This window comes from Stenella coeruleoalba (genome assembly GCF_951394435.1).
Source record: "Stenella coeruleoalba genome assembly, chromosome: 8".
In the NCBI taxonomy this organism is placed as follows: Eukaryota; Metazoa; Chordata; class Mammalia; order Artiodactyla; family Delphinidae; genus Stenella; species Stenella coeruleoalba.
This window is the reverse complement of record NC_137154.1, coordinates 34,032,901-34,104,989: the sequence shown is the minus strand read 5'-3', so window position 1 is coordinate 34,104,989 and position 72,089 is coordinate 34,032,901. Positions and strand designations below refer to the sequence as shown.

The following is a 72,089-nucleotide window of genomic DNA, read 5'->3' as shown; positions in this document are numbered from 1 at the left end:
CCCATTCTTGAATTACTAGCTTATTTTGATAAAGCACATCTTTCATTAATTTTCTGAGGAAAATAATGGACAATTTTTGAGAACTTGAATATTAAAATTTCTTCTTTTTCCACATAGATAATTAAATGGTATAGAATTTGATTAAAAGTCATTTTCCCTGAAAATTTTTGAACCAACTTTTTTTAGGTATTCCTGAAATTTTCCAAGACATTGCTCTATTTTCTGTCAGCTTCTAGTGTTGCTATGAAGTACAATACCATTCTAATTTCCCGTTCTTTATGATTTTTTTATGTATCAATAAGCTTTGAGGATTCTCTCACTAGTCCTTTTATGAAACTTCACAAGACAGTCATGTGATGTTGGACTATTAATATTAATTGTTCTGGACACTCACTAAGCCCCTTTGACCTGCAAATATAATTACCCTTTAAGTTGAGAAAATTTGCTTGTACTATTTTTTTTTTTTTTTTTGCGGTACGCAGGCCTCTCACTGTTGTGGCCTCTCCCATTGCGGAGCACAGGCTCCGGATGCGCAGGCTCAGCGGCCATGGCTCACAGGCCCAGCCACTCTGTGGCATGTGGGATCTTCCCGGACCGGGGCACAAACCCGTGTCCCCTGCATCGGCAGGTGGACTCTCAACCACTGTGCCACCAGGGAAGCCCTGCTTGTACTATTTCTTTGATAATTTCCTTCTTTTCTCTGTTCTGTCTTTCTGGGACTTCTGTTATTCAGGTGTTACAACTGTTTTGAAATTCTGTTATATTTATCATTTATTTTCTCTCCTATAAATAGTCAGATTCATATCTTTGTTTTTTTATTCTACTCTTCTCTTGCTCTCATCATTATCTAGGTATCCTCTTAGTTCCCATTTGTGTGCTTCAGTCTTACCCTTTCATATTAGAGACTTTCTTACGTATTTGGTTGTTCTTGGCAATCTGCTCATATTTAAGAGCGAAGCAAGGAAAGCCGATTATAAGCTTTGTGTGCCTACAGGAAGAACGTCACTTGGGTGGGCTTCACTGTAGGGTGATAAAGGGGCCTTTTCATTTGAGACCTACAAAATTTTGATATCTATAATTCTAACTTCTCTGATTAGTTATTTTTCCCAGAGAGAAATCCTCCAACCTCCTGTTTGTTGAGCTATTTCATGACTGTGTTGAGAGCCAAGAAAGGCAGGAGGGGCTAGAGATCTCATGGTTCAGAATGCTGAATTGCATTGAGTTGCCCTGTTTCCAGTATGGTGCCACACCTCCATCTTTCGCCATCTCTGCTGCCTGTGAGTTCACAGCTCTGTGTCTTAATTTCTGCAGAAAATATAATTTCTGCAGAAAATAAGGTACTCAGTTGCTGTCAGGGTGGGATTGGAGAGAAGTAGTTCCTGAACATGGTTGAGAGAGAGGCTCTGAAAATTCATCTGCCCCTTATACAAATTTTTAAATAAGCCTCTTATTTTTAACTCCACCCACACTACACCTTCAAAGTCCTTAGTTGAACTTTTCTGAACTTTTCTGATGATTTGAAACAAAATTGGCTTTTGTCTTGATTTCTACCATCACTGTATCACCAACTGCAAATTTAAGTGCTAGCTTTCTTCACTGTCTCGAGTCTGTTATCACTGTTTCCTCCCTTTTTTGTGTGTCTTTGTGAACAATACAATTTTTAAATTTCTTTACAAATATTTTATTAGGTTTTCAGGAGGAAGCATAGATGAAGAGTATATTCAATAACCACGTTCAACTGGAATCTCTGTAATCACGTATTTTAGTATATATTTGTTTGCTTAATGTTGGTCTTTGTAGGAAAGTTCCAGGACAGGGACTATATCTCTTTGTTTTTCCTTCTAGCTACTGTATCGAGCACAGTTTGTTGAACGAATGAAACAATTTGTATGAACATTTGAAAACTCTAGCAGTGTGTCTGATTTTCTTTTGTTTCCTCTAGCATGTTGTGTTTCTAATGAAATTTTTGTTGGCGTGGATGATCCCTGATGTTCCAAAAGATGTTGCGGAAAGAATCAAGCGAGAAAAGTTAATGACTGTCAAGATTCTCCATGACTTTGAGCTTAACAAACTGAAAGAGAACTTGAGAATGAATTCTAGTGATTTTGCCAAGCATCTCATTATTCAGGAAAACAAAGTACAGCTGGCTAAATCAGCAACCTAATCAACATAACAAGTAAGTGGCTGGTTGCCTGCCTGACTTCACAGTTTTCCCTGGGTTTGGGGCCAGAAGCCAGAAGCCATGTGTCAATTTTACCCTTTCTTCTTTTTTGCTTAACTCAAAGTTTTTGTACACTCATATAGAGGCCAACTTAGTGGAGGCTGGAAGAATACCACTTGTCTGCTTCATTGGCTGGGCCCACCCCAGATATTGTTTTCTGGGGTTCTATAAATGATTGTTAAATGGATGTGTGAAATCAGAATATTGGAAGATCATGGGATGTTGCAATTTAGGATTAAACACTGGACGTGAGCTGTCCCATCACCTTCCAGTGCAGCTGCACATTTTCATGGTCTTCATTCTATTGGGTTGTGTTATATCTCTGTCCCATGAAGAAAAGTATTGGGACAAAAAGAAAAGAAGTGAAGAGGTCTACTGAGTCATAAATATATCCTGCCATTTTAGACTATGCAGATGAAAAACCAATATCAGATGACATAAGAAAACTTACATATTAAAAATATTGGGTAAATCTCATGGCAGGGGTTTGTTCCCAAAATCATCCTGAATAAGGTAAACTTCCATCAGAATTCCAGATAGTCCTTCCAGGTAAATACAAAATTGATTTTTCAAGAGACTGAACATTTGGGTTTAAGCAAAAGACTAACAACTAATTTCTTTAAATATAACATTTCAGAAACCGTTTTACGACTGGATTGTGCATTGTCTTATCTGGGAAACAGCATTGAGAAGGTATTAGATTGTTTCAGGTCTTTAAGTAAATGAAAGATATAGAGAAGTGAGTGTGTCTTCTTAGTAGTTAATGAATGCAAGATAGTATATATCAGTTAATTTATTGACTTCAATCTAAAAAATCATTGAATTATTTTTAAAAATAATTTTTCTTCCACAACTCCTATTTTGCATCATGAAGCCTGTTTGAGCATTAACTATTTGTATAAGTTCGGTACAAGTTGTTTATGAAATTCTATCTCGTTTAAAGCAGTCTCAAATCTTGTAATGAGTTTACGATTTTTTCTATTGGTGCACTGCTGTACAATGCTCAGTGCCTTGCTCCTATGCCTTTGCCCCACAAGATGTGGTTGTACTGTTGATTTAATGTGATATAACATCTCAGGTGTGAGCTTCTTTTAGAGAAATTGTTAGTTTAACATCAATCACAGAGTTTAACACCAAATGTGGATCACCCAAGTAAGAATGAGGTGATGGATTTGATAGCTAAGTAAAAAAAATATATTCGTTGAATTATTTCTCTCATACTTAAGCCTATGGCACATGTACCCCAATTCTTGTCCTTCTTTCCCTTAAAAAGTACTTAATATATATTTTAAACACTATAGAGAGATGTAGTTTAATTTTATAACATTTGAATCTCTAGTTTCAAATTACACTTCATTTTCAAAAGAATAGTGTTTTTTAATTGCACACAAAAGAAGAAACTTTATTACAAGATTTTTTAAAAAGTAGTGTTTCATTATTTGATCCTAATAAGATTTTATAGAATTGCCAGTATTAAGTGTATGGCAGGTAGTATTAACTAATGATCAATATTAAGTATTTAGAACTGAGGATTATGAATTTATAAAACCATGAGACAGTTACCCCAGTATTGGCAGTAATTTATCATCCACTGGGTAGATTTTATGAACACTTTTGCATAATTTGAAATGATCTCATTATTGAAGAATGATTTTACATGTGGAGGAGTTTATTTTCTTTGAGAGAACCAGTTAGTGTTACTATGAAATTAGCCACAGATGCAGTATTTTTGCTTGTCAAAGCAAACTCTGTTACTATGATGTTGTACAGCTCATACTGCTTCCTTCCTGGGAGCTAATAAAAATAAGGAAGAGCATGGAAAACGGTTTCTCAGATATAAGGTTTACTTTTTATGGCTTAACAGTGTTTATAGAGCTAGACTGTAAGATAAAGAAAGACAAATTTAATTCACATGGTTATCTGTACACTGCAATCTTAAAACGAAACAACTCAAGTGTTGGGTTTCTAGGATGTACGGAGAAACTAGCAAGGAAAGAAATAGTTTTTAAGATAAGTCAATAGTTCCTATGATGGGTAGATATTTTCCTTTTAAAATGTTGACAAATACTTTATATTCACATTTCAGTTTTCTACCAAGAAGTTTCTCACATTTTAAAAGGAAATACAAGTATCTCTCACTTTCCTAAAAGCTTGAGGAACCAAATCCGAAAGCCAAATCGCTTCAGATAGATTTGTCTTGTCTAGTTAAACCCATTAGTTGTCGTAAGAGGGCTGAGTTGAGCACCTGACTACCAGATGTAAGTTGATATTTATTAGCATGGCAGATGTTTTTATAATTCAATCAAATCCATAGTTATTTTTTTCAGAAATGTTCCAGAAATCATTTGAGACTTTCTTTGAAATAATATGAAGTACAAAATCCAAAGAAAAAAAAAACCTCTTTTCAAATGTCATCTCAAATTTTCACCTTCATCAGTTTTTCTTTGCACAAAAGAAGCAGAATCCACTTCAAAAGGAACCCATCAAGAAGAGGGGGGTGTCTTAATTAAATGGAATGCTATCTTATTTTTGCTGCCTCTCGTGACTCCTCTTGACTCTAACAGTCTTCTTTTAACTAAGCCATCAAGCAAGTTATCAAGGAAAAGGAAAAGGAAAAGGAAAGAAGAAGATAAAGAAGAGGAGGGACAGAGGAAGGAGATAAGAGTTCCCTCCTTATGAACCTGTGTGTGCTCCTATGGGGAGAGAGGTGTTGTGAGGTGCATTGTGCAGCTGTGGATGCTAAGAAGAATGTCTCTTTCCTAAAACATCTAATGAGGGTGAGAGAAAAGCCAAAGAAATTTCAAGTTGAACACTATTATATGTCAAAAGTAAAACTTTGATTTCCAAGTGACTTTGTAGTGTCAGCTGCCATGTGTAGCCCTGGGTCTCTGTTGATTACAACAGTTGAGGCTGAGGAATTTGTGCTGCTGATTCAAAAGGTGAATATATTGTTGTGAAAGAACAATATATTCTCTTTTGTTTTTAATCAGTACCAGTTATTATGTTATCAAAGAATGTTATTAAGGAAAATAGCATTGCAAGAAGTACCATTGGCCAGGCTTGAATGTCTGCTCACATGAATCCCTATTACTGTTATGTTATTTTTTTTTCTAGACAGTATTTTACTCCACTACTTTATGTGTAATAATTCAAGTATGTCAGTTATTCCAGGATTATGTAAAAATTCAGGAGAATATTAAAACGTGGTTCAATGTGTGTTAAATACATTCTTCCCTCTCCTAAAACTCTTCGACTAGGTGTGTCTTTCCTATGAAAGATTATGTGCCATGGTGTTAACCAAGAAAACAAGTGCTTTCTTTTCTTCTCTTTCTTTCTTTCTTCCATTTTTTTTTTGCAAGGAGGGTGGTATGCAGGTACACAAGAAAAGTATCTCTTAAGTTACATATACATAAATTTTATAAATCTCAAGAGATTCAAATATGCACAATGAATAAAGTAATACTTAATTTTAAACTACATTTTGACATGAGCTCAACTTATTCTTACAGTAAAATATTGATATGCTTTTTCTGAATTTGAGTGCTGTAAGAGGTTTTGAGGTCATTTTTTGTTGTCTAGAAATATTAAAATGCATTATGTATAACATGTTTAATTCACAAAATTACATGTTTGTCACATTTAGAGATGCACATTCCTTGAAGAAGGAGTCTAGATGGTCCAGAAAAAATGGAGAAGGTGGTAATTTTTTGTTGTTTTGCCTTTTTATCTTTTCTACTTTGAAAGGTGATTAAAATGAACAAAAAGGCCCAAGGAGAAAAATAGTGTGTTGAGATATTTTCCAAAATTTTTTCTAGGTCCGCCTTTCCCCAAAAGAAATCCACAACCAGCTTCTTTGGAATTGTCTGGGCCGCTTGTGAGATATGCATATCCCTTGGTTCTATCCCATATCCCTAGGAACAGAGTCTCTTGGAGAGGAGCTTTTAAAAATCTTCAGGGTTACTTTGGGGGGTGGGATATAAGACTGATGAGAATTTCATAAAAATGCCAAATTCCCTAGCCAGAAGTATTTTTTGGAATAACTCTCAAACATTTATTTATCATTCCAACCTATCAGAGAAATATGTAGACTCAGGATTTCCAAATTTGTCAAACTGTTCTAATCCTGCAGTGTGTAGAAGTAATTGAAATCTTACACCCTCAGAACCCTAAGCCTGTGTAGTTAAGAAAATAATTACATAAAATAACTATAGAAAATACTTTTTAAAAGAGGGGAGATAAGATTAAATATATTTTATTTAAAATATATTTACCAATATATTTTTATTTTAAATATATTTTACCAATATATTCAGGAAAATAAAACTGCATACTGGTGAGAAATTAAATGCATCACATTGTAAGTTTTAAAAATGCAAATAGATTCTCAGGCAGGGTGTAATCAGGACAGCAAAAGTACTGTGAATATTGTAGAATAGAAGATTTGTTACAGAGATAGGCCTTTTGAAATTGTGGAAGGAACTGGGAAGTAATGGTCTGGGAGGGAGATTTTGGAGGGTCAGAAGAAAGGTACCATTTAGCTCTCCTGAAACACCACCATGTGTGGACACATTGGAGTGTGCACAACATCCAGGTGCTGTAGTGAGACTAGGGAGGAAAGCTCAGGAAGGAGTCTGTGGAAAGCTGTGGCTCCTGTGTAGCTACTGCTCTGAGGTTTCAGCCGAGCTTCACTCGGGGGCCTGGCCAGAAAGATCTGGATGTGGAGTGGAAGAGAGTATGGACAAGTAGAGCCCACTGGACCCCCTTCTGTGTGTCCCTCCCCAAAACTGGCTTCAAAGACACTCAGAAAGAAATAGCTGTGGCTTCCCTTCTGTCTGCCTCTTTTGTAACTCTAACCTGATGCCATATAAGGAAGAGACTTGATGGTCTTTTGGCAAATGGTGGTAAATGCAGCTTCACCAAGTTGACAGGTACAAACTACCATGTGGACAAAAAAATTTTAAATAAAAATAAATAAAATAAACTATTGGTCATTTGAACAACGTGATTAAAAAATAACCTTAATTTAACTTCATGAAATGTTGTACTCAATAACTGAAGAATAGGAATTTCTTTTCATGCAAATTCTAAACATTTACAAAACCTGACCAAATACCAGGCCATTAAAAACAAACAAACAAACCAAAAACCCCAGCAATTTCAGTGGGGAAAAATTGATCAGATAATTTTCTCTGTTCACAATAAAAATGAAACTAGAAAACAATAATGAAAAGATAACTAGGAAAATTATATTACAAATTTTGAAATAACTCATAGATCATAAAATGGAATTTAGAAAATAATTTCAGTTACATAGTATTGAAAATACCGTGTAGCTGAAATTTTATGGGTGCTCTAAATACTTCTTGTGGGTGGTTTTCAGGGAAAATGTATAGCTTTTAATTGGGCTACTTAAAAAGAACAAAGACAGAAAAACAGTAAGCATCAAAAGAAGAGAATAGCAATATAATTTTTTTAAGAAAAGGAAAAGGAAGAAAAAAATCAATTTAAGAGGAAAAATTAATGAAAAGCATACAGAAAACATTATTCTTAATGGGAACCTGTAAGATTCATCCTGTTTTTAATCAGCAACAAGAAATTACACTTCCATAATAAAATTCTGGGTTTTATTCAGACCCCTGAACCCTGAGAACAGCTAGAAAAGCTGGATAAAATGTTTTAAAAATTAATTGAAAACTTCAGAAAATATCAAGGCAAAGGGGGACTTGCCTTACAGAACCAGTATCTAGGAAAGAAAAAAACAGCCTGAGGGAGTTAAGGCGTTTATGGTGATTATTTCCTCTTGAGGAAATTGGAGATTCCAAAAGCAAAAATAATAGCTGAAAAGAAGAGAAGTTTGAGGATATGGGGAGGGGGAAGGGTGAGCTGTGACAGGGCGAGAGAGAGTCATGGACATATATACACTAACAAATGTAAGGTAGATAGCTAGTGGGAAGCAGCCGCATGGCACAGGGATATCGGCTAGTGCTTTGTGACCGCCTGGAGGGGTGGGATAGGGAGGGTGGGAGGGAGGGAGACGCAAGAGGGAAGAGATGGGAACATATGTGTATGTATAACTGATTCACTTTGTTATAAAGCAGAAACTAACACACCATTGTAAAGCAATTATACCCCAATAAACATGTTAAAAAAAAAGAGAAGTTAAGCTGAACATTCAACAGACTTTGGGCTTAGGAAAAATAGTTAAGTTAAGGTTCTGCCAAGAATGAGTAGCCCTGGTAAAGTCCCAGAGCTTTCTTTTAAAACATTCCATATAAGGACACAGAAAGGTTGAAAGTAACAGAATGGACAAAAGATATGCCAGGGAAACACTAAAGTAAATGAAATAAAATAAAACAGATTTATACATATATCAGAAAAAGATTGTGAGGCAAGATGTAGCATTAGAGATTGATATATTTTACAATGAGAAAATGGTAATTTAATCCAAAAATGGGTGGAAGACCTAAATAGACATTTCTCCAAAGAAAATATACAGATTGCCAACAAACACATGAAAGGATGCTCAACATCATTAATCATTAGAGAAATGCAAATCAAAACCACAATGAGGTATCACCTCATACCCGTCAGAATGGCCATCATCAAAAAATCTAGAAACAATAAATGCTGGACAGGGTGTGGAGAAAAGGGAACCCTCTTGCACTGTTGGTGGGAATGTAAATTGATACAGCCACTATGGAGAACAGTATGGAGGTTCCTTAAAAAACTAAAAATAGAACTACCATATGACCCAGCAATCCCACTACTGGGCATATATCCTGAGAAAACCATAATTCACAAAGAGACATGTACCACAGTGTTCATTGCAGCACTAATTACAATAGCCAGGACGTGGAAGCAACCTAAGTGTCCATCGACAGATGAATGGATAAAGAAGATGTGGCACCTGTATACAATGGAATATTACTCATCCATAAATAGAAATGAAATTGAGTTATTTGTAGAGAGGTGGATGGACCTAGAGTCGTGGAGTGGAGTCAGAGTGGAGTCATACAGAATGGAGTTAAGTCAGAAAGAGAAAAACAAATACCATAAGCTATGGTAACAATCTTATGGTTACCAGCGGGGAAAGGGGGGGAGGGATTAAACTGGAGGATTGGGATTGACATATACACACTACTATATATAAAATAGATAACTAATAAGGGCCTACTGTATAGCACAGGGAACTCTACTCAATACTCTGTAATGACCTTTATGGTAAAAGAATCTAAAAAAAGTGGTAAAAGGGAAAGGGAATTCTACACAATGATGGATACAGCTCAAACACCATCTCCTCCTGAAACTTACGTCAGTGTCTAGATGGGACAGATCTTTCTCTCTTCAGTTTCCTGCTGCCTCTTCTACAGTCCTCTGCCTCAGTTCCCATAACTCATCATTGCAGAAGTTTATTTTTATGTCTCTTTCCTCTACCAGCTGGATGTTTCTTGATGGTAAAGACAGTCTTATTCCTCTTTATATTTCTAGTCATTAGCATAGCACCCAAGACACTATGATTGATTAATAATATTGGTAAATAAAGGGATGAAAAACATAGGTACAAATAAGTGTACCTTTGTTCAGATGAATCTGAGTTTAGATTCTACCTCAAACACTTCAGCACGGTGGGACCTTGGGTATTTTTACTTTTCTATCTGCAATATATTGCATTATTCTGCTATGAAATATTATATTGTATCATATGACATCACATACCTACTTCACAGGGTTGCAATAAGGATGAAATGAAATACAATTTATGAAGCATTTCAAACAATGTCTGGAGCTTGATAAATGGTCAATGGTATGTAATGCCTTTAGAAAGTAGGATGGCATATCAATGTGTTTTTATCTTTCTAACTAGAATCAAAACTCCGTTAGGATGGAAAATTGTCTTGTTCATCCCTTTATCCCCAGAGTCTGAAATAGTCTGATACATAGCATATGCTTATTAAATATTTTTTGAGCAGATGAATGAGTTGAATTTTGATGGAAATATATGGAAGGATCCAAAAATGCCTAATTTTGCCTTAACAATCATGATTTTCCTCATCTGTGAGTTCACTAAGGGGTTTTATATGTAAGGATTCCAGAGAGGAACCAAAAGACTCCTCTATGATAAGTTTTATTGTGTTTTATTATTCTTATAAGTTTTATGACAAGTATACCCCTGCAGACCTCTGAGATGGGACATGCAGCTGGAGCTTGTGAACTAAGTGAGAAATTATCCTTTCCTCTCAATCTAGTTATTGGAATTGTACCAACTTTTTTTTTTTTTTTTTTTGTGGTACGCGAGCCTCTCACTGCTGTGGCCTCTCCCGTTGCGGAGCACAGGCTCCGGACGCGCAGGCTCAACGGCCATGGCTCACGGGCCTGGCCGCTCCGCGGCATGTGGGATCTTCCCGGAACGGGGCACGAACCCGCGTCCCCTGCATCGGCAGGCGGACTCTCAACCACTGCTCCACGAGGGAAGCCCTGTACCAACGTTTGTACAAACACATGAAGAAAGAAAAACAGAAGAGACAAGAAGGCCAAACCTTAATATCCTCCCTCAGTTGCATTAATGAAAGAGGTATAAAAGGGACAACACAAAGAGGTGCTTGATGCTTTAACCTAGTCACCTGGCCCATTAGTACATGTGGACTAACTGATGTTTTACATTTCATCTGGGGAATCAAGTCTCTTTTGAGGGAGGAGCAAGAAGGGAGGTGGAGCAAAGGAAGTCAGGGGTGTCCTTTAAAAATAAAAAATAATTTAAAAATATATAGTGTATATTTATAAATGAAACCGTTTTTATCTATATTCACATATCCTTCCCAGTTATTAAGCACAGTTTGTTACTGAAAGAGAGAGAGAGAATCCATCTTTCCTGGGTCACCATATAAACAAAATCCAAGGTTGCACTCTTTCCTGTGGAGGATAATAGAACTGTGGACTTGAAATTCAGTGAGCAGAGGAAATAAATCTTCAACGCCCTTCTAGTCCAGGACTTGCATGATGCTGCATCTTATCCTTCAATGGAACAGCTGCCTCTAGTAGGTGAGCCAAGCATGGGGGAAAGAGATCTGATAACCTGTGGCATCAGGTATCAGTTTGAATCTAGTTTTGAATCAGGATTTAGTTTTGAATTCTGAATCCAAAATACCAAATTGCTGTGTGACCCTAGTCAAGTCACCTAATCTCTCTGCTCCTCAGTTTTATCATTTGTGAATTAAGATCTTTGAACTAAATAATCTTTAATTTCTAAAATTATGTCTCAACCAAAAAAAAAAGTCATTGTTTCAGTTTCCTCTATTTAAGGAAATATAAATGACTTCAGCGATCAAACTGCCAGGTCCCCCCACCCCAAAGTAAAGTTAAAACCTGTGTGATTCATGACTCATTTTCAAAAGAAAGTGGCATTTGCACCAGAGTTTCAAACCAGTTCATTCTAATTGCAAAGCTGCGTCTCTTCTGCTGTGTAGACAATGCAGAAATAAATATTGCTTGCTTTCCAATGGACGTATTTATTCCAGAACACCAATTTATTCTTAGGGTAGTGAATAATTTTCTTTTAAATATTGAAGCTGCTTTTCTTAATGTCCATATAGCATTGTTTTTTTCCCCCTAGACTGTAGAGAAGCTCATAAAAAGCTGCAAAGTCCTGATGACTTTCTATCCCTCCTCATACTAAAGCATTGTTGCCTCCAGACACACTTCACCCGTTAAGGACCCAGACTTGCCTTAGCTGATCTTTTTCGCTGCCCTCCCAGAAGTATTTGTCCATCTCTAAAAGACCACCCTAGGGCTAGAAACAAATTGGATTCTATGGACCTTTTATGTTTTAAATTCTGGTTTTAATGGGATTGTAAAAGTTATAATAGAGGAAATTATTTGGGTCAGAGGTGTTAGGCACCTCTTCCATTGGGCTCTCTAGCTCCTTTGGTTAGAGAAAATCTCTAATGAGGACAAGGTCATAGGAGCATATTAAATTGCCACACTATTCTGCTGCACAGGCTGTATTCCTAGATTTGGCCAAAAACTTGGCTCATTCATTCAGTATTAATTCACTCACTTCCTCAACTAGATGCCAGAAACTGAAAAAAATATTAATACTAAATAGCCATTTTTAAGCACCTGGATGTACCAGGCACTGTGAGCTCTATGTTTTACATACAGGATCTCATTTGATTCGTACAATTGCTTGATGTAAGTAATGTTATTACAGCCATTTCATATGAGGAAACTGAGACTTGAGCAGATTAAGGAACTCACCCAAGGAGGAAGAGGGAAGGAGCCAGGATTCAATCCCAGGCAATCTGAGTCCTTATCAAACTAAAGAGAGTTCTCCACGGGGAGTCAGACACTAAAGGTTAATTAGCTAAAGTGTATTCAATTACTATTTGATCATAATCATTAACCAGCCATTACACAATTGTGATGAGGAATGAGAAAAGGGGTTGAGGACTATTAGATTCTATTGAGACGTCAGAGAATGCCTCCCTGAAGAAATGACACTTAAGCCGAGACACGAATATTTAGAAGGAGTTAGTCAAGTAAAAAGTGGGAGGGGAAGTGAGCTTTCCAGGTGGACAGACCTACCCAATAAAAATAAATAAATAAATAAAAGAAGAAACCAAGATTTATTGACTGATTAATAACAACCGGGCTATACTAAGTCCTTTATAAGGCTTATCTCTTTTAATCTACATAGAAACTCTTTAAGGTAGATATTATTATTTATCCTTATTTCACTCATGCAGAAACTGAAACTGGGTATAGTTAAGTAATGTAACCAAAGCCACAATCCAGTAACGGTGGGACAGGGCCTGGACTTAGGCAGTCAGGCTAGAATTTATGTTCTTGGTTACAATTTGTTGTAAATGGGAAGGAGCCTTGTACATACTTGTCGTGTGTTGAACAGTGTTTCCACAAAACCCGTCTACCCAAACTTTGGAAGGTGACCTGATTTGGGCCTTGAGATGAAATCATTCTGAATTTGGGGTGAACCCTAAATCCAATGACTGAGTTTTTTGTAATAAGAGAGGACACGGAGACACAGAGAAGAAAGCAATGTAAAGATACAGGCAGAGATTTGAGGGACACATCTACACACTAAGGAACTATAAAAATTGCCACCAAACGCTAGAAACTAGGAGAGATATGGGACAGTTTCCCCCTCACAGAAGGAAGCAATCCTGCTGACACCTTGAGCTTGGACTGCTAGCCTCCTCCACTGTGAGACGGTCAGTTTCTGTTACTTTAAGCCACCCAACAGGTGGTAACCTGTTATGGCAGCCCTAGGGAAATAATACAGTATACTTTGACACAGGGGAGCCTAGTAATAAAGTTTAGGAGGATTTATTTATTTATTCAACCTTATTCACTGTTTATACTGTTTGTCAGATATTTTGACAAGAGTTATGAAAAATGCACATGATGCAAATATGGAATCTGCTTTCAAAGACTGCAAGGCAGAAACTGATAAGTGTCATATAAAAGTATAGATTAATAATAATAATCACTCTCACGTATTAAATACTTATATGACAGGCACTGCGAGTGATGGCTTACACACACTATTTAATTTAATATGCAAAAGGTAGATATAACTTATTACATTTAACAGATAAAGAAACTGAAGCATGATGAAGTTTAATTACCTTCTTCAAGGTTGTACATTTCTGCCAATGTCAGGCCTGGATCTCAATTTCCAGTGAGATGATAAAGGAAGGAACTCAGTTAAAGAGAATACGTTTGATCTGGGTCTTGAATGGTGAATAATGTTGGGCATTGATGAGCGAAAGGCAAGGAAAAAGGATGTTATGGGTGAGAGTAACAGTGAACATAAAGACAGAAAAACAGAGAATGGGGCTTTTGTTAGCGATAGAGTGCTCCAATTTGTTGGAATGTGTAGTACACTAAAAAAGAAACCTGGGAAACTGATTTGGAATGGTAGATTCAGACCAGTTGTTGACCCCTGAACAACTGTCAGGAAGAACTGGGAAATTATTCTTTGAAGAGATTGAAGTTCAGAAAGATTGTGCTAAAGCAAGTAGAACGATCCGATTGTTGCTTCAGGGAGATGAATCCCACGGGAGTGTGAAAAATGGACTGGAGACTGGCACAGACTGGTAAGCAAAGATCCATTTAGGAGCCAAATGTCATAAGAGAGAGGGGCAAAAGCCATTCACATTCCTCGGAAAACAAATCGTAGTCCAAACCCCACCTGCTCGGTGGTTTGTGACCACCTAGAGGGGTGGGATAAGGAGGGTGGGAGGGAGACGCAAGAGTGAGGAGATATGGGGATATATGTTTATGTATAGCTGATTCACTTTGTTATAAAACAGAAACTAACCATTGTAAAGCAATTATACCCCAATAAAGATGTTAAAACAAAACAAAACAAAACCTGTTGAGCCTTTCTGTGCTACCCAAGCAGGGATTCATATGAAAATGTCCTGGTTTTACATCATAACTTAAAGGAAAACTTTCACAATGTCTGGATCCCTTGCTATCCTGCAAATGAAGGAGGAGGATGTCCTCAAATTTCTTGCATCAGGAATGTACTTAGGTGGCACCAGTGTTGACTTCCATATAAATATACATCTACAAAGGAAATAGGTGATGACATCTACATCATAAATCTGAAGAGGACCTGGGGGAAGCTTTTTCTGATGGCTTGTACCATTGTTGCCATTGAAAATCTGGCTGATACCAGTGTCATATCCTCCAGGAACACTAGCCACAGGGCTGGGCTGAAGTTTGCTGCTGCTACCAGAGCCATTTTTATTGCTGGCCACTTTGCTTCTGGAACCTTCTTTAATCAGATCCAAAGAGCCTTCCAGGAACCACGTATTCTGGTGGTTATTGACCCCAGGGCTGATCACTAGCCTCTTACAGAACTGTCTTATGCTCACCTGTCTGCCATGGCTCTGTGTAACATATTCTCTGCACTATGTGGACATGCCATCCTCTGCAACGACAGTGGGTTGGACGTGGTGGACACTGGCGCAGGAAGTTCTGTGCATGTGTGGTACCACGTGAGCACCCATGAGAGGTCATGCCTTATCTCTATTTGTACAGAATGCTGAAGAGATTGAAAAGGAAGTGTAGGCTGCTGCTGGAAAGGATGTGACCCAGGAGGAATTTCAGGGTGAGAGTAACAGTGAACATAAAGGCAGAAAAACAGAGAATGGGGCTTTTGTTAACAATAGAGTGCTCCAATTTGTTGGAATGTGTAGTACACTAAAAAAGAAACACTCTGTTTATAAGCGTGATTGTAGCACTCCAGCCCCTGAATTTACTGCCACTCCATCTGAGGTTACAGACCCTGCATCTGAAGGCACAGGTGCCCTCTGTGCCTATTCACCAGTTCTCTAGGGAAGACTGCAGGGCCCAGCCTGCCACTGGGGACTGGTCTGCAGCTCCCACTGGTCAGGACACTGAATTGGTAGGAGGAATGACCACTAAGTGGTCTTAAGCTGTTCTTCCACGGGCTTCTTCACAGAAAAATGGAATACGATTGACTGAAAATAAACATCAGTTTCTTTAAAATAAACATACAACAACAAAAAACTAGGACCAGATTCTCCCCTAGAGCATCCAGAAGAATGCAGCCCTGCTGCCATCTTGATTTTAGCTTCATGAGAACTGTGTCCAACTTCTAACCTACAGAACTCAAAGAAAATATATTTGTGTTGTTTTAAGCCACTAAGCTTGTGTTCATTTGTTACCACAGTAACAAGAAACTAAAACAGATAAGCAGGAGAAAAGATATTTTTAGGTAGTATTAAGATCTAGAACAAAGAAAAAATTTTAAAGGATAGTATGATAGTGAGCCAGTGAAAAGTCCCTCACACTTGGCCTGCGTTCTTGGTGTGTATAGAGCAAGAATGAGAACCATTAAGAGGGAGATGGAGGGCTTCCCTGGTGGTGCAGTGCTTGAGAGTTTGCCTGCCGATGCAGGGACACGGGTTCGTGCCCCGGTCCGGGAAGATCCCACATGCCGCAGAGCGGCTGGGCCCATGAGCCATGGCCGCTGAGCCTGCGCATCCGGAGCCTGTGCTCCGCAACGTGAGAGGCCCGCGTACAGCAAAAAAAAAAAAAAAAAAAAAAAGATGGAGATGGAGAAATAGGCTTCATTAGAGAGGAGATACTTTAACATTCTGCGTGAGGTCATCTAACTCTGATCTCAATGAGGAAATTTAAAACTGGTGGAGGCTCAGACATTAGAATTTTTTCTGTGATGAATGTTATGTTTTATCTATGCCTAAAAGAGAGAAACATGGGCCCTCTTTCGAGTTTTACACAGTAAAGGTAGGGATTTCTTTTTTAAAAAAATTAAGGCGTTTTGTAAGAGTTTAAGGTTCACAGCAAAATTGAGGAGAATTATATAGATTTCCCATGTACCCCCTGCCTCCACACATGCACACCTCCTCCATCATCCACATCCCCCACCAGAGTGGTACATTTGTTACAATTGATGAACCTACATTGGCACATCATAATCACCCAAAGTCTGTGGTTTACTTTAGGGTTCATTCTTGGTCTTATATATTCTATAGGTTTGGACAAATGTATAATTATATGTATCCAACAATATGATATATTTTCACTGTCCTAAAAATCCTCTGTGCTTCAGTTATTCATCCCTCCCCCACAAACCCACCCCTACCCATAACCCATGGCAAGCACTGATGTTTTTACTGTCTCATAATTTTGCCTTTTCCAGAATGTCATATAGTTTCACATAATTGGAATCATACAGTATGTAGCCTTTTCAGACTGACTTCTTTCACTTAGTAAGATTCATTTAATATTCCTCCATGTCTTTTCATGGCTTGATAGCTCATGTTTTTTTAGCGCTAAATAATATTCCATTGTATGTAAATAATATTCCACAGTTTATTCATTCACCTACTGAAGGACATCTTGATCACTTCCAAGTTTTGGTAATTATGAATAAAGCTGCTAAAAACATTCAAGTGTAGGTTTTTGTGTGGACATAAGTTTTCAGCTGAGTTTTGTTTTAAATATAAAATGGACACAGATTTCCAGTTAAATTTGGATAATTGAACATACAGTTTGTGTTCATTTTCTCCAAACGTTTCACTAAAATGATGGTGAAAAAGTTTTTTAAAAAGCTATAAACCCCCAAGAAAAAAAAAAGTGGAACACCAGGCAACAATATTTAGAAGATGTTACCCAGCTTTTAGACGATGGAAAGCTGATAGAAAAATGAAAAGTGACCTAGAGAGTGGGGAAGGGTGATTTCTAAATGCCTTTCAGTGGAAACCAAAAGGAACTCATCTAATTCATGCATTAACTGTAGAAAAGTTTGGAAATTGAAATGACCAGGTAACTCTGAAAGCAGGATGGTTGACTGAGGGTTAAAAAATGATGATTTGCCGCAATTGTATATGAAGAGGAGTTAGACCCACCCCAGCCTACACAGACCAGCAGACAAGCAAATGGACCTCACCTATCATGGAAGAATACGGAAATATATCTCTGTAGGGTGATCATATAGTCCCAGACCTCAAGGACAGAGGTGTAGCTGAGGTCTGGGGTGAGATGAGATGCCTTACTGAAGTCAGGAGGAAAAATGAAAGTTTTCATACTGAATAGTAAGACTCTACCCCCAGCTCCTTTCTCAGTTCAGCTCCTAGAATGCTGGTTACCAGATGTTTAATCTTCTTCAGGAAAAAGCTTGGAGAACTCCTGTAGACAGGAAGAGGAGAAATTATCAGGAAGATTAAATAAGAATGTTTCTTGATTTGAAGGACTTACAAGGCTCTGCCTCTTAGTGACAAGCACAAAGACAACAAAAAGTCCCTTATTAAGTTTTCAGAACACTAGAGATAGAGTACCATAATGATTCCAGAGAAGGATTTTTTAAAAAAACATACACAATGCTTCAGGAATCAGAATGGTATTAGTCTTCCCAATAGCAACATTAGAAGATGGAAAACAATGAGATAATACCATCAAAAAATATTGTATCAATACTTAGAATTCATAGAAGCAAACTATCAATCAAGTGTGAAGGCAGAAAAAATCAGTATTTGCAGGGTTTCAAATAACAAGATTTGTTATAAATAAATAAATAGCAGGCCCCTGTTTATATACATAAACAGCCTCCTGGTTTAGGAAACTGTGGGAGTATGTAATCCAGGAAGGATATAGGATCCAGAAAGCAAGGAGGTGACACAGAAGAGAGATGGAAAGCCCCCCAGAAGGATGGTGACTGAGAACTCCAGGTTGGCATCTATATGACAGAACTAGAAAGCATCTAGTGTAGACTGAAGGGCAGAAAGCTCCAGGACAAATGTATCCAGGGGAAAAAAAGAAACTAATAGATTACCTGATGAGCTTGATTATATCAAGAGGAATTAGTTCTCTTGGTATGTTTTGAGATGGATTAATGACAGGAATATAGAAACATAATAAAACAACATCAACACATAGCAGGATACAGTTATGGACTCTAGGGAAAAGAAAATGGTATATAAGAAAGGAAATGAGGGGCTTCCCTGGTGGCGCAGTGGTTGAGAGTTCGCCTGCCGATGCTAGGGGACGCGGGTTCGTGCCCTCGTCCAGGAGGATCCCACATGCCGCGGAGTGGCTGGGCCCGTGAGCCATGGCCGCTGGGCCCGGGTGTCTGGAGCCTGTGCTCCGCAACGGGAGAGGCGACAACAGTGAGAGGCACGCGTATCGCAAAAAAAAAAAAAAAAAAAAGAAAGGAAATGAAAGCAAAGTAGCCCTATAGTTTGGCTGTGAGCAGGGAGAGGTGGATGGCTTGAGGTGGAATTCTAACTCTGCCACTAAACTGTGTGATCCTGTGAGAGTTGCTTGTCATTATTATTTTGATTGGTATATTAACATTACAGTTTTATTTAAATAAAATTAGTGAGAGAATGGGGGATAGCAAGTGTGTGTGTGTGAGAGAGAGAGAGAGAAAGAGAGAAAGAGAGAGAAGTGTAAAGCAGAATTATAATTAATTCCTCATCTTTCAAAGGAGGATGTCAATAGATGTCAAAAATTGAACATCAGACAAGAGCAGTGTAACGATTATAATAGCTGACACATATAGTGCTTACTTATTCTATGCCAGGAACTCCCTTATCCTTTAACACACACATGCACATACACACACACACACACACTCATTTAATCTTCTCCACAAAAGTGGTACCTCTTAGTAGCAAGAATTGTCAGTAGGTTAAATGAGTCAAAGGACTGCTGCTGTTAAAAAAAAAGTTTGACTTCTAAATCTAGTTTCATATATCACTTTGATAAAATAAAAGTTAAACTAAATGTAAAATGTATAATGCATTAGAGATATGTTTGTATTGTCTTACTTGCTATGGTAGAAAATTTCTTTAATTTCTGTTATTACCAAAATTTTACCTCCCTAGAATATGAAGTCATGAACTATTGAAAATTACTCTCCTCTCCCCATCTACCCTCTTCTGATCTTATAGCCTCCGGGATAGGAAGCACTATAAGAAAGCTGAGATCCATGCAAATATTGGGGTTGATTTGCACACAATTTGCACTTCCTGATATTGTTTCAAGACTCATTTCAATCTTGAGGACTATCCCTAGAAGGAAAATACAAGTGGCCAAAGGGTGGGGGTTTCATTTGCTCCTGAGTCATCTTAGTCGAAAAGGAGTCAGTCCCATCAGATCCATTGTTAGCTGCATCTGTCCCGAGGAGGAATTTTTAGATGGTGAAGGGCCCAAGGGTAGAAGAGTGAGGGCTGTTGATTGATGCCATTTGCCATTGACATTTTCCTTTTCTCCACTCACTAAATAAATGTGCTAATTTTTCTCTTTGAATGTCTGGGGTCATGCCAGTGATGAAACAGGAGAGTGGGCTAGGGAGAAATAAAATACACTTATTAGAAATTAAGTTGTCTCACAGAAGCAATCTCCCAATGTCATTTGAGTCCATAATTTTCAAACTGATCTAAACAAGTGTTCTAGTGATGGCTCTTTTGTGCTATCTACATGTCTGTGGATAATTTTTCCCCAATTCCTGAATGACTTAAAAGTCTGATGATCATAGGGGAAAGGAGACTATTTTTTTTTTTAGAAGACTATTTTTTTTAAATATTTTATTGGCTCACACACAGACTGTTACAGTAGCTAGTTTCTGAATTGAGACCCCTTTGCCTTCATCTTCTCTCCACACAGTTTATCATACTGCTGCCTGATAAACTTCTAAGAACATTACTGTACTTGATAAAATCATTTCTTTGCTCATGATTAAATTTTTTTCCCAATTATCCATAAGAAAAAAATCTAAATTTCTTAATTAAAATCTGAGGCCTCTAAGAACAAGATACGTGTCTTATTTATTTCTTCTTCCCTGGTATCCAGTAAAAGCATGTAATTATGACTTAGCAATGTTAATAAACATTTAATTGAATTAACTTGAAATTTAAGGCTACCTTTTGTCTTACCCTGTTCTGCTTTTCTAATATTTTGATCTATAATTATTCTTACATGACCCTTCCCTCTTTCCAGTACTTTTAATTTATATTCTAAACCTTGGATTTGTCTATCCATCCTTTTTCCATTCATCCATTTATGCATTCATAAAATACTTTTAAGGTGATAAATCAAAATACTCTGAGTCATAAGTAATGGAAACTCCAACTCCAATTGGCTTAAGTGTCAATTAAATGGGGTTCATTGACTCAAAAATTTGGAAGATCAGTCTAGTTAGAGGGCAGGTTTCAGGTATGGTTTCAGGTAAGAGCTCTGACTCTGCTTCTCCACAATGAATGACCGAACATATTGGCACTCTGTATCCAGAGTCTCAGTGAATGACCACAGCCTCTCCATTTTACACAATAAAACCTACCCACTGTGGTTCTCACCACGGTATAATGGTGTATTTACTGTTATTATAATCCCACCGACAGGCACAAAAAATTGTGTAAATTGCACAGTTATTCAATCCTGGTTTATCAGTGCCCCTTTATTCTTTGTATTAGGAAAAAAGCCATACATATAATATAAATATTATTTGAAGCATGTTTTCCTGCTGACTTTCAAAAAATTAAAATCAACTAGCTGTAGATTAGCCTTTTTAGGTCAAAGAAATTTTTCTATTTGATCACTAGAGGGCAGCAGTTCGAAAACATTTATAGCTGCCATTGCATTTCATTACATTTTTGTTGTTCCTTCTCCAAAATTATGATTAGAGTATGCTTATAGCAGTTAAATATTCTGTATTTTAAATATTCTATCCTATTATCAAACTATGTGTTCAGATATTTACTCTGGAAAGGGTAACTTTAAATATTCTAGAAATGAAATCTTTTTACCTTCTGCCTCTCACAGTATGACTTAGAAAACAGTGTGAAGAAGTTAAACAGACAATCTCTAGGTGTTTGCAGCCAAGTGGGTGATTTCAATAATGTTATATGCTTTCTTCCAAGGAATACCATATTCCACAATCTGGAATGATAAGCATAATGGTACCCAAAGGGAATCAGTAACCCAGGATGATGAAAGCAAAATAGCATCCCTATAGGACTCAAAGAGAGCGAGAGCGAGAGCGAGAGCGAGAGCGAGAGAGAGAGCGAGAGAGAGAGAGATTTCAATTAGGTAATATTTCATCAGACCCGAAGAACATTACATATTACTTGTCATTTAATCTATTTATTAGTCTGTAAAATACCTTAAGTCAGGGTGATCTCTGTTTTAGACTCCTTCATGTTGACGTATGTATTTCTTTAATTCTCTTTACAAGTTGCATCTCTTTTCTATTAATTTTTTCCCAATATTCTCTTATACAATCACAGCTTTTACTTTAAGAAAAAAATTTTTTGAGAGTTTAAAGAGGCTAATACTTTCAAAGTCCTTTTGTAATTTATCGCATTGCTCTATGTATATAGTGTGGGATTCAAAACTAGGAATACTTTTCTGGCATTAGAAGAGAAATAGTTGGTCTTCATTCACTTTAACACTTGGGTTTTTCCAAGGGACAATGTTGTGTAAGTGAATGAGAATTTTTTCCCCTTGGGTACACAAAGAAAGAAATGGAATAAAATGTATACATCTTTCTAATGGTAAATTATAAAGAGTAAGATGCACACCAAAAGGACACATTACGTATAAGACTATATACATGTATTTTGGTAGTTAATTATATATACTTAACATTACAGTTTATTTAGAACTCCCTACTTCCAAATTGTAAATCAGACAGATCACAGGTAAATCAAAAGATAATTTATATTAGGTCATTAAATATAGCAGTGCAAAGTACTGAGTTATGTACACAGATGTGGGTAAGACAAACTAAATTATTTCTTCTATCTCTGTTTCTCTAGAAATTGTATAATCATAATTTCTTGGAAATGTCTCTGAAGCTAACACTGCAAAGTCAAATAAAGCTGAACTAAAATCCATCCACTTAAAAACCCTTGGTAAGAAAAAAGTCACAGATGAATCCTAGAGCTTATTTGTATAGCCTCAACCTGAAAGAAGGGTGTAATTAGAATGAACATTGGTTTAAGTATTCAAAGTCAAATAAAGCCATACTATAAAAAACCTTTCCAAAGAAGTTTTCTCTTTAGGAATGTGCACGCTGTACAACTGCTATGAAAAGCTATAAAACTGTGCTGAGTCAACTGGTTTACTACATCCTAGAGAGAACCTAGCCCACGGTGAGTGCAAATATCTGTTGAGTGAATATTTGTTGATAAATATTTTTTGAAATAAATTTGCCTTAAAAACACCTTACCAGTGATTTATAAATAGCCCTAATTATAATGCCTTTAAGTATATATATATATATATATATATATATATGCATATTTGGTGATGAGAAAGGAAGCTTATCAAACTTATATAACTATTTCAAAATACTTATAAAATTATCACAATTTATTCTGTTGGGACTGAAAACATTAACCCATTTTTACCCCATGATTACCACATCATTTCTAAATCTTAACAGAGTGAAGTTTCTTTATAATGACTCTTTCATTAACTGAGGGACTCCCAGACAACCAAGTTATTTCTAAGGACATTTAGTATTTTGTCAGGTAATTGCAAACATATTGCCCACAGAGGATGTTCATATTTTTAGGTGTAGATTTTAATTTAACAAGTGCCAAGAAAGAAGGAGAAGGAGGAGGGAGAGGAAGAGAAGAAAAGAAGAAGAGGAGGAAGAGGAAGAGGAAGAAGAAGGAGGAGGAGAAGGAGAGAAAGAAGGAAGGAAGGAAGGAAGATAGGAAGGAAGGAAGGAAGGAAGGAAGGAAGGAAGGAAGGAAGGAAGGAAGGGAAGGGCAAGGAAGAAAGAAAGAAAAAGAAAGAAAGAAAGGAAAGGAAGAAAGGAAGGAAGGAAGGAATGAAGGGAAAGGAAGGGAAAGGAAGAAAGAAAGAAAGAAAGAAAGAGAGAAAGAAAGAAAGAAAGGAAGGAAGGAGGGGGAAGGAAGGAAGGAAGGGAAGGGAAGGGAAAGGAAGAAAGAAAGAAAAGAAAGAAATAAAGAAAGAGAGAAAGAGAAAGGAAGAAAGGAAAGGAAGGAAGGAAGAAAAACAGTTTTAATTACATAATTAAAGACAATTGCTTCTAAAATAATAACATATCCTTCCACCAGAGGGCAACATTTGCAAGACATTTAAATGATCTCTCAAAAGTATTTCCTACCACAAAGATATAAACAAATGCAAACGTAACATTGCTATTGGGTAATATCGTATGTAAATTTCAAAGACTATTATGATGACAATTATTTAAACAATTGCTTATAAAACTTAAAAATACTCAGTAAAACACAAACAATAAATTGACTTCTTTAAATATGTAAGAAAATAGAACTTTCAGAAAGGAACATATTTCTCTATATCATTGGCATTGTTTTTTCAGTTCATTATTAGCTGTTTAGTTCAAATACAATAAAAAAAATCTTAAGGTGGAAGAAATGAAGAAAATATTGTTCTACATCAATGAATAAATTAATGAAAAAGTCAGAGACTTTTATAAGTGGAAGGGCTGATAGAGATCACTTACTGCAAGCCTTCATTTGTACAAATAAGGAAACCAAAGTTTATTAAAGTTAAGTAATTGATTCAAAGTTGCAGGGATGTTAATCAGCAGAGCCAGGACCCAAACGCAGGTCAACTGATTTCACATTTCATAATCTACACCATTGATATTCAAATCGTGATCCACAGGTGCAGCCCTGAACTTGTTAGAATTGCTGAATCTTGGGCTCCACTGTAGAGCTATTGAATCAGAATCTGTATTTTAACAAAATCTTAAATGGTGAAAAACTACTCTAACCCATACTGCTTCTTCACTGGTTGCACGACTTCAGGCAATTCATTAAATCTCATTTCCCTCCTCAATAAACTGGGAATAAAAAAAAACTGGGAATGAAATTAGTTATTTTGAAGAATCGTTCCAAAGAATAAATGAGATAATGTAAATGAAAGTCATTCATAAATTGTAACACTACACATGTTAGTTATAGTCAATGAAACCTTCTCCTTTTATTGCTAAGAGTGCTTGGATAAAGGGGACAATTCTACCAGAGAAAGAATTGCCTAATAATGTAATTTAAGGCTAAAATTGTATGGAAAATATTAACAGTAAGGGAAGGTGTCCAGAGAATGGAAGACTTTTTCGATGTCCCTAAATGAATGTCATATGTATAACTACTAATATTTCCTTGCATAAAGATAAATCTGGTGAAAGTAAGGTCACAAAAGTACATGTTCAGTGTTTGGATTTGGGGACCATGCATGAAGAAAATATGTTGGATTAGTAAGTAGTATGTAAATATGTGTCTCTAATATTGGGTGTAGCTATTAAGAATAGCCTAAATTGTAGCCTAGCAACAATTCTTGTAATTTTTCACATACAACATTTTCCCCTTGTTTATGACTTTGCTCAAGATGTCTCTCCTCTGGCTGGGATCTCCCCAAGTGCCACCATCATTCCCCACCCAATTTCCTGGGCTGTCATCATTTTTACAGGACTAAGTTTCTCTTCAAGTCTTAAGACAGACAAGGAAACATCACTTCCTGAAATCTTTTCTGTACACTTTGTACTCCCAGGCTGGGTTACTTAACTTGTCCAATTTCACCCAGAAGTATCTGTCATTGTATTTATGTGTCTATTTCCCATGCAGCTTGTGAGATCTTTCAGGGAACAGCCTCAGAACCTAGTGAAATTTTTAGCACTAAATAAATATTTTTAGTATGAATAGATTAATATTAGCAGTAATTCTGATTTAAACACTCACACTTTTATCAAGAGAATGGAGGAGAGAGCCAAATGACATTGATTTCAATAAGATGAATGTAATTATTTTACTCTACAAACAATGCTTTTGTGTTGGATTTGTATCATTCATATATATGGTATATATGAATATATATACACACACACACACACATGACTTAGCAATCAAGTTTGCCAGTGGTTTAGATCTCTAATCATTTCGGGTGAAACTTAGGCAGGAATGCTTGGAAAAATCATTTTTATGTCACCATCATAGCTTCACAGATATTTCTTTGACTTCTATTTTTTATATAACTTTCTGGAATTTCAAAATAATGGATATCCCAAATGAATTAAATTTAATGAACTTGGTCACTAAAGATTTGAAAAACTTAGATATTTTGAAAAACACTTGATGAGTCAAGTCCTGACAAGCTTGAATCTTTTGTTTGGAGGAAGGTAGTTTAATGAGTTTTCTTTTTTCCCTTTTTACAGTTGATCACCTTGGGGGTAGATACTATTTCGAGGCATTCCAGAGTTTTAGAAAAATCTTGTTCAGTATTGTAATAGGAAATATATATTTTAATGCACAACAAAATAAGAGAAAGATGCTTCCGGTATCCTTTTCTTTATTATAATTCATAGAAAATATAATTTGATAAATATTAAATTTAATAATGGTAGTTTTAGCTACTTTTGAAATTTTTTTCAGCTATCCATTCAGTTTATGCATATTCATTGTATTATTTGGCCTATTTGGGTAATATTCTTACATGATTCTGTACTTAGATCCATACTTCTGAGATACGGTAACAGAATCCCTAAGAAAAATCTACTCCCCCTGTTGGCTTAAAGGAAATTGAAGGATTTTGACTTTGCGAATGTGTTTCAAGGACAATCTGTTTTGTAACTATTTGCCTGAATTTCATCTAAGAGGTTCGTGATTCATGTCAAATGCATTAATAATTAACATTAAGCTTGCATTGTTTTCTTGCTTTGCTTAATGAAATAGATTCATTGATGCTATTCCTATATATGTGAAAGCAAATATCTTACATGAATTTCTCTCTGTAGTTCTACTTTAGGAGAAGATGGTACAAAATAAAAATTACATTTTAAACGATTATAAATAATTTTAAATAAATCTTGAAAATATAATCAATGATAATTTGTTAACAAGCACAAGGTATAGCCACAAATTTCATCAGTATATTGGTATTTCAGTAGTGTGCTGAAAATTAGTTAAGTGAAGAAGCATACAATTCCAAGGAATTTATATTAAACTGCTTCTCTTTTATTTAACCAAGAACACAGGAAAACTATTCTTTTTTAAATTATTTCTCTATTCCCTCCCCCACCTCCCTCCTTCCCTCTATCCCTCTTTCTTGCTTCTTCCTTCTCTTTCCTCCTTTCTTCCTTCCTTTTTTTTCTTACCTATCAGGGGTTAAAACAAAACACAGGAACAATATAATTATGCACTTTGTATACATATATTTTATATTCAAGGGAGCCCCGGTGCCCCAAATAACACAAACATAAGTAAAATGTGCTGTAACCTTCCTTCCCTGCAACACTGTCAGAGCTGGCATCAGCGTGCTGGGCAAAACATAGGAAACTAGAAGTAACTTGTCAATTTTTAATAAAGTCTTTCTCTTTTGCAGAGCTCAATGCACCATGCTCCCTGCAAACCCTGGCGATGATGACATCTTCTCACTTGGTTTCCATAGCATCCATTCCTGAAGATCCCCAGTATAGTCTTTGGTCAGGGCCATCCTCCCAGTTCCCCTAGAAAGTTGGCAACCTGGCCAGCCAAAAGAAACCTCCCCTTTTCCTGAAACTTACTCTGTCCTTGGTGCTGAACAATTTTTCCGAGAAGCGCCCAGACGGGCTCTGTCAGCGGTGCTGAAAACAAAATCTTCCCTGACGCTGCCCAAATCAGAACCGTGTATCTGTTATTTACTCACGTCCTCAAAGAGCAGCAGGCTTTCTCCATCTTAATTCGACACTACCGCAGAGCGGAGTTTGCGCCGGCGTGATGGGAGGAGGTCGTGGGCAAGGAGGAAAAACTATAGCAGTATCGCTCACTTGAGACCTAAGATGCTCCCATGAGTTTTGGAATTGCTCTGCTCCTTACCGCAAAGGCACCATTTTAAAAAGTACTATTCTTTTGACTTTGTCCTTACACAAGGGTTCTGTGGTATTTCCGCCCACGTTTAAAAGGCAGAAGATTTGACAGCAACAAGGCTTTCAAAACCGGGAATTTACATTGTTTTCCAGTGGACTGACTTCCAGGACAAGGACTCATCTGCACCCGCCCAAATACCATGGCACTGCGTGCGCCCTTTGCCACCGGATCCTCCCCTTCCAATGAGACTTTCTGATTGTGTCTACCAACTCTCCTATTAGGAAACCCGTGGGTTGCATGCAGCTATTCTGTTGTATTCCCATTCTCACTCTCCCTCCCCTCTCTCAATCGCACTCTTGCAAGAGGCACACCGATACCGTTCTGCTGAGAAGAAAAAACCTACAACTACCTTAAGCGATTAAGACAATATGCGCAACTCTCCCCTTTCCTAGCGATTTCTATTTAAATCTGGCAAGAGCCGACACCACGCTTTGCAGGAATGGAGTCGGTAAAACAAAGGATTTTGACCCCAGGAAAAGAGGGACTAAAGAATTTTGCTGGAAAATCCCTCGGCCAGATCTACAGGTAAGGAAAAGCAAACCTCTGTTTGCCTGGGACTCAGCACGAAAAAAAATCTGCAGAGCTATTTCCTTAAGTCCTGGTTGCTTAGAGAGATTGTAATATGTTCGGAAAATCTTTTTTGTTGCTCATTGCTTAAGCGGGGCTGCTCTGGAAACCTACTTAGTAATTCAGGAATGTTGCACTAAATTAACCTGTCTGGTGTGTGTGTGTGTGTGTGTGTGTGTGTGTGTGTGTGTGTGTGATTTTTGTTTTGGTACCTGCAGATTCTTATCCTTTCCTACCGAGGATTTATCCTCTTTACAATTAAGAAATGACCTGCACCCGTTCAAAGAGCCTTTCTTTTGTTGCTTATAGTGACACCAAATTAAATTCCTTTAATGCAGAAAAATGAATAAAAAACACAACCACCTAAAAAATTAAACAATAAAATTCCAAAGAGTAGTGGTGAAAAGAAAGCTGGGTCTCAGCTTTAAAACCACTTGAGTAGAGAATCTCCCAGTGGAATCTTCCTTCTGTACTGAAGGAAGAAGAATCAAAATATATCAATAATTGATAGCTGAAATAGTTCCTCTCTTTAAATCTGAAACAATGTATATGCATTTTTAATTATTTGACCTCTCCTAGAAGTCTATTTCTTGCATGGGAAATGTCACAGTGCTTTTAAGAAAAGCCATAATAATAACCAGCAAAATGACTTTGGAAGTACTAGAAATGATTTTAAATTTTAATCCTCCCTGTAGTCACTATACTAATTATTCTGTAAATTCTACAACTTTAAATTTTTTCAAGAATATTAAATGAATACACATTTTCTTAATAATGTGAAAATCAAGAAGAAAGGGCAGAAACAAAAGGATAAATGATTCTAAGAGAGCGCTAATTTTTGCATTTGAGAAATTGAAGCCTTTGGAAATGTATAGGATATGTAAAGAAAATGACCAAGGCACCTCCCAATTTTCCAAATCTCTCTCTGGTCCTGGTGGGCTTCTTGTAGGCACCATCATGCACCTATGCGGCAGTAGATACTGCAAAGGCCCTGCAGTCCCGCAGCTGCCCTGGAAAGAGCTGTTCTTTCCCAGCTCAACTGCCATCAGGTGGGGAGTTCAGGTGCGGAGTTTAACTTTGCATATATGAGCACATGAAGCCAATATGAAAAAAAATCACATTAGTTGAATTTTTCTCTCTTAGAATAAATTGCTCTGTACGCTAACATTGGAATTGGGCTTTAGGAATAAGTATTAACATAGCCGCAAATACAGTTATGATGTTTCCCCAGTTGGTATTTTGTAGAATTTGGAAGTTTGACCTTTTTTTTCTGGTAGTTCTCAAATTGCTTGACAGCCGTCTCCCAAGCTATGCATTCTTGAAATTGATCTAAAAATTTCATTCGCTTTACCTGCGGGTATGAAAACAATTGTGTGTGGATATAATCATTTAAAGGGGCACACATAGAAAAAAGATATATGGTGGATTGGAAAACATCTGCAAATCGTGAACAGAGAGGTTCTTTGTTTAAATATCCATCTCAAGGGTCCACGGTGTGTTACCCTTCACATTCCTCTTCTTTTAAACAGAAATTTCGCTGATATATTGTGGACCAAAACAACACTATCAGCTTTTAGTAAAACCATTCTATCACTCTGCTTTCCTCTTTCCCCTTTCCCCTCCCCACAAGGACGAAAGCCTAAAAGCAACTGAATCAGTGGGGTGAAATCTTAGGAAATACTATGCAAGTTAAAAAACACAAAACGAAACATAAACGTGAGATCTTCTACCTTGGTGTGGAACATCTTACCAGAGTTGATTTGCGGGTGCATTGGTATAATCTGGGAGTCTCATTTTACTTCTTTGGAAATGGGTCCATGACATTTTTCGGTGTTTGTAACTGAGATAGTAGTGACACAAGGTTGTGAATAATTAATTATTCATGTTCTGGCAGTAGGAATCTTAGGTGTCGGCCATATGTTGTGGAGGCCTTTGTTTCAAACTCAAGTAACAAGGGATAAAAGAGTAAGCTGTGTAACAGGAGAGTAAATGTTGAACTGGCATCCTAGGAGCTGGAGGAAGGCGAAGGAGAGTGCGTGACACTGAAAGAGCGTTCACAGACCTTCTCCGCTTGGGTGCCGGACGGGACAGGCCTTGGTGCAAGGGGCTCCCGGGCTTAGCTGGCGGGGAGGGGGTTGGATCCCGGTGTCCTCAACCCGGAAAGCTTCAACTTGGCTGGGAAGGAAGGAGTAGCGTGGGTGCAGGACTGTGCCTGGGCCCGCCCACCAGGGAGCAGCCCTCGGGAGGCTGGGTGGCTGGATGAAAGCGGCTGTCGCCTGGGCAGAACACTGCACGCGGGAGGTGTCTACACAGGCGCTGAGAAGGCGCCTTTCGGGTCACCCTCACAAACTGCAGACCCCGCAAGAAAGTTAGGCTCAGGCGGTGTACGTGAATCAAGGCGCTGTGGGGTGGATCCCGAGGGAATGGGCACTGGTTGCCATAGGACAGAAGATACTAAAGTTGAAGAGATGTTGCCGCGGGGAGGGAGCCTGGAAGAAGGCTGGAGAACCCGGGAGGTCCTGAAGCCTGGTGACGCCCCAGCCCCCTAACCCCTGAGGGAGGGGAAGCAGGTCAGGGCCCATCCCCCGAGTCCTAACCAGTCCTGGGAACTGGGAACGGGCCGGCGTCGGGGTGCCTAACCCGTGGCGTCCTTGCCTCCCCACGGTGTGCCGCGCAGGGTGCTGGAGAAGAAGCAGGAGACCGGGGAGACCATCGAGCTGACGGAGGATGGGAAGCCCCTGGAGGTGCCTGAGAAGAAGGCGCCGCTGTGCGACTGCAGGTGCTTCGGTCTGCCACGTCGCTATATCATCGCCATCATGAGCGGCCTGGGCTTCTGCATCTCCTTCGGCATCCGCTGCAACCTGGGCGTGGCCATCGTGGACATGGTCAACAACAGCACCATCCACCGCGGGGGCAAGGTCATCAAGGAGGTGGGCAACAGCTGGCCCTGTGGTTTCGCAAAGCCACTTCACCTGTTTGAGCCCCACTATCCCCATTGAATGAGGAAGGCTTGTCCGGCCCCTCGAGCACTGCCCTTCTAGATTGGGACGCGACAGTATAATCAAGCCCTTTTCAGGCTGGAGCAAGTCTCTTCTGTTCTCTGGGCCTTCCTCTTCTCCCCTGCAAAGTGTAAAATAAAACATCTGGCTCACTAGGTTTTTGAGGAGAGTGATTTTATACAAGGAATTGGTCCTTAATACTGTCCGCTAAATCTAAATCGAACTATTTTCTTTTACTCGGAAGAATAGAGTAGCAGGTTAGTTATAATTTTCCCCGGCTTCCGATTCTCGCCAACATTCTCCATAACCAAAATGAAACGAAACCGAAAAACAAATCAAACAACTGTGCACACACATCGGCAGTTTTAGCCGAGGGGTCTTTAGGAGCGTCCCACCTGACCGTCGGAGGGGAGCCGATGCAGCGCAGGACAGTCTCGGGGTCACGGGGAAGCCAGTCCCGTAATCTTAGGATGTGCGTTGGGTGACGCTTAGGGAGAGGAGGGTCAACGTCAAGGTCACAGAAACCCGTGGGCCCTGACTTCCTGTTTAGTGATCTGAGCTAACGTAAGCCAAGCAGAGCGAGGGTTGGGGGTTGGGATGCAAAATTTGGGACGGGCTGTGGATGGGAAGCTGTGAGCGCTGATGGGCCCTGGGTATTCCGGGAAACAGTGCAAAGTGCGTTTGGTTTCATAATTTTATTCAAAGGGGGGAAAAATAAGGGTCCTCAGTTCCCCAGGCCGGATAAGGGCTCTTTCATCTTTCCTGCGCAGAGAGTTCTCCCCAGTGTACTGTAAGGTTCACCTTGTGCAGCGGACCAGGCTGGTGAGGGCGGAGTTAGGCCCCGACCTTCAGACACACCCTCTCCCGCTCTTCTGACCACCTCTGAACAACCCCTTCCCCTCCACTGAGTCCCCCAGTTTCCCCGGGCTTTTTCCAAATCTTTCTGGCCTATGCCCATCCCCATTGTGCTGGGACCATCCTTCCTACTAGGTCCTCCGACTTCAGCACCTTCCATCCCAAGCTCCCCACCTCCCTTCCCCAGAATTTCTCCAGCTGGGTTCCATTCTCCAAGCGATTCCACTACTGCGTGGTCGGCGTCGGCTAAATGGACCCGCGTCAGGTGTCTCTTTCCCCAGCCAGCGAACAGAATCCCTTCGTGGGGAGTCCTCATTTCCCAAACTCAAGCCCTGATGACTCCTCGCTCGCAGAGGTGATCCGACCTTCCTGGCAGTCGTCGGGGAGCAAAGCCAGGGCGCCCAACTTCGCTATTAATCACAATCCATTTCAAACGAGCACGGTTTTTCAGTTAAAAGAGGCATGTCTTCTCCGTAAGAAGATACAGCTTCAATTTTGTTAGGAAACGAAAATTAAGCCACCCCCATGCTCAGAATGCTGGGAGTACCCCGGGCGGTGAGGGCTGTTCGACCGAGAATTACTGAACATGAATTTTCAGCCCAAGCACTGACTCTACTCTCTCCCTCCACCTGTTTTTTGTTTTGTTTTGTTTTCCTACTCCCCTAGAAAGCCAAATTCAACTGGGACCCGGAGACCGTGGGGATGATCCACGGTTCTTTCTTTTGGGGCTACATCATCACCCAGATTCCGGGCGGCTACATCGCTTCTCGGCTGGCCGCCAACAGGTAAAGCATCGGGCCCGGCGGGGGCTCGGGGAGGTGGGACTTATACCCTCCGAGGGGCAGCGGAGGCCGCGGGCAGGGGCGACGGCCCCGCGGGGTTGGGGAACTCCTGGGCGAGGTCTCCTAGTACCCTGGAACCCACTCGCGGGGCTCGAACACTGTGCCTCGTTCCAGAATAAGGCGCCCCAAAGGATTTGGGTTTTCCACGGCGGGCGCACTTTGTCGCCGCCGCCTCCCTGCCCTGGCGTAACCTGCTTCTCGAGAAATGGTCGACGTGCCTCCGTGGCTGCTAGGACCTGAGGCCAGGCGGGGAGCCGGGGAGCAGAGACGGCGCCGCCGAGCGCACAAAGGGATGGGGGGCGTCACTGCGCTCTGGTGTGCACGTCCTTCGGGTGCCCCTGCTCCGTGTGATGCTGACCTCCCCGTAGAGCGCAAAAAACAGCCCGCCCAGATGGTGCTCTGGGTCTGCAGGATTTGTTTCTATGGAGCCAGGCGGGATTTCAGGCGCCCCGGGTGCGACTCCACCTGTTAATGAGCTCTGCTGAGTAGGGGCGGGGGTGGGGAAGGCGCTCAGCTGCTGCCAGAGGCCTCCAGCCTGGCCGCGGTGGTGGCTGCAGCCGAGGTCCTAGCGCCAGCCCTCAGCAGTGCCCCCAGCGCCACCTGCAGAGGCACCCCGAAATACGAGGCGAAAGGACTGATGGGATGGGGGTGTCAAGGAGCACAGCCTGGCACGCCGACTGTGAGAGACAGCTTCATTTGCTTCATTGTGTGTATTTTGATAAATAAAACGAAATGCTTCTTGAACCTAAGTGTTAAGCTGAGAAAGAAAAGATGCACTCCGCCCTTTCAGTTATTGCTACATAGAGACCCCAAATAAAGACTTTGGGCCTTCTTTCAGACCCTGTACCTATGACTTCACCCCTCTGGCTCCCCGCAAAAGGTCAAGTTTTCCTGGGAAGTAATCTAGAACTGGGCACCTCTCTAGTCTTGATCTCCTCTTTGCTTTCCTAAACTGGTCTCTCCCTATCCCTCAGTGAAATCTCCAAGGCCCCTTCCCTGGCTTTTGTCACCTACAATCCATTCACCAGAGGTGTTTTCCTGCGCAAGATTTCTCAGTCATCTCCAAGGCCTAGGGAGAGATTCTTGGAAATTTATTTTAGGCTTAATGCCCCTAGGGTGAGGATTTTTGGACTGGCCTTCAAAATGTCGAGAGGAGAGTGCAATAGATTAGGAATAGTGCCTTTTGAATATCATCTTTACCTTGACATGATTATGGTTAATACTCAGACCCAACAGGAGAAAAAAATATTCTTTTTAAAAATGAATCAGTTTAAACTGAAAATTATTAACTGTGTAGAGAACCCAATTTTATGGATGGGATAAATTTTAAAAATTGATATAAGGCAGAAAAATGTAAAGGAATATTACTGGTAATGAACATGTTAGAGTTTTGACTTTTATATCCAAAATGCAGTGTCTCGAATCTCTTTTTTTCCTAAAAATATTTTCTAAAGCAAAACAAACTTCCCAGAAAGATACTCCAAACATACATATGTAAAATATTTTCACTTCATTGGGAAAACATCCAACAAGTCACCAAAAAAGAAAAAAGGAAACTCAATAAAATGTGAAATAAAAATATAATGGCTATGCCTTTAAGTTTTTTTTCAGAGTCAAAACCTTCAGCTTGCCAAATGTTAAAATGCTAACATTTTCCTGCCAGGAAAAAACACCAGGGATGCTCCAGCGTTCCCTCTTTCTAACACTGGGAGGTCAGTAAACAGGTTTTCTTAGTTAAAAAAAAAAAAAAATCAAGTTCATTGCTAGCATTTGTGTCATGTTTAGTAAAGAAAAGACTGATGTTGACTCAGGTTCTAATTTGTTTGGTAGATTTTCCTCAAGGGAAAAATTTTCTGAATTTTAGAATTATTATTTGAATCCAAAATCACCTTACCTTTAAGTGGATATTTAGGGAAGAGAAACAATATTTTCATACACAATGCTTTGTATTCTCCAAGGCTGAGAAAATAAAGTCAAAATTTATTGTAAAATCTTGTGAACAGATAGAAGAGTATAGATTCACTTCCTTATCACATTTTAAGATTTTTACATACTTGCTTTATTTTGAAAATAATATTACAAAACATACAGTGAGAAATATACAGCCTCCTGTGAAAACAGGTTTAAAATGTATAACATTCCCTTTTCTGATTATAAAAGTATTACATATCAAATAAAAATATATTAAAAAGAGGATAATAAAAAATCATAAATAACGTAATCACCCAGAAACACCTTTATTGACAAGTTGGTGAATGTCCAATTAGTCCTATACATGCTACATAGAATTTTATCTTGGAAGACTTTTTTAACACAAAATTTTAAAGATTTTTAGAATTTGCTTGAAAGATGTATATTTCCTTTTTCAAAAACAGTAAAAACAACACAGCAAGACCAGTTTTCCACCTACAGGCATTGTATACCCATTCTCCCTTCCCTATAGATCATTTAATAATAGAACAAGATTTCCCTTGGGTGAGATACTGGGGACAGAGTCCTTTCCCTCTAGGTGTAAAAGAAGCTCATTTTGGAAAGTGTTTGCCATCAGCATTGTGGGTGGAACTAGAGCAGAGGAACTGAAGTGTGTGGAGACAGTTCCTCTAGAGAGAAGGGCTTCTGGTTACACTTCCTGGCAGATTTCTCAATGAAAAACAAATGATAATTTGGCTTCTCCATTTCATGGATTAAGCAAAAGCAGCCCTACTCTTGGTCAGAATACAGATTCTTGGTCCTTTTTCTTGTCCTATTCTAAGTATGCTTGCTGTCCTGCTCAATGAGGAGAGAAGGTGGGAGAGTAGTGGCGAAAGGAAACTGGGTCTCAGGGAGACCTCTTGCATCATTTTTTTCTTTTGCCTTTCCTTAAAGGGCTAATGCACATCCTGGGCCGGAGAATTTAGTCAAATCCATGGAGGGCTTTAGAGTGGAGAATCAAAGGAAGATTCCTCACAAAATCTGTAATGTTTAAGATGAGAACATTTAATACAGTGATAGAAGGTATTGGAGGCAAATTAATTTTGTCTTTAAACAATAAAGAGCATAGGGCTTACAGTAACTCAAAAATTTATGAACGTGAAATTGCTAAAAAAACTATCTTTATCTTGCATTTAGAGAGTGATGAGGAACCTGGTCAAGTATTTAGTGGGAGAAACAACACAATTTTTACAAAGGCATAACCAAAGAGGTTCACATTTACCAAAGGAAGTTTGGTCAACACTATATTTTTAATGGATGATATTGTATTCACAAAGACTATTCTTGCCTCTGTCTAGGTGGCAATATTATTTAAGCCCTATTTAAAAAATTTCCCTGTTCTGTTCCTGTCCTCCTGACTTCCCAACTCTGCTTTAATTATTTATGTAACACTATTGCCAGCTATCATACCGCTATTTTTCTTTCTGATCTATAACTAAGAAATAACTGCCTTCCTACAATAAAATGTAAGCTCCGTGAGTGCAAGCAGTTTTGTCCTTGTTACTTACACTGCTCTATCCAAAGAGACCCTGACCCATAATAGATACTTGTGGAATAAATGAAATAAACATCACAACAAAGTGTTTTGCACCTTTTACAAAAGGCAATATTACATAGTGGTTAAGATACAGGATCTAAAGCCAAATGGCATGGGTTCAGACTTCTGAATGTATTACTTAATAACTGAATGACTTAAAACATTATTTAACATCTCTGAGCCTCAGTTTGCATTTCTGTAAAAGGGAGCTAATCAAACTATCTACCTGATATGAGTATCATGACAGCTAATTAAAAGAATATGTGTAAAGTTCTTAGATATGCCTGGCACTCAATAATTGTTGGCTGTTATCATTTATTTTCAATCACATCTTAATTCAGAAAAAATTGAAAGAAAAAACCTCTTGTGATCACTCGATATCACTTGTGTTTAAATTTGCTGTAAGTATTAGTAATGCAAAAAGATTATTTCTATTGCGATAAAAATACCTCTTTTCACATGTCAGATTTCTGCCTTTAAAATTATTTTCCCATACACACTTCACAATTAAAATTATTGTTCACTGAAAATGTCATAAGTCTCATTTGAAGGCTTGTAAAGGGCTGTCTTAAAAAATTACTTATAGCCAAGAGTGTAGAGAGCGCTAGTATTTCAGTGCATGCAATCTTTGAATTCTGGCCGGGCATTATAAATGTGCTTAGAGAAATCCATTTAAGTTTGAGGTTAGTCTTCTCTGATGAAAATTAAAGATTATTTCCCCCACTCCTATCCTTTATTCAAAGAGGGTTCAGTTCCAAGTGCAACATTTTACCTTTTCAGGTATTTCTTGAGTTTCTAACTTGACTTTCGTTAAAGAGAAAACAGTTCTTTATTCAGATAAGAGACTGAGGATCACATGTATCTGTAGCATATAGTGAACTCCCTATAACAGAAAGAACCCATATTAGACCTGGACAGGGCTCATCTAATCCAATCCTCTCACTTTATCCACCGGGAAAGGAAATGGAGAATCAGGGAGGCAGTGACTGGCTCAAAGTCACAAAGAGATTGTGACTAAAACTCAGGTGTCCAGTAATACATGACCACAGGCTCTCTCTATGTTGAAATGTATCATCCCTGCCTCATATTATGTGCTTTATGGCAAAGTTCACTTTCAGTAGCAAGCTGAAATGAGTGCTCTGCTCTCTGAATGAGTGCCTGCAATCTATCATGTCCCAAATCCAGGACAGAAATCCACGAATTAGAGAGAGAAGGCTTTAGCAGGCCCAAGGGATTCTTAGATTTTTGTGGCAGGGGAAACATACTGTATTTTTGTGTGTGTACTGGCTCCCAAATGATTTGGCCATAACATGAGTGCTTCTGTTCTTTCCCCTGCAAAAGGCAAAATCCAAACTTGATAAATACTTAGACAAATAGTGTGATTTTTCTGGAGGAAAAAACGTGGTATTTGGAACTTTTTCTCCTGATGCAGCCCTTTGGGAGTCTGAGCTTCTAGAAGATTGCAGAGGTTTGAGCGTGACTGGGATAGTTTAAAACTTTTGTCTGCAAGAAAGAAGAGGTTCTTCCTTGCAATTTTGATTGATACAGCTCAGTTTGTACTACTGATGTAAAAAAGAGAAGATTTATAATTAAAAATGAACAAATTTTAATACATGGATTATAGAACTGTTTACTAATGTGCATTTGCATTTATGTAAGTGGAATTTGATATACTTTAGGTAAATATATGGCTTGCCTGATTATGAAAATGTGAGAATCATCTTTAGGAAGATGAACAAAGATATTTTAAACACATCTTCATATTTTAAGTCCAGAAAGAAATAATTTTACTGGTGTTATTCTGTCATTTTTCTTTCACAGAAATAAAATAATGAAGATGTGCTTTATATATAGTAATAAGCATTGGAAATAGATTCTTAAGTCTCATCACCAAACACTGTCTCCCTCTCCCTCTCTCCCTCTCTCCCTCTCTCCCTCTCTCCCTCTCTCCCTCTCTCCCTCTCTCCCTCTCTCCCTCTCTCCCTCTCTCCCTCTCTCCCTCTCTCTCCTATCATCTTTTTTCCTCTACACTTACTTATCCATTGTAACGTGGATTGCAAGCAGGGGTTTCTTAACACTTCCAGTGAGAAATATTTGCAAATTCCTTTTGGTGAGAAAATAATTCAGATTATTTTCATAAAGCCTGCTGCAAGAAACCACCATCCTGCTATGATGGAATTGGTTTATAGTCCTCCAGTCTTTCAGGGCCAGAGGTGACTATCTCTATTTCACTCATCTAGCTGCCTATCAAACATCTAGCCGTCTTCCCATTGTGGGCTCTATAGGTTAGGTATCTGGGGCAATGCAGAAGAGGCCTTCTTTTCTTCTGACAAAAGAAAATACCCTTTCCAGGAGATGAATAGATGTATCTGGGAGGAGGGGTCCCTAAGGGCTTGCACGTGGTTTGCTGACACACGCTTCTCTCTCCTTCCATTCTCCTCTCCTCCCACCCTTACTAGGTCTGCCTTCCCCTGCGGCTGCCACAGCCTACTACTGCAGTGCAGAAGCAGCCTCTGGGGGGAGGGACGTGATTTTGAGGGAGGAGAGAGTCAGGTGGGCAGCTGGTAGAATGATTCTCCCGCTGCCATATGCCACTGTTGGGGCTGTCTAATTTCTCTGTCATGAGTGATGAAGTCATTTTTACAACATAATGAGGTACCAAGGGACCCAGAGGGCTGGCTTGTGCTTGTGTATTCCTTTTTTAATTTGGGAATGGGGGCATCAGATGTGACAAAGGGAGGCACTGGAGTCCTGATTTGATTAGATTAAATCCATTAAACAGCCAGAATCAGTCTATTCCTGCAGACCCTCTAGAAGAGGATTAGTGCCACACCTGGGGTGAGGAACACTAGATCCCTGTTAAGTGACAAGCCCCTACGCAAATGGAAACTGATTGATTGATTCCGGGAAAATAGATATCATCTGTAGAAATGACAAGTCACCAGTGTTCCTGTCACATCTTCCGGGCAAATCCTTGTCGGGTGGGCTTGATATGTGAGGTTGTTTGTGGCTATGGGTCATAGAAAGAGAAGATGACTGGGAATTTCACAGCTAACTCACTCTGGGTCACAATGAATGTTAATCATCAGGCAGGGCGTGATGCCGGTTCTCAGCAACTGAATTTGCTTTTCCAAACATTTCTGTATCAGGGATACTATATGCCTCTCAATTCTGGCAATCCGTTTGGTAATACAGAACCTCCTCTCCCTCTCTCTATCTTCTCTCTCTCTCTCCGTCTTTCTATCTTCTCTCTCTCTCTCTCTCTCTCTCTCTCTCTCTCTCTCTCTCTCTCTCTCTCTCACACACACACACACACACTTCTTTTCCCTTTTTTGTCTTACAGTGTGAAATGATTATATTATCTTACATATAATCACTTTAAGAATACTGGAGTGTACGTATGTGTGTGTGTGTGTGTGTATATAACAAGCAGAAAAGAAACAAGTAAAATGAGGTTTTAACTTGAAAATAAGCAAATTGAATTCATCTTAGTATGTCATTTGCTGCAAGAGAAATCATGAGGAAAACAATTTTAAGTAGCTTTCAAGTGGTTTATCGTTTTGAAAATCAATCTTAATAAGCAAATGGCTCTTATTTCATTTCACAGAAATTGTAACGATGTTCTTTGAGACATTTAGAGCACCCATCAGTTTCTAATCCTGTTCTTCAGGCACAGAAAAGTTAAGATTTTTCATATTTAGTTTGCACATTTCTTTGCTTTTCTTTCTCAACCCAGTTACTTACTTATGTTTGCACCAGGAGTGGGTTTTCAAGGTAGCACTTTAGCTGCCAATTATAAGGAGAAGGGCTTTAAACAGAATAAAGTATCATTTTAGTTGAGATTCATCTTATTACTTGGAACTTCAAGTTCAGCAATATTTATCTAATTACTAATTAGATAGTTTGACTATTTGTTCAGCAAAAGCAATATATTAGTTTCATTTATTGCTAAAAAATTCGTGTAATTTGCTAGAATTTTCACTGATGGTTTATTTTTATATATGGTATTAACATAAATATAAGTACACTGATATAAATATACTGCCTGATATTACATATACTGATATAAATACTGCCTGATATTATAGATAACCTAGACTTACAAGCCAGAAAATCAAAAATTTATTTAAAAATGGAAAAATATTTATTTGGGGGAATTTATTTCTAAAAAAGTTTTTTAATATAAAATATAATATTTCTTTATTTTTCTTCACATTATTCACCTTTATTTGGAAGAAGCAGTGATCAGACCTTATGTGAGTTTCTTAACTGAAATGGATTATAAAGCAAAAAACAAAACAAATGGAAAACCCAGGCTATAAATCAGAAATTGGATTAATTTTACAAATGTGTAATTGGTTAATTATACTGAATAGAGTCTTAAATGTCTATTCTATAATCACCAATTCATTAAAACATTCTCAGATAAACTACATTATTATTTGATATGTTTTAAAGTTTAACATTTAACCTATGGCGAGGCATTGAAAAATGCACCTGAAAAAATCCACAGTGGAATTTCAAAAGACACAAAGATTGTAAAAATGAATCTGAAAAACAGCACAAATTTTCCCTTTGAGCCTCCTGACGTCAAGCAGTAACATGACTGTTTAATTTATATGATGGAGTAGAGGACAGCCTTCTCCTAATCCATAGTTAAAAAGAGTCCAGAAATCTAGCTTTTAGATTAAAATGGGGAAAAATAGAAAGCCAGCTCCATTGCATGGAAACACAGAAGAGACACTCTAATTATGTGAAATGGAAAGGGGTGAGTGAATATCAGAAGAGCTTTTCAATCAATGTGAAGTAGATCATTCAGGTATAAAATTTCTACCTCACCCTAAACAGTACATTTGTATTGGGGGTGGGAAGAGAGAGGATATGAAATATAAATTGTCTTCATAATTGCCTTAGTTTTCCATTTCAGGAGGCAGATGCAATTAGAATTAAATAGAATAATAAATATATGTATCACTAAACTTTTTATACATATCATCATTCTTCCTTATAGCAACTCTATAAGGCAGACATTATTATACTTGTTTTACTGATGAGAGAACTGAACAGAGAATAGCAGAGTTATTTTCCCAAAGATCACTATCTGGTAAGAGGAAGATCTGGCATATGAACCCCAGTATGTCTGATTTCAAATGATGTGCTTCTTTACTAAATATATTTTTCCTATTGGATAGATTTGTGTGTATGTTCTTTAAAAAAATCTATTTTATAGTCTCTTTTAAAAAATTACTATATTACTTAGTGCTGGGCTAGGTCCATAGGAAAGAGCAGCACAGCTGTGGAATAATTTAAAATATCTATTTATTTGCATGGTTTTGATTTTTAGACAAGTCTTTTGATAAACTTGAAAAACAGGTAATGCTGGGTAATATTTTCAGGGCAATATTGCTGTGAAATGTAATTGTGTGTCAGAGACTGGTGCTAGGGAAAATAAAACTCACATGAATATTAAATGTTTCTTAGTATGTAATCTATTTCCTTCTGTTGAGTTATCAAAAATATATTCAATGCTTATATTTGTTTTTGTAACATCAAGCCAAACAAAAATCATGACTATCAAGCATAATACAACATACACAACTATGTTAAATATTGATAAATGGAGAGATTCTTTAAGAGAACAATATATCACCTCTGAAGCATTACCACCTAGTTTAATTTTGAAAGCAGAGCTTCAAAGACAGTGGTTTCAAAAGCTAATGAGGATGTTGTGCTGAACAGAAAGTGTAATGGCAGTTGGTTTCAGGAGATTCCACAATGTTGTCTGGAAGACTTAAGGATGAGGCCAGACTGGGTCATGTACTTGAACTCAGCAACTATTTCAAGTGAGGATTTATCCACAGGAGTACTCTAAATTCTATAGTCCATAGCTACCATCCTATAGTTATTCTATGAGAGTAACTCAGCTTCCTAGATTGTTAGGATACCCAGAACAGCAGTTTGTCCCCATTAAAAACTCGAGAACAAATAAATGGTCAATTGATTTTAAGGCTATTGGGATAAAGAAAGCTCAAAGAAAAAAATACCTGTTATCATCTACGTATATCTCAGGAAGGGAAGATTTCATTTCCCTCGATTTAAAATCTTTATAAAAAAGTAACTGGTGATCATTTCTTAAGAGCATGCCACAAGCAAAGTATTCTGCTACCATCAAGGAGTTTGAAGAAATGAAAGACCTAGACTGTGCCCTCCAAGAGACACAGATAACGTGGGGGATGGAGGAACACATGATATCTTGGGTTAAGTCTTATAAAAATGATCTACAGTGCTTTAGGAATATCTGAGAGAGGCAATTAGCTGGAAAAGAAAGGCATGCGTGCGTGTATGGTGGGTAGGTATTTGGGGCAAGTCTGTGGGGATTCCAAGACAAGTAAAATTGATCTGAAGAAGGCTGTCAATTTTTGTTTGTTTGTTTCCTGTCAGGTATTTTAGATGGACTGTTGAGGCACAGATGGAGAGGCTGACTGACGCATTTTAATCAATTCTATATGCCCTCAGAATGGGAGCTAGAATTCATGCACTTTAAGCTTCTAGAATTTCAGGATAATACAGAATGACTTTGAATCCATGGTCACAGAAATAGCATTATTAATTAGGGCAAAAACATTCTGGAAGAAAAAGACAGAGAATAAAACTCTCTGAAAACTCTGTTGAATGTTAGGGAATTTCTATATCATGATAACTGATACTATAAACTACTTACTGTTAACCAGATACTGTCTCCTTTCATAACTGATTTATTTAATCTTCATGATAATCCCTTGAATTATGAAGACATATTATCTCCATTTTACAAATGGAGAAGGTAAGGCTTAGAGAACTCAAGTATTAACAACTTGCACAACAAGGTCAGACATAGTAAGAAATTAGAGTTGGAAATTGAATTCATACAGTGTAACCATAGAACATGTATTCTTAACTAATGTTATGTCATGCTGTTTATATGTCCCCAAGAAAAATATGGCAGCTGCTCGGTCAATTTGGTTAATGAAGACAATCAAAGCCAGGTCAAAGAACTTCACTTTGGGTCTTGATCAAATGATCTAATTATGATTTGTGTTTTATAAGGGACATTGTCCTTTTCAGCAGGTGTTTCCATTCCACCCATGCTGCTCCCCTCTATAATAAAAGTTAAGGCTCTTACTTCAGCTGTGGTGACAAGCTCTGTTCTCTCTGGGCCTGTCCCTTGCCCCAGATCTGTCTCTTCTGTGATGGCTGGGGGAATATCTAGCATAGTACTGCTAAATCAATTATTCTAATATCAGGAAAAGCGACATCAGCCTCACCAGGGAACTTGTTAGAAATGCAGATTCTCAGGCACCGTGCAAACCTATGGAATCAGAAGCTCTGGCACCCAGCACTCCGTGTTTGAACAAGCTTCCTAAGGTGTTGATCATACATGAGGAACTCTGGAAATCATAGTGCTGAACTAGGTTATATCCTAAAACTTCTTTTCTGTACTCAGTTTTACTATTTCTTCCACTTCTTTTGTGAAGCTTAGATTTTGTTCATAAAAAGACAACCCTCCTGAAATGGGTCTCTCCATTTAACTACTTACTTCAAAGTCAACTACTAGGTATAAATTAAATAAGTTACAAGCATGTAAGTACAGCACAGAGACTATAGGCGTTATTTTACAATAACTTTGTATGGAGTTTAATCTATAAAAATATTGAATCACTATGTTGTACACCTGAAACTAGTATAATGTTGTAAGTCAACTATACTAAATAAATAAACAAACAAACAAACCATAGGAAGGATAGAGTAGAATTCTGCTCTCACTCACCACTGCTTTGACAATCCATCTTTCAATAATGTTTTGGTCTTTCAGAGTTTTTGTTATTTTATCTGTTGCTGCTGGCACTATTAATGCTAGTATTAGTTCTGACCCTATTAAAGTGCAATAGAGCTTAGTGGTTAAATACCTAGGATCTACAATCAGACTGAGGCATTACAAATCATAGTTCCCCACTTAATGTCTATGTGACCTTAGCAACGTATTTAACTCACTGGGACTTGGTTATTTTATCTGTGAAATAAGAATAGTAGTGGTGGCCCTCTAATATAGTTGTTAGATTAAAATGAGAATTTAGAATAGTGTCTGGCACACACTAGCATAACACCATTGGCTATGATTATTTCTACTTGACTGACTCACATTTATGGATTTATTTTTATGTGCCAGGCACCAGACTAAGCCTTTTAGGTATATTATTTCATTTAGCCTCACAGCAATCCTATGAAATATAATAGATTAATATAATCATTGAACAACTAATACCTCTTAAATGATTAGGATATGCCAGACATTCTTCTGGGTGCTTAATTTGTAATAACTCATAGGTTCTGTAAATATCCATGTTTTGTAGATGAGGAATGAAGCATAGATAGTAAAATAAACTGTTGAAGATCACTCAACTAATAAGTAACAGAAATGGGCTTTGAATCCCAGATGTCTGGCCTAGTAACCATGCTCTAGACCATTACACAGCACTGCCCTTTTTATAGACAAGGAATCAGAAGCCTAGAGAGATTAAGTAACTTTCCAGTCACATAGTTATTAAGCAATAAAGCTAAAGTTTTACAAAAATTTCTGTACAATATTTATGTCATCTTCTTTTTCTTTACCAACTTTATTGACCTTGGCCCCTTTACTCCCCTGCAAGCCTTCATCTTACTTGAACTTACACGCATGCTGGTCACCTTCTGTCTCCCTGACTTCATAGTTTCCTCTCTTCTCAATTTCAGTAAGCTTCATACTTACTTGACTTTAGGGGCATAATTGATTTCCCTCTATGATCACCCTAAACTCCATCATCTCCAAGATGTCATGGATTTATGGTCTCTTCTCTTGCCTTCCTTATCCTATCTACATTTCATCAAACCCTCTTCACAACTTCCCTTTTCATCACCTCACTCGTGACGTTCTTACTTCTACTCACGTGTACTACTGTGTCCAGCCATTTCCAATACTGCCCGAGTTTTTGGTATGTAATTTAATCTCTTCTATGTTTCAAAACTTTGCTGATCCATTTCCTCTTTGGAATTTCTTCATTCATTTTTAGATTAATCTTCCAAAGCCCAACTTTAAAGTTTCCTCCTGATGGACTTGTTTCCTCGTCACCCCAGCCGGAATGGACTTTTCTCTCCTTTGCTTTCCATTTGTACTCTTGTTTTGGCCTTTGGCATATGTTGTCTCTTGGCCACTTGTCTTTCTTTTTTTTTCTATTACACCAAGGGCGTCCTTGCCTTTTTCTAGCTGCCTAGTTGCATCATGTAGATGAAAGAGCGCACATTTACAGATTTCCGTATCTGACAGTTCTGCATTCAAATATCAGCTCTATTGCTTGCTTTTTTCTTACACAGTCTGTCTCTATTCTCTGATTTATAAAATGAAAAGAAAGTGTAACTCAGAGAGTTGTTGTGAGGATTAAGTGAATTAATGTAGGTGGAGAAAGTATAGTAAGTGCTCTGTAAATTGTAGCTCCCTTCTCCTCCACACAGTACCTTAAATATAGTCTCACAGAGGTTTGGAGTGTGAATGCATAAATGAGTGTTGAATGAAGTGGCTGCTTCAGTTTGGGCTGTATGTAGTACATCAAGAAAAAGTATAAAGTCTTCCCATATTGGCCAAGAATTTTGATAACCATAATTTTAATAACTTGGCTGTTGATTTGGATATCATTTTCATGAAATTAGAAAAGAAGACTAGGTTCTGAAAATTTCGATGGATTGTATTCTTAAATAGTTAGAAAAAAAGTCAATCCATTTATTTATTTATTTATTTATTTATGCATTCATTTATTTATTTATGGCTGTGTTGGGTCTTCGTTTCTGTGCGAGGGCTTTCTCTAGTTGCGGTGAGCAGGGGCCACTCTTCATCGCGGTGCGCGGGCCTCTTACTATCGCGGCCTCTTTTTTTGCGGAGCACGGGCTCCAGACGCGCAGGCTCAGTAGTTGTGACTCATGGGCCTAGTTGCTCCGTGGCATGTGGGATCTTCCCAGACCAGGGCTCGAACCCGTATCCCCTGCATTGGCAGGCAGATTCTCAACCACTGCGCCACCAGGGAAGCCCAGTCAATCCATTTTTATGATGCAACGGCCACTAATAATGAAAATGGATTGTTAAACAGATTAAGAAAGTTAATAGTAGGAAGCATTTAGAAATGTCACAGATTATATAATTGGAAACTATATTCAGGGTAAGAGTGGAAAATAAACATCTAAAGTGATCTATTGACATTTTATCTCAGGAATAGTAGTGTGATTTCAAGTAGCTTTGTGAAGATGATTATTTAAATTTATGGTTAGAATACTGAAACACATTACTAACTACATATTATGTGCATAATTAGGTATAAATCCCAGTGGCAAAACCCACTGACTTTGGAATCAGACTAGATTTGAAACAAGGCTCCTCTACCTAGAACTGGTTAACAACTTGGGCAAGTGATTTCACTTATCTCAGGTTTAGTTTCTTCATCTATAAGATGGGTGTATTAATAATGCCCATGTCATTAGGTTGTTAGATGGTTGTGGGTTTTATGGCATGTGAAATGTTCGTGTCCTGTCTAGCAAGTTAAATAAGCACTTATTAAATTTAGCTCTGACTATAGTATGAGTTGAGTAACAAATAGTTCATAATTGATTCAGCTCTACTAGCAGGTGATTTTATCCCCCAAGGGATATTTTGCAATTGCTGGAGACATTTTTGGTTGTCACAACTTGGAGGCATGCGCTACCGGCATATAGTGCATAAAGGTCAGGGGTGCTGTTAACATGATACAATGCACAGGACTACATCCCACAGCAAAGAATTAACCATCCTAAAATATCAATGTGTGGAGGTTGAGAAACCTTGAGCTAAAGAATGGATAAAATTCATCTCTCTCTAGTTTATCTAGAGATAGCAGTATTTTAAACTCTTTCAAATAGGGAGAAAGAAACTGATGATTAAAAGCTATATTCATAGAAAATAAACATCATGCATCATTCTTTCAAAATAAGTACAGTATTAGAAAAGACACATGTTAGATAAACCTGGATTTTAAAAAGTACAGTGTTTTTTTTGTTGTTTTTATTTTTTTTGTAAAACTTAGCATGCAAAATTAGCACCTGGACTACTTATTAGAACAGATTTCCAGGCTTCACTCCTAGCACATTCTGGTTTGGAAAGTCTGGAGTGAGAAATCTGCATTTTTAATAGCACTCCAGGGAATTCTAATGCAGCTGGTTCATAGATGACGGTTTGAAGGAATTCTTCCAAAGGGCTGAATGGGGTGGATGCATAACTCATATAGACAATTTTGAAAATCCTTTAGCACCATGTAGCTCTGGTTCTCTTTATCCTTGATGTCTTAAGCAGCCCCAGTCTCATTATTATCAAGCATAATAAGCAAAATGGGATGGATCTACAGAAAGATACTCTCAACACTGGTTTTTCAGTATCAAGACAGCCTACCCATATGCCCAGAACTCCTGTGTCATCTGCACTTTCTGCCTTCATCCTCTCTGTTGTACATGTTCAACATTCAAACTCCCAGAACAGGGGGAAAATATGTTTTCCTCATTGGGCTTTGGGATCAGGTACCATTTACCACTATGTCCAGGAAACTTGCTACATACATTTCCTTCTATCTAGTTCCTCTCAGCCCTAAAGGAAACCTCCAAAGTGTTCTGGGGTTTGCACACAAGAACATGTGTATTTCAGTCTTAAAAGAGGTGAAAATTCCTTTAACTTGAAAGTAATCAAGCATGAAAATACATTTTAAATCAATTTAAATAACAATTTTGGATTTTTATTTTATAAAGACAGGTTATGGGATTTTTGCATTTATTTTCTAAAAAATAAATCCATATTTGGCAGAAGTTTAATATCACTGCATGTGTGGCATTTTAATGAGAATAATCATTTCTAGGAATAGAAAGTTTCTATTTTGTGCTCAACATTTAGGAAATAAGTTATTCTTTGACTCAAACTCAAAGATACCTATTTAGCAAACAGCACAGAGGAAGAATGGAACAGAATATTCACCTCCTGAGTGACTAGTTACCTCTGAAGAGAAGCCATTGAGGACAGGTACATATTAGGCTACATCAAGTAAATAAATGTATTTGGCCCAGTCTATGATTCATAGAAAAAGAGCTGATCCACTTCAGCCCTTCATAAAGCCATTTCTCAAATTTCAGGAGCAAATTAATAATGATCAAGACCCCTTTCAGAAACTCATGTCTTTAACAGTTACATTTCAATGAGCCCTTGGAAAAATGAGAGCTTCTATGAGGCAACCAATCTTGACTGAATCCAAGGCTCAAAGTTTGACTTGAAAAAACTTGCACAGAACACACAGCTTAGCTCATTAGATATAATGTGTCCCCAAATTTCTTTGCCAGAAAATATTTCTAAATTTGCCCAGTTAAGGGGATGTTTTTCTTGCTTGGTATTAGCATTATGGAAGATTTTTCGGTTGATGATGGAATGGAATTTTTACTTGCAGATGGATAAAAGTGTTAGCAATTTTGAATTGTTGTTTATATGTATGCAAGGGCAGGTGTGCCTCAGACAGAATCCCACCACCTACCCATCTACACAAAAAGACAGACAAACCTGAGATAGATATATTAAGTGATCATGATTTCTATTATAAACATGTCCTGAGGGAGCTGATCATGAGATTTGTTTCATAAAATTTTATGAATGGAATCATATTTACCATACTTCATGGTATCACATGAGTTACAATTCCATTTAGGCATTTATTATTTCTTCAACAACTCTTCAGTGAGTATCTACTATGTATCAGGCACTGTGCTATGCATTAGAGATACAAAAGTGTATCTAAAAAACAAGCTCTTGCCCTTAAGCACCTTACATTGTAGACTGATATATAGACCAAAAACATACACAATGATTAATTATCTATTTGCAATTTGTAATTAGGTCTGTGAAGAAAGTGAAAAAATTAAGTATAACCAGATTTATTGGGTCCTTCTTTTATTTCTTGTGCTTCAAATGATATAGCAATGCAAGGTAGTCCAAGTATCTATTTGCAGTGGCTAGCCAATCAAGTTCAGAACATTCTTATTCTTTTAGAATAAAACAGTCTACCTTAAAATTGCTTGCAATTAACCTTGATCTGAGAAATGTAGATCTATTAATTCCTTTTATTTTTCAGGGTTTTTGGAGCTGCCATACTTCTTACCTCTACCCTGAATATGCTAATCCCATCAGCAGCCAGAGTGCATTATGGGTGTGTCATCTTTGTTAGGATACTGCAGGGACTTGTTGAGGTATGCAACTACAGGATGACATCATTTTAAGGTTGGCATGCTAGTAAGAATCAGAAGATTATCTTTGTTTTGATCTACAAATAAATATATTTTATTAGGTTGTGTCTACAGAGTGCTAAAAAAATTGGAAAATTAGAAATCAGATGTCTTTAAATGATGACAAACTACAACTGTGACAGCTTACCCCACTTCTCTAGAATTTAGTGGTGTTAAAGAAATGTCTAGTGACTATTTGACTTAAAAAAAAAAACAACAGGCACTTTTGTTAATGTGCTGTGATAAAAATTTTGAGTCCATCCTCTGCTGGTGATAACCTTGAATTAATACCTTTGGAGAGTTTTATAACAAGTCCCTGTTGGCTTTAAATCACGATCTGAGTTTTCACTAAAACATTTCATTGAATGTATACTTTTGGCGTCTAACTCTAATGATTGACTTTTGCTCCATCAGCCTGTAGCCTTTGAAAGAACATCATTTAAAAACTTGAGAATGGCGTACCTGTTGCCCCTTCTCTTTCCATGAAGTATGGTGGGAGTAGACAAGCCAGATAAAGTGTTAAGGCACTGAAAACAATTTCCTGTCTCTCCATAAAGAAAAAAGAAATGATAGGATCAAGATAACAGAAAAAGAATATTTTTAAGGTTTTAAGTTCTAGACACTAATTTCAGGAAGTATGACCTTCAAGGATCTAAGCGTCACCATCCTCTGTAGGGATTCCTTATAGTTAGGAATAACTGAGTTTAACGCCTCACAAAAATGTGTCTCAAATTACTCTAACTGTTCAGAATTGCAGATGAACTGAGTAATAGAGGATCTTTTCTTTGGCCTTAATCAGAAGAAACTTGAGGTAGCAGGAAGTCTTGAAGGGTGGGAAGAATCTGAACAGTTGACTAAAAAAGAGGCCATGTCTTACCTGGTCTGGGCTGAAAGTTTTTAAAATGGAATTTCATGGAATGAGCAAAGAAAGGCCCATGAGTGGCAGCTTTCCCTAAGACCTTGCACCCATTCTAAGGAAACAGCATTGCATCAGAGAAGTGAATGTACTTATTTTCCAATGATCCTGCATCCTAAATGGTGATGGATATCTTCTCCCATCATAGGGCGTCACCTACCCAGCATGTCATGGGATATGGAGCAAATGGGCCCCTCCTCTAGAGAGGAGTAGACTGGCAACCACCTCCTTTTGTGGTGAGTATTATGTGCAGATATAGTTATGGCCGGCAAAAGCTTAGGAACAACTTTGATAAGAGTTGGAAGTTGGTAAAGCTCACCTGTAAAACCATTTGTGGTGTGTCTGTATGTATACGTGAGGAAAGGTTTTTGACCCACCATTTCAATTTCTGTAATTATTATTGGTCTCCTCAAATCCTCTATTCCTTCTTACATTTTGTATTTTATAGTAGTTTGTTCATTTCATCTGGTTTTCAAATATACTCATGAATAATTTTTATTATAGTCTTTTAAATGTTTTTTTAAATTATAGTATTGTATTGTTTTTATATATCTGACTTGGGTAAGTAGGTAATATTCACTTGTGTAGTCTTGTACTCCTAAGGCTAAGTACATAGACATATGTATGTGTTTGGATGTGCATGGGTGTGAGTGCACACACACCCAAGTGTGCAAGGGTGTGTTTGTGTGATCCAACCAAGAAACATGAAATGAAGTCAAGAATTTTATTGATTTCACTTACCTTCCTCCCATTTTCTCTTCTACTTTAGGTTCCTATGCTGGAGCTGTGATTGCAATGCCTTTAGCTGGCATTCTTGTACAGTATACTGGCTGGTCTTCAGTATTCTATGTCTATGGTATGTTGCATTTCTATACAATAGAGTTAAAAGAAATGTGCATAAACTAAAACAGTAAGATAGATCAGTGACTATATTGTGTTTGCTAATTATTATTTTTTCATTAAGATTCCTTTCCTTTTATTCTGAGAAGATCAAGGAAAATGTTTTATCTCTGTGATTTTCTCTACACTGTTATTTTTTGTTTTTCAAAGCAACCACATTGCTGATGGAAACTTTGTAATGTATGGTATGTGTTGTCCTTGATTATGAAATAATTAAATTAGCTCTTGATTCAAAGCTGATTAAGAGGAAGAAGCTGGGCAGCACCCACTTCTCTTTTTCGGCTACTGCTTTTTTGGTCATTTCCCTAATCCTGCTTCCTCAAGACTCAATAGGGGTAGAAAGCTGAAAGGTGATATTAGCGCTAATGCAAAAATTCAGTTTTGTGATGAACTATTAGCAGTCAGCTGCAGCAGCAGCACATTTTAGTCCATATTTCCCCAGAATTAAAGAAGATTAAGTGGAAAAAACTGACACAAAACCCAAAGTCCAAACTCCCCTTCTGTTCACTTTCTAACCAGAACCTGGAAGCATAGTACTTGAAAGTATCCCTGTAGTGTCTCTCTAAGAGATTCTTTTTTAATAAAAAGGAAAGAAGAAATATAAGAGATCTAGATTCCAACTGATGTTGTCACTGATTAATACCATTTTTGAACATGGGCAGAAGAATCTGAAAGATTAATGAAGTCATGGTGAGCAGAACAGGACCTGGCTGCTTCCAAATTTGCTATGATCCATTCTAATTTTGAAATGTTCTCATTAAAGCAAGTTCTTGTATTTGCAGAATGTTGTTAAATGTACTTTATGGTAGGGTCTCTTATCCTGGTTCAAAAGCCATGGTTGGTTCCCACTAGCTATCTATTTTACATTTGGTAGTGTATATGTGTCAGTGCTACTCTCTCACTTCGGGAAGCAACTGCATAGCACAGGGACATCAGCTCGGTGCTTTGTGACCACCTAGAGGGGTGGGATAGGGAGGGTGGGAGGGAGACTCAAGAGGGAGGGGGTATGGGGATGTATGTATACATATAGCTGATTCACTTTGTTATACAGCAGAAACGAACACAACATTGTAAAGCAATTATACTCCAATAAAGATGTTAAAAAAAAAAAAGCCGTGGTTGGGTTTTGGATTCATGAATGCCCTAAATGGTAAGCCATACATGTACTTGTACATATTTTTGTGTTCTAGGGAGATCTTTTTATCAGATTTTAATCCATACCTTTTGTTTGATTTTTTTAAAAGCCCATAATTCAAAGAGGTTTAAAGCACTTACTTATAGGGTATATATTACAAGTTGGTATTGCCATCCATTAAATTCTCTGATTTGTGCCTTAGTCCATTACTTAATTGAAGATGTGATGTGACTTTAGAGTAAGAATATTAATTTCCACAGAGGACTCATGACAACCAACCTCATTATTTCAAGTTATATCTCAATATTTATCATTGAATGCTACAAAGTTTAAATATCAATCTGAAAATGTCATATAATTGTACTTGTTTACTTGCTGTGTGTAACAAAAATTTGGTCTTTGAGCCACACATTCAATATTCATATTTTAAAAATTAATGAGATAAGACCCATATGGCAGCTTAAGTTAAAAAAATATAATGCATATATAGCAATTAGCAGAGTGTCTGGCATTTTAGATGTATTCAGTTAGTGGAAATGATAATTATTACTAAATTACAAGAGTTCTCATTTATTGAGTGCTTATTTTGTGCCATCCTCTGTGCTAGTTGTTTTATGTATTACCTCCTTTAACTTCTGTTTGCAACAATCTTATAAAAAAAAGGAATTATTTCATAGCAGAGATTTTCAGGGATTTAGTTACTGATTAGAAGATGGAGCTAATGAGTGACACAGCCAGGATTCTCATCTGGGAAGAGCCATACTCCATAACTGCTACACTATACCAAATTTTCATACACCATCTGATTCCAAATAGTGTTTGCTGCCATGTTCAGTAATTAAAAGGGCACAGCACATCAGAAGTTATGGTATTCAGGAACACTTGGAGATTGAACAGTCAAAAAAAAACCCCAAAACAGTATTATAGAGGTCAGGGGCATTTATTTTGTTACCCAGGGGGGAAATAGAACAGCATGAGGCAGAAATGAAATGGCCAGTTGCTGGGAAACCAGAATAAATTATGTGAAAGTTTTCTATTATTAATGCTTCAGATTTATATTGCACAATAAGGGTATATTTTAATGGTGAGAGTGCTATATAAAGGGATGAAAAAGAACTTGCAGTAGTATATTTATTATATTGGAATTCATAACTTTCATCTGCCCAAACAATGATCAATAGGCAATAGTATGTGCTGTGGTATACAGTCACATAAACTGCTGAATGTTATCACATTAATTACAGAAGCCCATTTTTCATGTATAATAGTTATTCAGGCTAAAATATTCTTCTAGATTTTATTTAATAGTCTGTTTACTAGATCTGGAAGGGCTAACAGGAGAGGGAAACAAGCATTTCTTTTCCCTGGAAATGCAGACCACTGGCACATATTAAAGACAGACAAAAATAAAAGGATTCACTCCTAGAGAAATTTTTTGAGGACAGGACTTTTGTCTTGTTTATCATATTTCTCTCACTCAGCAGAGTGCCTGGAAGAGTAGCTTCTCAGTAAATCTTTGTTGGTTGTATGAACATGTTCCAAACTACACCATTCAATAATTGTTCATTGTGAATTTCCTGTGTATCACATTATTTAATAGTGACAAAGAGATAAAACTACAGGACCAATCTTCAGGATGCTTGAAGTCTGGTGGCAAAAGACAAGCAAAGATGGCTAGATTCATTTGGAGAAACATAAGCTTGAATTCATATTCTATGGAATATCACAAGATTATTGTAGTTTTATTCCAGTAAATGACTGTTAAATGGAAGTATTTATGATGGCTTTTCCTTTTGAACTTTTGCTTTCAGGAAGCTTTGGAATGATCTGGTACATGTTTTGGCTTTTGGTGTCTTATGAGAGTCCTGCAAAGCATCCTACTATTACAGATGAAGAACGTAGGTACATAGAAGAAAGCATTGGAGAGAGTGCAAATCTTTTAGGTGCAATGGAAGTAAGAACTTTATTATGGTGTATATTCCTATTCTTGTTCTCCATCTCACCTCCCTTCGACCAACAAGATTATTTTATGAGTCCCTATTCAACAAAACTAATTTGGTATCAATCATGATTGTTTTCTTTACTCCATGCATATTCCCTGATTTAGAAATTATTGCTACTTCCTCCATCTATGATTTATTTTCTTTTCCTTATCTTTTCTTATGCATCTTCAAATTTCAACTGAATTATAGCTATGACTGTAAACCTCAGCAAGTTTTTAAAAACAGGTCAACATAGCTCATAATTGAAACAAATTCAACCAATATTTGTTAAATTTAGATTATAGGAAATGTCAAATCACGTAACACAGTCATGAAAAGGGCTAATTTTGTTCATTGAATATTCTAAATCTAAGTTTTATACATGTGTATTTCTATGTGATTTAGTAAGCATTAGTAAGCATTAGCATGCCAACCATAGGTAGCTAACCTGAATAGTATTCTTAATATAATATAACCTTTTTATTGATAAAATGTTACCAATTTTTTAGGACTACTGTATGAAGATCAAGTATTATAAAGATAATGTTGTGAAGCCTTTTTCTGATTATGATTTAGCTTCTTGGGCAGGATTTGCTGATGTAGAGAGAAATGCAGTTGTATATCAATAAGTAAATATTTTAGCACACATATTAATACATCATAAATAGTAATTCATGAATAGCCATCTGATGCTACAAAAAAGAAAAGAAAAGAAAACTGTTAAGCCAAAGTAATGTATTTAGACAGGTTCAGTAATTCAGCACCTAATCAGTAGCTCAATTTCTTTATGCTAAGAGTTGGAAGTTACTCTGGCTGAGGAAGTTACATTGGCTGAGGAACCAATGCCCTTCATGCATTATGCTTCTCCTCTTTCTTTTAAAGGCTTCTCTCCAATTTCAACTCTATTTTATTTCAGCTTTGATTCTCTACTTCATTTATTAGGGAAGGCCTGTCTTTGACATCTCATCCTAGGTAAAAAAAAAGGTCTGTCACCCATTGTTGCTGAGGGTATCTTGGCCTTTAATGAATAAGAAAAATGCCATATTGGATATCATTCAGAAGTCAAACCAGTACTTAAAAAAAATCTTAAATTATAATTGTTCCATTAGCTAAATAGAGTGGCATTAGAACGTGCCCCTCCTCTTTCTTTCTGTAAAGAGACTGGTCATTTCTTTCTAATGGTAGCTACTCAAGAAGCAAGTGGTGATGTGCGGGGTGGTGTGGATGTTGGCAGTAAGCTCTGGTGCCCACCAGCTCCAGTTGCTCTGAATGGAATCTAAACATAGACTAATCTATGGTGAGTTCAGTACTTTGCTTCAGTTTCTAGTCAAAAATAGTCTGATTGGCCCATATCTTTAGTGATCAAATATACTTCTTTTATTTACCAGTTCTCAAGAGGTTGTGTGTCCAGGTCAGGCATAAATTTTTTAAAACAATAAGAAATTTAGTCTAATAGAAAACCAATTTCTGGAAATGAGCCAAAAAGGAATAATTGGTAGATTGATAAAACAGTATAGATAAGCTCAAACTCCCCATTTTCTAGACCTTACTGTGTTTCTAGACACAATATTTTACTTCTGATGTTTTTTACTTTCCTGAAGTAAATTTAAAAATGAGATCAAGTGGGAATAGGACTTGTACTTTAGTTATTTTGAGCTTTTTGTGATCAATTTCAATAACAATTGAAAGAATAAGTAACAGGAACATCCATATATCCACTGTATAGAAACAAGTTTTTAACATCTTGCCTTATTTATTTCGCTTTTCTTTTTGCTGAACGATTTTAAAGTAAATGACATATCATAACTCTTTACCCCAAAATACATGCATCTCTAGAAAAATAAGAATATTCTCCTTCACAGACTAAGTACTATCATCATACCTAACACAACTGAAAATAATTCTCTAACATTATCTAATAACTAGATCATTTTCAAGTTTCTGATACCCGATTCAAATCCTAATACCTAGTCAATATTCATGTCTTTTGTAGCCATTTGTTTTGAGTCTGGATCCAATTAAGGATCACATATTGCAGTTGACTCTAATGTCTTTTAAATCTCTATTTTTTTCTTTACAAGATAATTAAATATAAATATATACAGAAAAGCGCACAAATCGTACGCAAATAGCTTGCTTATTTTTTATAAACTAAACACACCTGTGAAGCAAACAGCAGTTCAGTAAATAGAATGTTATCAGAATACCATAAGCCCTCCTACAGCTACCAACAATTTTTTAAGATATATGATTAGACACTTTTCTCTTATATTTGTTGAAATGTTTTGCAGCCTGAAGAAAAAGTACTTAATAGAGATGATCCTGGTATGAATTAAAAACAACACCTTCTCAGCAGGAAAAAAATATTTTCTTATAATGTTCTGAAGTTATTACTTATTCAACTATAATGCTATAATAGACATTCCTGCATTTGGCCATCTTTGAAATAAGCAGATTCATCTAGCACCACTTTTCCAGACACATCAGAAAAAATTATTTTAACTCTGCACTTTTTGAATCTATCTATGTTGGTGTCACTAGAACTTTTATCTAAAGCCACAATACTCACTGTTTATTATTAGGACAGGTTTTTGTGTTTTGATTTGTTCCTTGTGAGCACCACATTATATCTTCCTACTATATTGCTTTAAAGTGATCTGTAAGAAGTTTCATTAGATTCACAATTAATACTAGCAATTATGAGGTTCTACATCCAGGAATAATTACTAAATCTGTGTAAAATATGTATGCCACCTCTTTTACTAATTTGGTCAGGTTAATAATCCAAAGCTAGCATTAAACACAGTTAGAGTAGGCTATTGTTTCTTCACCAAACAGTATTTCAGTGCTCAAAATAAAGAATTGAGAAAGTGTTTGGAACTGTGAGAGATATGTTAAGGTCTAAAAATATTAGTCTTGGGGAAAGATACTTGTTTTATATTTGGGCATACACAGGATCTTTAAGTATACTAGGTGTAATTTTTTGAGTGTCATAAGCAAAGCCAATCATATTTAAGTTAATTTTGAATGTCTTGAATATCATAAATAACTAGTTATGATGTATCCATGGTGTGCTGGGTGGCCACATGCTTTAACCCAGATGTATACCATGTGAGTTTTACCGAATCTTGCACTCCAGTGTCACAGAGCTCATACTGATATGCACTGGCTATCAAGAGAATTTGTAGTTAGGTAGTGTTATCATTGACTTTTGATAGGGCCTAGGATATTGCACTCTTAATTCTTCTTATTTTTCTCCTCCTAACTATTGATACATTGAATTTTCAACATTTTAAATAAAATATGTCAGATACCAACAAGGTCACTGATTTGGCAGTGAGTTTTAGCTGAGACCTGATCTATCACTGCCAAAACAAAACAAAGATCTTGGAAACTAGGATCTCTGCTTTTGGAATTACTTTTCTATAAATATAGAATCTTGTATATTTCTAAAACCAAATCAATTTAATCAGAAGGAGAGACTGATATCCTTTTCTCTTCTTTCAACAATTATTCATGCAGCTAAGGTTGACTGGACTGTTGCAATTAATGATTCACTACCTCCTGCCTACCTCCTACTCATGCCCCAACGTACATATCCTAAAAATGCGAAGTATCTATTATTCCCATTTAAGTTAGAAAATATTTATAATGGTCAGAATGGCTTTCTTTTTGGGATTTCAGAAATTCAGGACTCCATGGAGGAAATTTTTTACATCTATGCCAGTCTATGCAATAATTGTTGCAAACTTCTGCAGAAGCTGGACTTTTTATTTATTGCTTATTAGTCAGCCAGCATATTTTGAGGAAGTCTTTGGATTTGAAATCAGCAAGGTATGTAAAAATTATCCTTCTTTAACTAGAGCATTATTTTTTTACTTAAGTGACCATTAAGTTCCTTTGCCAAGATTTTATCTTCTAAATTTCATGAGTTATTCATTTATTCAACAAATAACTTCTAATAAACAAAGACTAAGTAAGGTGTTTGAGTGCCTACTACAATCTAGTGCCTGATAGAAATGGCTCTTTGTTGCTGAGAGCACAGACAAAACAGACCTATTCTCTGCCCTCAGAGAGCTTACATCCTGGTTGAGGTGGGTAGCAATATAGCCTTTTCCCTGTAAATAAACATAATTCCCTTTAAGTTTCAGGTCAAAGACAATACAACAGTGAACAAAAATTCTTTTATTACAATAGAATTGTATTTATATAATTATCAATCTAACTCTTCTTCAATGCTCTCAGAAATCTGTCTGGCTAAAAGATTTGAGGATAGCAAAAATATCTGAAAACATTCTTGTATGTTATTTATCCAGTTTAATCATTTAGCAAGCATTTGTGGAACATGATATGTGAAGATTTATGTGTTAGATTCAGAAATAAAAACGTGGTTCCTTTCCTCAAGAGTTCACAGCTTGGTGGTGTAGACAAAAATAATACATTTCCAATTATAGCACAGCATTCTCAATGCTACAGACATTTATTTGTCGCTATGAAAATATAATCATTTTGAGATTTTTAGAAGGATAAAATGAACATAAAAATACTACTTTACATGAAATTTACAAAGTCCTTTCATACTCATGAACAACCTTGTTTGGTCTACCAGCTGGATAACTTTTGTCATTTCTATGGAAATGACGGAGAAACAGAGACTAGGGAAGGTATTTAAATTGCCTAAGGCCAAGCTAACAATAAGTGACAGAATCAAGTGTAAGCCCATATCTTTTGATTTATGTTTCAATTCCCTTTACTATGCCATTCAAATTCAGGTAAACTGTAATTCATTTAAGCATTTCACAAGTATTTGTTCAATGCCATCTCTGTGCCAAGCCCTTTGCTGAACCTATTTGTCTATACTGGCCATGGACTTGCTATTTCTCTTCATGTCATTACGTAAGTCCAGCTGGGCTCGCTATTCATATTATGTCTCTACTTGAAAGACTATCTAAGGCCTGGAACTGAAGAAAACCTGAATTTAGGAGTCTCTATTCTAAGAGCTCTTTTGTAATCCCTGTTTCTAAGGAAACTGTTTCCTCCATTCTTGAGAAGAATGACTGCTTTAGACAGGGCTCCTCTCTCTGGAGCTGATCAAACATTGCAGGGTAGCCTTTGGGAGCTCTGAGAGGTGTTATACTTCTCAACAAAGGCTGCTGGAGGTGTGAGTCCATTTTCACAATCTAGGACAAATATGACACTGAGAGGCTATTAATAAAGTCAGGTCTCGTCGGGGAGAGTGAAGGAGCCAATTGATGTTAATGAAACTGTGTGGTCATTCTGGCCTTGTAGCTCCAATTAATTGAAAATGCCTGAGTAAAAGCAACGATCTCTTGCAAAAACTAAATATAATCAGATATGTTGCTCTGATTCACTTACCATATTTTTAACTAAAATTTTGGATAAATTCTACACACATAGATTGGCCTGAAGATTTTAATTATACTGGTTAAAAAAAATTACTGACTTAACCTGAAAAATGTGAAAAGGAGGTGATTGAGGAAATAAAGCATGGGCTTTGGAGCCAGGCTGACATGGTCCCAAATCCAAGCTCTGCAAGAGACTGTTGATACATAACATAATCTTGGGCCTGCTCTTGAATAATTGTCATCCTCAGTTTTCTTACCTGTAAATAATGGTATTAAGACCATTTTTCAGAAGTGCAACAAAATTTAAGTGAACTAAAATATTTACATGGAGAATGGTTCTAACCAACCTTAGTTAAATTGAGTATCCTGTAGACAAAACCACAAGTGCAATGGCTTTTTCATACACACACACACACACACAGAGTCTCAGCCTATACTCATATATAAAACTTCTCAACCCCTTGAGAATGGCATAACCCTCCTCTAAGTCACAGTTTCTTCGTCAATGCACTGAGAATAATAATATTAAAAATTTTCCATCTGGAGTGAAAGAGAGAATTAAAGTGCTTGGATATTTAAGGTATTTTAGAGTCTTTTACTATCTTAATTACTAACCATACCAAGTCAATGGTCATGACACCACAGTATACAGCATTATAAAATAGAATCTTTTCTCAAACCTTCAGTAATCTAGTTCGGAAGGGCATGTTTATACAAATAATAAACATGTATCTAATACTTAACATTTTCCAGGAATTGCGCTTCAAAGTATACTTAGTAAAAATCTTCCTTGTGTCTTTATACATACAAAATGTACTAAGTCCATATATGTGGTAATATACAATTAACATGTATTTTGTTCATAATTTCTGCCCCCGTGATGTCCAGAGGACAATGTCTTACATATAATTATTGATCAGAACGTGTGTTTAATTGATGCTGGCAGGTTAGGCTTTAGATTGGGCCATTTAGTATGAAATTAGTACAGAAACTATATACCGCTCTATGACAATGTGACCAAGTATTGGTATTTGACAAGGAAATGCCTAAAACTGAGAATTGATTTGCATTTTTCTGGGCTCTTAATCTTTAGAAACTAAATATAAAACTCATAAGAGATATATATTTAAAATGGAATTAGGGTTTTAGCCTTATTATAAATTAAAATGAATTTTAAAATAGTCTCTTCAAGGTTTGTCTAATGTATTTCTCTTCTCTCTGACTCTGTCTGTCTCTCTTTCTCTCACGCTCTCATGCTAATGATGAGATTTTGCAAACATATTTAAGACTATAAAAAGGATACATAAATGTGAATCACTCTCTGATAAAATTCAGGATAGTTTACTCATAAACTCAAAATTTACTGACTCAGAAAAAAAGTATTATCTTCTAGAAGATAAAAAAGGATCAAAGTAAATTTGCTTAGCTTTTCTCATTTATTCTGTGGAAGTTATTGCTTATTCTGGGACTAAGTAAGTAAGTGGTCATTTAGAGACAGTATTTTTTTTCTTCCTTGTCCATAAAGAGCTTATGAGACTATTAAATTGCCCATATTACTTACGGTCACGTATATTTCTCCCCTTTCGGTTTTTCATCAGGTTGGCATGCTATCTGCTGTGCCACACTTAGTAATGACAATTATTGTGCCTATTGGAGGGCAGATTGCAGATTTTCTAAGAAGCAAGCAAATTCTTTCAACTACTACAGTAAGAAAGATCATGAATTGTGGTGGTAAGTACATAAATGGTGTTAAGAACATGTGTTTATTTCATGAAGTTCCAACTGACGTGAGTCAACTTTTTCCATGCGTATCAAATATGCTGTTAAATTTGCACCCTCGCTGTTCATTCATAATCATTCTCCCATCTTCAAATTTTCATAACTCCTAGTTTTAAATAATTGCATGACTAACTTTACCTTTCCCACCATTGAAACTTAAGGTTGTTTTTGACGTTTTTATTAAAACACAAAGAAGGCTTCAGTAACCTCTGTGCATAAATTATTACTGTTATTATTATTTTTTAAGATAGACTCCCTGAAGTGGTTTGCTAGGTCAAGTATTGATGTGTGATCATTTTTAACAGTTTTGACTCATCAGAAGAATTTACATAAATTTCTGAAATATTTTCACGTGTCTGTTTCTGAAGGTTTTGGCATGGAAGCAACGCTGCTTCTGGTTGTTGGTTATTCTCATACTAGAGGGGTAGCAATCTCGTTCTTGGTACTTGCAGTGGGATTCAGTGGATTTGCTATCTCTGGTAAGATACTTTTTAAAAAAATACGTACTTGTAACACTTTGATTTTTGTTAGTGATAAAAAGTCTATACATTCTACTTTCCCCTTTAACATTTTGAATGCTGAGAAGGTTTACTCAACATATTTCCACTAGAAAATAAAAATAATAAAACATTTAGAAATTATTATTTGGATATGTTATGACTCACTACTCACTTTTCCCCTGCTTACCCTTACTCTTTTTTTTTAAGTGAATATCTCCTCCTCTCTGTGGAGTGACTATCCCATATTAAGTATTGGATAACAAATCATACCTCCTTTCATTCTCATTATACCCCTGAGCTAAATTATCAAAAAGTAGTTATTAAGCACATGCTATGAACCTGGTATCTTTTAAGGAGGGTGGTGAATGTGGTAGAGGATACTCTATAGTCACCCACTTCTTAGAAGTTCAGGATTCTCTGAGCCACATCTTCTCTGTGTATTTCAGGTTTCAACGTTAACCACTTGGATATTGCTCCAAGATATGCCAGTATCTTAATGGGCATTTCAAATGGTGTTGGCACATTGTCAGGAATGGTTTGCCCTATTATTGTTGGTGCAATGACAAAGAATAAGGTAAGATAGAGCAAAAGAGATGTTCACTTGTAGAATATCTCTCTCATGGTTGGGGAAAAGCATTAAAATATTCTCTTTGGCATTCTCTTTGTGACCCAGTCACCACACCTCTGAGTAGGGGAGATAACTGAGGTTCAGAAGAGAATTTATCTCTAAGAGCTCTGAGGGAACCCTCTTCCTCAACCAATAAATGTATGCTTTTCAACACCTTTTAATATTTCTGATATCCCTGGTGAGGCAAAACAACAACAACCTAGCTCATTATTAAAAACAAGTGGAAGTCTTCTGAGCTTTATTTGTAAACATCAATTCAGACTTCTCTGCAGTAACTGATGGAAGAATATTGTTATCAGCTATTTGTCTTTATAGGTAGAGCTTCTAAATTATGGTTTACCAAAAAGAAATAAAAGAAGTGGGAGAAAAAATATGTAACTCAATGGAAATTAAAAGATAGGTTATGAATATTTTAAAAATTAGCAGACCTTAGATATATTTGGAGTTCTATTTCAGAACTTTAGATTAAAATTTTTTTTTAATTTTTTGAATGAAAGTCATAGTATTATAGAGCATTTCTATCACATTATTTGCTTTGTGTGATCAGAACAGGTGTTTCCCCTGAAGATAGCATTTTATGAAAAGCTTGATGGTGGAACATTCAGAGATGTTAGGCTTTTCAAACATGGGGAGTTTGTTCTCACACTGCCACTTTTTGTCACTGCAGTCACGTGAAGAGTGGCAGTATGTCTTCCTGATCGCTGCCCTAGTCCACTATGGTGGAGTTATATTTTATGCAATATTCGCCTCAGGGGAGAAGCAACCCTGGGCAGACCCTGAGGAAACAAGTGAAGAAAAATGTGGATTTATCCATGAAGATGAGCTTGATGAAGAAACAGGGGACATTACTCAAAATTATATAAATTATGGTACCACCAAGTCTTATGGTGCCACAACACAAGCCAACGGAGGTTGGCCTAATGATTGGGAAAAGAAAGAGGAATTTGTACAAGAAGACGTACAAGACTCATACACTTACAAGGACCGAGGTGATTATTCATAACAAAGCTAATTGCTGGATTTATTTTTAGTGTTTGTGATTAAATTAATTGTGATTGCACAAAAATTTTTTTAAAAATGTGGTGTAAACATGTAAACATATCAGCCAGGCAAGTCTTGCTGTAAAAATGAAATCAAAACAAGCTCATGAAGTTGCCACCAAGTGCAATCTATAGAAGTTGTGAAATTCCATCATTTCCATTCAAGTCATCCATTCTTGCATTTGTGATTTAAAGGTTGACTGGTCAAAACTGTAGAAGCAAGTAGTTAATCATTGGATTCATATGAGCAAAAACTCATCACCATTTAATAAAGCACAACTAAAACAGTTGGCACATCCCATCCTACAGAGGTTAGGAAGCCAAAGCTACTTGATCATGCAAAATGCACTTATGTATTTGTTACACTGTAGGGCAAGATATCGTGCAGAAATCCTGCTAAAAAAAGTGAAATTGTCATGTTGGCTGCATTAGATGTTGGCGACATTTACTGACTTAAATCATGGAGTTGAGATATCTGTCATGCAGAGAAGAATGTTGTGGGCTAGCAACTAGCAAGGTGTACTAAATAATTATTGTTATTACATAATGTAGAATATTTTGTTGATTCTCAAGAGGAATATCTTGCAGTGTTTTATATGAAATGCTTTGGCACAAACATTTATATCTGTGAAAAGGAACTTGTAAAGTGAGGGGTATGCTTCATGTTCTTCCATTCATTTATCTAACAGTATAAAACACTTCACACTTCAATAAAATCTGACTTTTCATGTAGCATATCACTTTTTTGCAAAAAATGTTAAAAATAAATAAACTCCAATGTATTTTTTATTACAACTTTGTACTGGTTGTAACTGGCATTAGAAAAAAAAAAAGATGCATACACCATAAAGAATCTAATAAGAAATTTACTATGGAGATATAGCCCTTAAAATGCAATATTAACAACAAAAGAAATAGAAATGATATAGATATCCTTCTTCCTTAGTAATTAAATATAGATAAAACGTGTGCCACAGAGCTATATATAATATGAAAAGATAAACTTAATAGAGATATTGTAAGTAGACAATTTTATTACTTAAATTCCCATTAAAATATTTGTCTTAAATATATAGGACAATAAATTATATGAAAATTATATCTATCTATATATCTGTATATCTTATACATATCCATACACAGATACATAATAAACAATCTTCAGAAAAAACCAAAAATAGCATACACCTAATGTTGGGTTAGGGGACTGCAATTTCTACTTTCATAGAGTCATAGAATTTTAGATGGGGCAGAGGCATTTTGCTTGTCATTTCTTAATATAACTCAACAGGAATTGTAACATTTGTGTACCGAGCAATAAGTGCAATGAATAAAATTTCCTGTCTGTATATTATCTTCATTTTGCTTGTGGTAGCTGTTTGGGTGGTTGGAATGATTTTTTTCCTTTAAAAAGTTAACATCAGACCTCTTTATAATGTTCTAAAATGACAGTGATGCATTTCCCAATTCAACTTAAAATACTATTGGTGTGTTTAATTGTCTATTCTGGATATTTGATCTGTTCATTGTATTGTGCTAGTGACTGGAGGCCCTGCTAATGCAAATATAAAACATAAAGTTTGTTTTAAAAATGCAAACGATTCTTGACCTTAAGATAATAAAAATATCTTTTGCTTTGCGTCTCAAAGTGATGTAATGTGATCATCGCTTCTGTTGTGTTGAATGAAAAGATGTGGAATATCATTTTGCTGCAGTAAAAAAAAAAGTATTAATAAAATGTTCTATTTATCCTTTTGCAAAAAAACAGTACATTAATTTGGGTTTATTTTATGTTGTTGTAGCTTGGCTTTGTATAGTTTAGCTTGTGTACGTCCCAACAAAATCAAATGCAGGCTCAAGAACATCAGCCTTTTCAGCCACTTGAGGTTTAATGGAAGAACATGGCATTCTTTAGATTGTGTGGGATGTGGTTCCACAAAGAGAGTTTTACATCAAGAAATAGGAGGTCTCTGAGTCAAACTCTTATCTTTCAATGCCTGTCTTCTCACAACTTGTGCTAAGCTTTAAAAAAATTAGGAAAAAACTCAACACTTGTCAGGTCAATGATACTACCCAATTTTATTTGTTTATTTATGGCTGTGTTGGGTCTTCATTCCTGTGCGAGGGCTTTCTCTAGTTGCGGCAAGCGCAGGCCACTCTTCATCGCGGTGCGCGGGCCTCTCACCATCGTGGTCTCTCTTGTTGCGGAGCACAGGCTCGAGACGCGCAGGCTCAGTAATTGTGGCTCACGGGCCTAGATGCTCCGCGGCATGTGGGATCTTCCCAGACCAGGGCTCGAACCCATATCCTCTGCATTGGCAGGTAGATTCTCAACCACTGCGCCACCAGGGAAGCCCCAATACTGTCTAATTTTGACTGTACATATACCTTGTGCGGGAACTGCCCGAACCATTTTGTGTGGAGTATCTTATGGAACACCACAAGGACCCTCCAAAGTAGGTACTCTTTTTGTTCCCAGATTACAAATGAAGGAATTGAAGCTCACAAAGTTTCAATAACTTTCCCAAGGTAAAATTGAGTCATGATATTTTAGTATAACGTGTCAGCCAAACCAGCAAATAGTGAGCAAGATTTCTCAGGGAAGCCAATGGAATGTCTATGTCACTGGAAAGGTGATCATTTGCCCTGATTTCCAATTTTACAGATGTGTAGAAAGGGAAGACCATCACTATATAACATTGGTAACTGAGATTCATAGAACTTATTACTTAACGGGACTCACAGGATGATTTAGTTGACACTCCTTATTTAACAAATGAGAACACTGAAGGTCAATAAGGGAAACTGACTTGATCAAGAGGATACAGAGGATATTATGGATTTGGAAAGAAGTTGTTATAATTAGCTGTGTTTTTACTTTGATTTTTTTAAACTGGTTTTTACTTAAGGAATTAAATAAGAATATTTATTGGTTCAACCACTACCCCATATCCACCACTCACATAAACTCAGAGTGGGAGGTGAGGGAATATATTTTCTCTTCCCGTAATCCTCTGCATAAAGAAACAACAGCCAGAGGCCTAGCCTAATTTTTAAGGAGGCCCACAAGCCATCTCTGCATAACTTGAGGGCAGGAGTGAAAATGTCTTAATCTAACACTCTGGAATTTTTCCAGTTCCATAATACAAAAGTTTACAGTTCCTATAAGAAAATTGTTCTAATGATGTCTCTAAATTTTACCACTGGCCACACTCATTTACTCTGATCTCAATCATGCAAAGTCACTTTCCCTTTCATTTTCCCCCTTATCCCAATGCCCACCCCCATCTGTACTGTTGTATGCATCTAGTATTTTGCAATTTACAAAATCCTTTCCCATGCATTCCCTCATTCCATCCACACATCTGCCTTGTAAAATTGAAAGGCCCCATATCAATATTAGTATTTCTATTCTCCAAGTAAGGGAATGGTCTAAGCAGTATAGTTAACTTCCTAAAGTTTCCACAGGCAGGATTAGAACAAGAATACAGGCTATCTGGCTACAGCAAGAGAGTAATTTATTTTTTACTTTTAAATCACTTTATTAATCTTCTGATTATAAATGTAGGATGGGGGAGGGGATCTTCATTAAGGAAAGAACAGTATTAAGAACAGTGAAAATAAGGGTAATCAAAAATCTTACTATCCAGAGATAAACACTGTTAAAATTTTTAGGTTATTTTCTATGAAAAATACACAGAAAACTCTCATATACTTTGTGATTTACAAATTTGAAGTCATACTTGATCTACTGTTGCCAACTACTTTTTTCGTTTAACAGTGTGGCATGCATATTTTCCTATTTGATTATTGGAGTTCTATAGTCTAATATATTACATAACATAGGCTATATTTAATCTATTTATGCAATACCTTAGTTATGAACATTTCATTTTTGCACCCTTTTCCCTTTATCTTTCTGCTTGCGTGGTGTTTTGGGGAAACCTGATGTCACATATATATATACCTTTAACTTCTATAACCATAATGGATATTTAAGTTACTATTTGTAGTTTATTGTTCCTGTGTTTGTCTACAGAGAGTGCTACTGGCAATTGGCTTTTCTGGGATTCATTTACTAGTTATTCACTCAATAAATGTCTACTAAGCAGCTACACTGTGCAATCGGGGGGATACATGGGGGAGAAAACAGCCCCTGTTCTCTTGGACCCTAAAGTCCAGTCCCCTTCTTGAGATGTTGGCGACACCCCCAGCTGCCCAGTCAGGCCACACAGATGTGACGGAGAGACGAAGCTCCTGTCTAGACACCAGAAACTTGCTAACTTTCCTGAGAAAGGATTTTTCTTAATCCCCCAAAGACCTAAAGTGGGCTGCATTCAATGTACTCCCTACATCATTTTTTAAAAGTTTCAGGTGAGGAAACTTTTCTCAGCCTCAGAGATGCCTGTGTTGCAAGGAGCCTAGGCTGTGGGGTTGGGCTGGGGTGGGAATCAGTGTCAACCATCTCCACTGCCTGACTCTCTGCAGGAGGGGAGAGGAATGGACTGAACTTCTAAGTGCATTTTTTTCTTTTCTAAATTTCTTTCTGTTTGTGCTCCTCCCCTGGGTTTTTAAGGACCTATATATTTTCTCTTTTCATTTTTTTCCCCTTTATCTACATGCTGCCTCCCTAAGTTTTAACCTCAAATAGGGGCTATTGACATTTAATTCTACTCTACTGATGTAATTAGTGGGTTTTTCTTTTCTCTCCATCTTCATCTCATGCAAGACCTCAAACCTGAATTTTCATTCAGCAGCTGTCAAAAGCATTTTATTTGTGAAGGTTATCGGTCTATGCTATGCAGTCCCTTCAAATGCTCAATCTTCTCCAAGCTTTCCCCTGAATGCAGCAGGCACCTGAAAGCTGCATAATCTGAACTCTTATCCTGTCTCTTGTCCAAATTCAGTAGCTTTTATGAAATGAAACCCTTGGCTTTCACCAAGAACAAACAAAATGAAGAAACCCCTCCAGTTTTGTTAAATCACATTTGAGAACATGTTTTATTACTTTACTTAATATGCGTTAGATAAATATCAAAGAGTTTGAGGAATGCTTTTCCTGATGCATTAGAGCACTGTCAACGATTAGATAGGAAAGGACCTGGGATCCACCATGGCTCCTTTGTCTGCTTCTCAAGGAGCTTAGAGACACTCTTTTTGGCTCAATTGCTGCTTTTATCTCCCTTTCTCATTTTCATTTAGTTTTCGTCTTTTACAGTTTGTTGGTTTGTTTAGGTGTTATTTACCTTTGATTTTATTTTAAAGGAGGATGTGAATGAAGGACCAAGTATAAAAATTATGATAATAGGAATTATTTATAGCTTATGAAATGCCAGATATGATTCTCAGGGTTTTATTTGTATTAATTCACATAATGTTCACAATAACACTTGATGGTAGATACTACTATCAACCACATTTATAAATGAGGGAACTTTGGCACAGAGAAGTTAAGTAACTTATCTGAGGTCATACAACTAATGGAGTCAAGTTAGAAAGTGAACACAAGCCATCTGGCTCCAGACCCTGTACTCTTCATCACTACCGTACACTGCATCTAAATAGGTGTGTGACTTTGGGAAGTTACTTAAGTCTACTGACGCTCAATTTTTTAATTTGTAAAATGACAATCTAACACCTCATTAGTAGCTGGTTTTGTAACTAAATCAAATAACAGAGAACTTGTTAGCACAGCAAGCTGCACATAGTGTTTAACAAATGTCCTTTCCCTTTCCCCTTCCTCATTACACTAAGTAAACACTAGACATTAACTCTTCCAGTATAACTTCGTCAGATTCATCAAAATGGACCATTTTGGAAACTATCTTTAGAGAAATTTTTACTTTTACCATAACTAAATTACTCAGATTTGTTCTCTAAATTATTTTTTTGAATTTGTATGTTATCAGTTATGTGACACAAGTGCAGAACATTAAACACTGTTGGATGCGACTTACGTAAAATATAATATATACTTATACAAATTTAAGAAAGTATATACTGCATAATGAAAGGATAAAAACATAGGTTGGAAGGATACACACAAAAGTATTCATAGCAAAGGACAGCCTCTTCAATAAGTGGTGCTGGGAAAACTGGACAGGTACATGTAAAAGTATGAGATTAGATCACTCCCTTACACCATACGCAAAAATAAGCTCAAAATGGATTAAAGACCTAAATGTAAGGCCAGAAACTATCAAACTCTTAGAGGAAAACATAGGCAGAACATTCTATGACATAAATCACAGCAAGATCCTTTTTGACCCACCTCCTAGAGAAATGGAAATAAAAACAAAAATAAACAAATGGGACCTAATGAAACTTAAAAGCTTTTGCACAGCAAAGGAAACCTTAAACAAGATCAAAAGACAACCCACAGAATGGGAGAAAATATTTGCAAATGAAGCAACTGACAAAGGATTAATCTCCAAAATTTATAAGCAGCTCATGCAGCTCAATAACAAAAAACCAAAAACCCCAATCCAAAAATGGGCAGAAGACCTAAATAGACATTTCTCCAAAGAAGATATACAGACTGCCAAAAAACACATGAAAGAATTCTCAACATCATTAATCATTAGAGAAATGCAAATCAAAACTACAATGAGATATCATCTCACACCAGTCAGAATGGTCATCATCAAAAAATCTAGAAACAATAAATGCTGGAGAGGGTGTGGAGAAAAGGGAACCCTCTTGCACTGCTGGTGGGAATGTGAATTGGTACAGCCACTATGGAAAACAGTATGGAGGTTCCTTAAAAAACTAAAAATAGAACTACCATATGACCCAGCAATCCCACTACTGGGCATATACCTTGAGAAAACCATAATTCAAAAAGAGTCATGTACCAAAATGTTCATTGCAGCTCTATTTACAATAGCCCAGAGATGGAAACAACCTAAGTGTCCATCATCGGATGAATGGATAAAGAAGATGTGGCACATATATACAATGGAATATTACTCAGCCATAAAAAGAAATGAAATTGAGCTATTTGTAATGAGGTGGATAGACCTAGAGTCTGTCATACAGAGTGAAGTAAGTCAGAAAGAGAAAGACAAATACCATAATGCTAACACATATATATGGAATTTAAGAAAAAAATGTCATGAAGAACCTAGGGTTAAGATAGGAATAAAGACACAGACCTACTAGAGAATGGACTTGAGGATATGGGGAGGGGGAAGGGTAAGCTGTGACAAAGTGAGAGAGAGGCATGGACATATATACACTACCAAACGTAAGGTAGATAGCTAGTGGGAAGCAGCCGCATAGCACAAGGAGATCAGCTCGGTGCTTTGTGACCGCCTGGAGGGGTGGGATAGAGCAGGTGGGAGGGAGGGAGATGCAAGAGGGAAGAGATATGGGAACATATGTATATGTATAACTGATTCACTTTGTTATAAAGCAGAAACTAACACACCATTGTAAAGCAATTATACTCCAATAAAGATGTTAAAATTAAAAAGTATTCATAGCAATTGCATCTGGAAAGGAAGGAAGGGAATGGACCTGGGAAAAGCATAAAATAAATTTCAAAATTGTCATCTTTTAATTTCAAAGAAGATCTGAAGCAAATATGAGAAAATATCAATATTCGTTCATTCTCAGAATTCACATGTGACTTTTAATTATATTTTTCTTGGTACTTTTCTATATTTTAAAGTGTAAAAACAAGCAAACCAGATAAGATATATTTCCCAGAGAACACAAGTCTTATCTCTTTCCAGTTTTGTTTTTTTTTTTTTAATCTCTGGGCTGCCAATGGAGATATTGTCATGCTCTTCAAGAGCATTTGACAGTTTTCTGAAGCCACAGAACTTAATACAACAGTTTGGGGAGAATGTTTTTATTTTATAAAGTCAAGGTAAAGGTAGAATTATATGTGTTCATGAACAGATTTATGAATCCAAATGAAGATCTTCTGTACAAAGCTAACAAAAGTGTGCATGAGAATAAATGTCACAGATGAAAGCCATCATTCTTGACAGATCTCATCATAGTCTATTGGACTGCTTCTCAAAGATTAAAAAAAAGGAGTGTTGGCGGGTGGAAGGGCATGTCTATCACTGTGAATTCAGGG

The 72,089-nt window shown here is 37.1% G+C and overlaps 2 protein-coding genes across 7 annotated transcripts in view; both read left to right on the top strand.

The window, feature by feature from the left end:
• Positions 1-5,667, top strand: part of ANO5 (anoctamin 5) — a 96,123-nt gene extending 90,456 nt beyond the window's left edge. For all 6 annotated transcript variants that reach the window (XM_079928252.1, XM_079928251.1, XM_079928249.1 and 3 more), the window contains one exon: positions 1,943-5,667. In XM_079928252.1, coding sequence (XP_079784378.1) covers positions 1,943-2,164 — 222 coding nt within the window. In that variant the 3' untranslated portion in view covers positions 2,165-5,667. The remainder of the gene's footprint in view (positions 1-1,942) is intronic.
• Positions 5,668-28,075: 22,408 nt separating this feature from the next.
• On the top strand, positions 28,076-63,963 carry SLC17A6 (solute carrier family 17 member 6; the record flags this gene model as incomplete). The annotated part of the gene is made up of 12 exons (XM_079929356.1): positions 28,076-28,161; positions 30,881-31,133; positions 32,724-32,842; positions 49,604-49,718; positions 50,819-50,906; positions 51,440-51,526; positions 54,517-54,659; positions 58,372-58,521; positions 61,652-61,784; positions 62,201-62,311; positions 62,779-62,906; positions 63,628-63,963. The coding sequence occupies 12 exons, from the start codon at positions 28,076-28,078 to the stop codon at positions 63,961-63,963; spliced, it is 1,749 nt and encodes a 582-aa protein (XP_079785482.1).
• Positions 63,964-72,089: the final 8,126 nt, after the last annotated feature.